This window comes from Crocuta crocuta, unplaced genomic scaffold (genome assembly GCF_008692635.1).
Source record: "Crocuta crocuta isolate KB4526 unplaced genomic scaffold, BGI_CrCroc_1.0 scaffold38, whole genome shotgun sequence".
In the NCBI taxonomy this organism is placed as follows: Eukaryota; Metazoa; Chordata; class Mammalia; order Carnivora; family Hyaenidae; genus Crocuta; species Crocuta crocuta.
The window spans coordinates 4,437,329-4,509,417 of NW_027532605.1; the positions used below are offsets into that span (position 1 = coordinate 4,437,329).

The 72,089-nt window shown below is 35.8% G+C and overlaps 1 protein-coding gene across 1 annotated transcript; it reads right to left on the minus strand.

The window, feature by feature from the left end:
- Window positions 1-3,092: 3,092 nt before the first annotated feature.
- Window positions 3,093-32,839, minus strand: WDR75 (WD repeat domain 75). Its single transcript, XM_077780253.1, has 21 exons — window positions 32,744-32,839; window positions 27,684-27,813; window positions 25,267-25,332; window positions 24,344-24,434; window positions 21,050-21,174; window positions 19,468-19,538; window positions 18,409-18,528; window positions 17,289-17,377; window positions 15,265-15,423; window positions 14,392-14,451; window positions 14,191-14,306; window positions 12,755-12,930; window positions 11,455-11,612; window positions 10,902-11,082; window positions 9,967-10,061; window positions 9,312-9,407; window positions 8,516-8,685; window positions 7,932-7,991; window positions 4,884-5,030; window positions 4,468-4,559; window positions 3,093-3,585 (listed from the first exon to the last, which is right to left on the minus strand). Exons 1-21 carry the CDS (start codon window positions 32,827-32,829, stop codon window positions 3,381-3,383), a joined length of 2,493 nt encoding a protein of 830 aa, XP_077636379.1. The 5' UTR covers window positions 32,830-32,839; the 3' UTR covers window positions 3,093-3,380.
- Between the last annotated feature and the right edge of the window lie 39,250 nt (window positions 32,840-72,089).

Here is a 72,089-nt window from a genome sequence, read left to right on the forward strand (position 1 = left end):
GTTGTAGATTAATTGGCCATATAAGCATGGATTTTTTTCTGGGTTCTCTGTTCCATTGACCTATGTGTCTTATTTTTGTGCCAGTTTCATATTGTTTTATTACAGCTTTGTAGTATATCTTGAATCTGGGAATGTGATACTTCCAAATGTTCTTTCTCAAGACTGTTTTGGCTAGTCAGGGTCTTCTGAGCCTCCATAAAAATCTTATTATTTGGTCGAATTCTGTGAAAAATGCTGTTGGTACTTGGATATGGATTGTTTTAAATCTGTAGATTGCTTTGGATAGCATGGACACTTTAATATTCTTCTAATCCATGTTCATGGAATATCTTTCCATTTATTTGTGTTATCTTCAATCTCTTTCATAAGTGTTTTATAGTTTTCAGAGTACAGGTCTTTCACCTCTTTGGTTAGTTTATTCCTAGGAATTTTATTATTTTTGGTGCAACTGTAAATGGGATTTTCTCAGTTTCTTTCTGCTACTTTGTTGTTAGTGTATAAAAAAACAGCTGATTTATGTGTATTTTTTATCCTGCAACATTACTAAATTCATTTATTTCTAAGTTTTATGGTGGAGTCTTTAGGTTCTATGCATAGTACTGCGTCACCTGCAAATAGTGATAGTTTAACCACTTCCTTACCCATTTGAGTGCCTTTTCTTTTTCTTGTCTGGTTGCTGTGGCTAGGACTTCTAATACTATGTTGAATAAAAGTGGTGAGAGTGGACATCCTTATCTTACTCCTATTCTTAGGAAAAAAGCTGTTTTTCACCAGATTATGATCTTAGCTGTTTTCCATATATAGCCTTAGTTATGTTTAGGTATGTTCTCTCCATACATTGTTGAGATTTATCATGAATAGATGTTGAATTTTGTGAAATGCTTTTTCTGCAACTATGGAGATTATATTTTTATCCTTCATTTTGATAATGCAGTGTATCTCATTGATTTGTGAATACTGAACCTTCCTTACATCTGCCATACAAACTACTTGATTGTGGTGAATACTTTTAATGGAATGTTAAATACAGCTTGCTAGTATTTTGAGGATTTCTGCATCTATGTTCATAAGGGATATTGGCCTGTAGTTTTCTTTTTGTAATGTCTTTGTCTGCTTTTCCTATCAGGGTAATGATGGCCTTGTAGAATTTAATTGGAATCTTTCCTTCCTCTTCTCTTTGGAATAGTTTGAGAATAGACATTAACTGCTTTGTAGTCTCTTATAATCCTTTGTATTTTTGTGGTGTTGGTGGTTATGTTTTTTTTTTTCTTCTTTTTGTCCTCCTTTTTCTTGAGGAGTCTGGCTAACGTTTTATGAACTTTATCTTCTGAAAGAATCAGCTCTTGGTTTCATTGGTATTTTCTATTTTGTTGCAATTCACTTATTTCTGCTTTGATCATTATTTCCTGCTTTCTACTAATCTTAGCTTTGTTTGTCCTTTTTCTAGTTCTTTTAGGTATCAGGTTAGATTGTTTGAGATTTTTGTTTTGAGGTAGGTCTGTATTGCTGTCAATTTCCCTTAGAACTGTTTTCACTGTGTCCCAAGGATCTTGGATAGATATTTTCATTTGCCTCTCATGTACTTTCTGGTTTCCTTATTAATCCATTGGTTATCTAGTAACATGTGTTTAGCTTCCACATTTGTTTTTTAGGATTTTTTGGGGGCGGACGGAGGGAGGATTTCTAGTTTCTTACCATTGTGGTTGGAGAAGCTGTTATATGGCAATCTTAAATTTATTAAGAGTTGTTTTGTGGCCTAACATGCGAATTATCCAGGAGAATGTTCCATGTGCAGTTGAAAAGAATATGTTCTGATGTTTTTGGATGGTATGTTCCGTATTCATCTGTTACGCCCATTTGGTCTAATGTGTTGTTCCAAGACACTGTTTCCTTATTGGTTTTCTGCCTGGATGATCTATCCATTGATGTAACTGGGGTGTTAATATTCCCCACTATTTCATTACTGTCAACTTCTCCATTTAAGTCTGTTAATATTTGCTTTATGTATTTAGTTGCCCCAGTGTTGGGTGCGTATTTACAATTGTGATATGTTTTGTTGGATTGATCCTTTTATCATTAGGTAATGTCCTAGGCTCTTGTCATAGTCTTTGTTTTAAAGTCTATTTTGTCTGGGGCACCTGGGTGGCTCAGTCGGTTAAGCATCCGACTTCAGCTCAGGTCATGATCTCATGGTTTGTGGGTTCGAGCACTGTGTTGGGCTCTGTGTGGACAGCTAGCTCAGGGCCTGGAGCCTGTTTCAGACTCTGTGTTTCCCTCTCTCTCAGAAATAAATAAAACATAAAAAAAAATAAGTCTATTTTGTCTGAAATATTCCTACCTCAGCTTTTGGTTTTTTTACTTCTATTTGCATCACGTATTTTTCTACTTATTCACTTTTAGTCTGTGTATATCTTTAGGTCTGAAGCAAGTCTCTTGCAGGCAACATATAATATGTCCCCATACCCTAACCCTGTCTTTTAATGGAAGCATTTAGACCTTTAATCAATAGGTATGTACTTATTGCCAATGTTGTTTTCTGGTTTTATTACATTTTTGTTCCTTTCTTCTCCTGCTTGCTTTCCTTCTGATTGATAATTTATGCTTGGCTATTTTTTGTGTAACATCCCAAGTATATAGCAGTCTACATTAAGTTGGTAAACACTCAAGTTGGAACATATTCTAAAAGAACTTTTTTACTCCATGTTTCATGAATGTAGAAATATCTTATAGCTTTTTTCTAATTTTCCTATTTATAATTATGCTCTTTCTCTTAAAGAAGTCCCTTTAACATTAAAAAAATTTTTTTGACAGAACATGTGGGAGCAGCAGAGGGGCAGAGAATCCCAAGCAGGCTCCATGCTCAGTGCAGAGCCTGACCTTGACTGTGAGATCATGACCGGAACCAAAACCAAGAGTCACTTAACTGACTGAGCCACGCAGGCACCCGTTAACATTTAAGTGGTGATGAATTCCTTTTAACTTTTATTCAACAGAACTTTTTTTCCCCTCTCCTTCTATTCTGAATAACCTCCCTAGGTAGAGTGTACTTAATTGTAGGATTTTTTTTTTTTTTTTTTTTTTTACCNTTATACCTCCAAATTGCAGATAAGGGGACATCTGCTGTAATCACTTGTGAGAAAAATATCTAGCTATTTTAAAGGCTGATGTTACTCAAAAATGAGATGGTGTCCATGTGAATGCACCCAGCAACATTAAGCATGATGCAAAGACAGCTTTGAATTATCGAATTATCAGTTACTTAAAATGTAAAGCCTGTTCATACTTAATATTTTAAGAAGAGAAATAACAGTAGATGCTTTTGGAGTATCAACATACAATAAAAAAACACAAAGTGCAAGAACCTTCCCCATCTCCAAGGCTCAAAGGGCAGTTATCCAGCTGTAGTCTACTTTTCTAAATTTTCTTAGTTCTTTTTCTTCAGATTTTGACAACTGATGTAGAAGGTCTTCTCCCAAATCTGTGTTATTTGTATCTGGGATCTTTTCAGTAAAATCATTTTCTTCATCTGAATCATCACTTTCTTTTCCTTCTTCCATATCTACATCTTCAGGAATTTCTTCATCACTTTCATAACAACAAAACAAAATATAAACAATATTAAAAAATGTTTCTAAATAATAACTTTCTAACTTAAGACACCTATGTAGAAATATAACCATACTGGGAAAGTAGTGAAAAATCTTGTTATTAAGCACACTTTAGAAACTATGGGTTAGGGTGCCCAGTTGGTTAAGCATGTGACTCCTGACTTGGCTTAGGTCATGATCTCATGGTTCGTGAGATTGAGCACCATGTTGGGCTCTACACTGTTTGGGATTCTCTCTCTATGCCTCCTCTGCTTTCTCTCTTAAACAAATAAGCATGAAAAAAATTTTTTATAAATTATGGGTTATTATAAAAAACAGGTGTGTAATTTTTAATTATAGAACAAATCCTTAAACCATACACACAAGAGATCGTTCTAAAAAATATTCTCAATGTATTCTATTTACTTGGCTTAATAGTCGTATATCCCTTAACTGCATGTTAAAGCTTAAAGAGAAATACAGTTGACCACTGGACAACATGGGTTTAGAATGTGCAGATCCATTTATATACAGATTTTTTTTGGATACAGTACAATACTACAAATGTATTTTCTCTTCCTTATGATTTTAATTTCTTTTCTCTGGTTTACCTTACTGTAAGAACACAGTATATAACATAAAAAGGTATGTTCACTGACTGTTAACGTTAATGTTATTGGTCAGACTTCCAAGCACCAGCAGACATTAGTAGTTAATTAAGTTTTGTAGGAGTCAAAAGTTACACCTGGATTTTTGACTGTGAGGGGGTCAGTGCCCTAACCCACACACTGTTGAAGCCTCAAAGTGAAAGAACATTCTAATAAAAGATAACCATTCTGTTTCCCGAAGCAATATCTAAACATTTTAAAAACTGCTTTACCTCTTGGTCTCCTTAGATAGCAGCAGTGAACTTACAAACTTGGAGCAGAGTAAAGAAGCAGATGGCAAAACATGGGCTGGAGTATGAAGTAGCTAAAGTAAAAAACCCAGAAAAACAGAGTTTCATTTAAAATGATTTAATGCCACCAGCTGAATGTAACAGGCTTTCTCTACAGAAAAACCAAACCCCCAAAAATGTATTCCCGCCTTCTGACACTTATGCAAACAATAATGCCACCCCTCAGGTCAGACCACAATAATCTGGAATTGTAAACTTATGCTATTTGGTTTGGGTATTAAAACTGCACAGCATACAAATAATTATTCAAAAATTATCTGTTATAAATTGATTATATAAAAACTATAGCTTAAGGTGCTTTAACATATTTAACCTGTTTCATGTTGTGAATCACTCACCTCGCTAATTGCAGGTATGTTTTCTGTTAAGGGTAGTTGTACCAGTTCACACTCCAAAGCCTCATTTATTTTTTCATCCTGCTGTTCCCTGTGCTTTCCCAGTATGAAATAAAATGGGGTTGTTGGAAGACTTTCTTCTGCTAGTAGCTGAAAGGATTTAAGACAAAGGGAAATTTCTTCAATAAAGAGGAAGAATTGCCTTTGACATAAAAATGTACTCAGTTCTAAAATGTCAAGGAATGGAAGGAACTTTAAAAATTATCTAGTATTATTCTTAAATTTTATAGGTAAAGCAACTGAGGTCTAGTAGCCCACTTAAGGGAAAACTGGACATTTGAAAGAACAAAATACATACCACTGCTTCTCCCCCAATGACATGATAGCAAATGAGTTTTTAAAAGGACATAAACCCACAGGAAAGAATATAGGTAAATAATAACATGTTGGAAAGTGGAAAGCAGGTTCAAGAGTGGTAAGTAACCTAGCAGAGACCTGAGAAAGAATTCTAAGCTGGCTGGGGAAAGCCAAGAAGCATCCTGACTTATACTGTGGAATCCTGCAAATACTCAGGAATTGGTACTAACAGTACCTCAGGAAAGGGCTAACAAATAACCAGGGAGCCCGGCTGAATGTCTATTTAGAGAGGACTCCGATCCCTAGACCTTCTGAGCCCCAGCAGAGGGCGGGAAGCACATTCTTGGGAGAGTGGAACAAAAGTGTGTCTAAAGCGCAGTGCCTGGGGGGCCGGTGGCGGTGTCTCCACAGCTGCAGGCAGCCGTGCTTCGCAGAGCGTCCTTCCAGGTTGATACCCTCTAGGCAAAAACTCAGGAGAATTTTATCTGGGCAATCACAAAAAGACCTAAAAGTAATGACTTTGGAGACTTTCTCAAAAACAGCCACACAGTAGAGGCCAACAGACAAGTTCTACTTAGGCAAAGACCTTCCAAATGACTTTTCTGATCACTTTTGAATAAAGACAGCCAGCCAAGAATCATCGGACTCTGATGAAAACCTCTGAAATGAAAGATACCAAAACAGATGGAAAACACCCCAAACATGGATATGGGAGTACGCAAAAGAGAAAAAAGCAGATTAGATGATAAAGATGAAGCAATCTCCCTGAAAGTAGAAGGAAAACAGGCGGAAAAAATAAGAATATTAAAGTGCCCTTCTAGAAAGTACAGCACTAAGTAACAAACAGAAGAACAGAAAATTTAAGGCAAAGAAATAATTCTTTTTTAGTCATTTCTTACATTAAAACTCTCCAAGGGGTGGGGAACCTGAGTGGCTTTGTTGGTTAAGTCTCTGACTTTGGCTGCCCAAGTCATGATCTCGTGAGTTTGAGCTCCCCATCAAACTGCGCCAACATCATAGATCCTACTTGGGATTCTTTGTCTCCCTTTCTCTCTGCTCCTCCCAGGTTCTCTCTCTCAAAAATAAAGTAAAAAAACCCAGAACTCTCCAATGGGCTCCACATTTTACTTGGAGGAAAAGCCCAAGTCTCTCTTTTCATCAAGGCCTACTTTGCCCTACATAAATTGGCAAGCTGCATCCCACACCCATTTCCTCTATTCCTCCATATATAATGCTGTTTTTTTTTTTTTTTTTTTGATGGGGGGCAGGAGTAGAGGGAGAGAGACTCTTAAGTTGGCTCCCTGTTCAGAGAAAAGCCCGATGTGGGGCTTGCTCCCATGACCCTGGGACCATAACTGAACCAAGAGCAAGAGTTGGACACTAAACTGATTTAGCCACCCAGGCACCCTCTTACCACTTTCTAAATAAGTATTATATATTTTACTTATTTCATGCTTGTTGTATCTTGCTGCTGGAGTGTAAACACCATAATATTAGAGACGTGTTTTGCTTACTGGTGTACTCCAATCATTCAGAACAGTCCCGGGCCTATAGATATTCAACAATAAATTGTTGAACGAATTCAAGGGGTTTTCGGAGAAAAATAAAGCTAGTTTACAGATAAAGGAATAGAAATAAGAATGGTATTAGACTTCCAGTAACACCCAAAGCTATAAAGTACGACAACACCTTCAAAGTTCTAAGAGAAAATGATTTTCAACCTGAAACTTTTTAGAGCCAATCAAATGGGAGAGAACAGAAACATTTCCAAACATACAAGGTCTTAAATGTGTCTCCCATGAACTAATACAAAGTGCTTCATCAAAGCAAAGGAATCAGAGAAAGGGGAAAGCTATATGATCTACTACAGTAGAGGTAAAATGATTCCCCAAATGATGGTGATTATAGATCCTTTAATGACTACTGTATAGAAAGTTTATAAGTTTATAGAGCAATCAGTCCAGACTGCAGCAAATCAGAGGCTCTTGGAAATATTCCTTCAAGATGTGAAAGAATACCTAGTGTATCTAAAAATACTGAGAGAATATTTACACAACTTGAGTAAATATAAAACTATACAAATAAAGAATATAATCATTAACTTCAGAGAAAACAAAGTTACAAATAAAAGAAAAATAATCTGTTAGTTATTACATGACTCGGCTGTGAATTGTTACTAGTTATAATGAATATTGACACCCGATTTATCTATACTGAGAAAAGCATGTGTGTGTTATGTACATAAGGGAAGTGGTGGTGTGAAAAAAAGTAACAACTTGATCAGTTAAAAGACAGTAATTATATCTGAAAAATCCAGAATTAGTAATATAGACATGTTTCGTAGAGCTAGGGAGGCAAATAAACTCTGGCTAGAAGAGTTGAAGGTGATGATCTTTGTGGGTGATGGCAGTGATGTTAGCAAGTTTACCCAAAAGTCTTGTATAACTATGTGATTCTTTAAGTCACAAGTATATACTTTTTAATATTACAGACTAAAACTACATTTTAGAAGAGTAAATATAACCTCAAAAGAGGCCAAGTAGCTTATAAGTGTATGTTTAATTCCACGTTATTCCACGTTAGGAATTCCATGTTAGGGTAGGTGGAACATTCTTCTCATAGCTGAATTCAAATAGCTAAGGTTATCTGTGTAGGGAGGCAACGTAGTCTGCACTGTTAGTGGCTAAAACATACCTGTTTGCTTGTTGGTGTGAGTTTCTCTTCTGGAGACTTTGTACTGAATGTCAATAAACTCTGAAAAGAGATTAATGATGCAAAATCTAAAGAAAAATTTGTTGTGGAGTTAAAAAATGAGGTCAATACTTCATCTTGATATGTATATCTGCCCAAATAGAAGACTTAAAACATATTTAGTAACAGCTGTGACAGTTACAAGATTGTTCTCAGAAATCTTATTTAAGAACTGACTAGTAATGAAATAGAATTCAACTCATGGATCAAACAGAAGCCATACTTATATTTATTATCTATCTATCTATATCAACCACACTAATAACTACCATTTAAAGTATTTTAGTTGTCTTCTGCCTTTCCACTGTCACGGAGAGAATGCAGACAACACTTAGAATCTAAAAGGTATGGGGTAAAGTGGTGCAAATACACTTACACTGGTAATACTGCTGTACTGAGCATACTGGATTCCTTCTTCTGGGAAGTAATCCTTTAATACAACTGTTCCACCAGTTATGGGCTCAAATATCAAATCAAATGAAAATTATATATACAAAGTGGTTCTCTTTTTGAGGTGGGATGGTTACCTGAGATTTTGTTAGGAAATAAAACTGGGATCTGTTCAGCCATTGGTAAGCTTCAGAGGTGAATGATTCAGGGACATCTCGTGGAACAAACACTCCCCACTGGACTTCCTCTCTGGAGATATTCTTTTGAATATACAATGGCCTTGGCTCACTAGGTTTAAATACAAACACTAGAGGGAAAAAACAAACAGACAATAACATTTTGCCTGCAAAGGTTAGTTCCAGCTTAAGGTTAGCAGACCACACTAATCCTGGGACTTACCCCATTGAGTAAATGGCCCAGGTCATGATTATTTTAGGCTCTGATTCAACAACTATCTACTGGGTGCCTGCTACGTGCCAAGCAGGTTAGGAAAGAGGTTATGAAGATTAAAAAAAAAAAAGGAAGAAGAATCCCCGTTCCAGAGACCAGGTCCTACTGCAGAAGACAAGATAAAATGCAATAATATTTTGGTGTCTAAGTACCAGAACAGGATCTGTAGAAAGTTTTTCAAGAGCATAGAGAAAGAAATGATTAAAGCTTCCTGAAATGCTTCAGATGGGCAACATCTCTCTTGGGACCTTTGAATTGAGTGGGACTGGCATGTAGAAAAATGAGGGATGTAGTGGAGCCCTCTTAGAAGTATGAATGCATTAATAACAAGATGTTGGAGTAAGAACTCAAGAAAGGACAACAGCACACCTCAAATAAACATCTGATTTAAAAGCAAGACTAACTCAAATTATATTGAAGATGTTAAAAAGAAAAGTTTGGTAATAGATTTCGTCTTGTTATCAAAGTATGGTCTGTACTTACAGTCTGAACCCACTGAAGACTGAGAGATTGCAGCAATATTCTCTGAATTAGGATCAGGTTCCATAACTCTAACATTTAATTTTGCACTCCATTCCACTGGGGGGAGGGGGGGGGCGCAGAAAAAGAGCAAGTTACTTCTAAGAGATTCACCAAAAGCTTTTTTTAAGCTTGTTATTTAAAGCACATACTCCATTTTTACTGGGATAATCAACTCTATTATTCTTAGGAAGAGGGATTTTACACTTCCAAATAACATACGGTAACAAACTGAAAATGTCCGTGGAAGGCTGCACTAAAGCGATGGGCAGGAAGTGGAAAAACAAAGTATTCCTTCCACATACTATAAAATAGTTATCGTTTCAGTGCTTTTCCACAGCTGCTAAACATGGGCAAAATGTTAAGCAGAATCACTGTAGAGAATATAAAGAGACTATCACATACATTCATTACTAAGCAACCACCAAAGCTTCCAAACATATTCAACTGAGTAAAATACCAACAAATGAAAGGAGTAAATATAAGTAAGTCCACATTTGTTAGGTTTGTTAAAGGGTACATTCAAAAATTATATATACTCTCTGAATAGAGACCTAAGATAAAAATGTCAACGTTTGATGGCTACTTATATGCTTTGCCAAGTAAAACAATACCTTACATGCACAACTGAGCAGATTCCAACAGCAAAGAATGCCATTTTCAGTAGTACCAAGAAGATACTTTGAACAAGTCAGTCTCCCAAAGCAAAGGTGCCTATGTTAAAACCACAAGGAAGTTAACTGTCAGTTTCAGCACACTGAGTATTGGACTGCAGACTTCTAGTATAATTTTACACTATGCAGATTTTTAGATAGACATGTATTTTGTTTAAGACTATCCTGCAGAAAAAAGGGGCAAAGGAGACTAAAAGAAAAGGTTTACTCTGCTCTTTTGTTTCTTTGTAAACACAGGTTTAATGAAACAGTTTCACACAGTTTTTTCCTCTAATATGCTGCACAGTATAATTGATGCATATTATAGACAACATGTATGTAAAATGTACAAGGGTATTTAACAAAAAACCTTTTTTATGCTCATTTAACATAGAGGAAGAAACAATACGAATTCTGAAGGAGGTTTTATAAAGCAAAATATGTTGGGAATTAAAAACTATTGTTAGCCACCTGCCAGTCTGTCCTCAAATGCCAGTTGTTGAAGTAAAATACCAGATAACTGCTGCTTTTTCTTTTGTCCTTCTTAGATACAAGTTTGAGTAGGACATTGTTTTTAATGGCAAAACAGAAGATAAGCATTGTTTGGATTGACTGAGGGTTATTAGCTTCTATTATGCAGCACAACCATGAAAAGTATTTGTTATAAAGAAAAAAATTTTGTAGGTCAAGAGTTAAATGTTAATCCTGATTTTAGAAAGGGGTAAAATCACAGTAAATGGTTCACACACCTGAAATTTTTAGCTTCTCACCATTCTGGTTTGCTGCTGACCCCCCAATGACCCAGACTACCTTTAGTAGAAGCATAAATTACCAATAAAGTTTATGTGGAAAGACCTGTTTAAATTAAAAACAAGTATGACATACTCCCCAAATTATTTACCTTATTTTCCCAGCTCGTTGACAAAATGTACGTTTAAGTTCCCATGTCTCTGAATCCCATATTGTAACTATTTCCTCAAAACTAACTGCTAGTAAAGAGCCATCTTCAGAGAAACAACAGTTAGTTGCTTGGTATTTGTGATAACTACCCACAAAATCACAGGTCCAGCCAACAGCTTTTTCTGCGGAAACATACATCATATAATTCAGAAATGGTATAAATTCTAGGTAATATTTTAGAGTAGTTATAAGCAATAAGGATTACAAAAAAAGAACAAAAAACCCGGCTCTCAGAAACTTTAGTTAGAAATGCTATAAAGCATTGATTGGTTTGAAATTTATGCCCATTCCTGGAGATCCTGAACTCCCTCTAGTGGAAGAGTGAAGGAATTGTTTTTTTTTTAACTGTATCCTAACAGTCAGCACTTGATTAATCAATACCCACAGCATTGAATAAGGTAGAAAATGTCCTTCTAGAATGAATACAATTCATGAAAGAGATAAACATCAATTTTTAAGACTATGCACTGACATACCATATTTAATTAACTTACTGTATATATCAGAATCATCTGTTAATATCCATACTTTGAAGTGACCATCTTTACTAGCTGTAACCAAGATGGGGTTTTCAAATTTTTCTGCATTACAGAAACAGAGAGCTGTGATGTGGTCTTCATGTGGCATATTAACCTTTGTATTGAGAACAAACCTAACAGAAAGGAAATCACCAATTTATTTTTACATCAGAACAATATGATATATACTGTCATGTAAGAATTTCTTATGGTATCTTTTATAAGAGCATCTTTAGGAACAAGCAGCTGATACATTATCTAGACTGACAACAGTGCTCTACCTCTAATGGCCACAAGATATAAAGAGTTCTAACACGTTATCTCTGCCTTCCTATAACTTACACAATATAGAGATGACGTATACGGTCAACTTATGGTGAAAGCCTACTGTACTAAACTCTGCAAGAAAATGGCACAGAACTCAGATGTCTTACCCCCTACCTTTGAGAATAAGCAAAAAATGGAATGGCTGTTAAAGCCCCTACTTGTGGCAAGAAAATACAAAAAAGAGAACTATCTATTCAAATTGCCCTGGTCAATATTTAACATTTACAGTCATCCAAATTACTTCTTAAAGCCTGTTTCCAGCTTGACAGCTGCTACGAATAAAAGATAATCTATGTTAGCATGGTGTACTTAAAAGAGCATCAGGCCAAGACTGTCTTGTGATTTTTTAAAAGTCCATGTTTTAAGAAGTGACTAGTGACAATCTATTAATCCCTCTGGGCCTATTTCCTCATCTGTAAAATGTAGAAAATAAGTTTATCTTATAGTATTTCTCTGAAGATCGGTAGGACAAAAGCACTAAGCCTAATTCTTGGCACATAGCAAGGATCTGATAAATGGCTACTATAATCAAGGTATGAGAAACTAGTGAACCTCCTATCTAATCAAAACATGCAGGTTACACTACAATACACCTCTGCTGCCTACCACAGCTGTCCTTCTGAAGGAGATGGTACAATGTTAATAAAAGAGCAAAGGAACTAAGAAATTTGGATTCTAATTTTGAATCTGCTTGAAGTTAGGTACTATGTTCTTGAGGGTGTCACTTTTTCATGTTTCTTCATTTATGCATTGAGATGAGATTAAAACTTGGAGGACACCAATACTTTCCCAAAGCAGAAAGCTTAAAGACTTTATTAGGAGAGTAACACCTTTCTCATTTCTCTAAATCTAAAATTTATCAAAATGAAACATTTTAAAGACAAATAAAGTCGTAAAATAGTCAAATATTTTCCGTTCTGAATTTAAACGGCCACATAGACAGTATTACCCTTGTGTTTTCTTATTATACATCCACAGTTTCATCTGCAATTCAAGCTCTGTTTCCTTTTCTTGACGTTGTTCCACTGTTGCAAGCCAGTTACCATAACAGCCAAATGCAGCCTTTGTTAGCTCGATTTGGATCAGGCCATAATCATTGATATATTCTTGCTGTATAATATCTAACTGAAGGGTTAAAAAAAATCCCAAATGCTTATTAATGTAAAAACATATATGTTCAAGTTTTCAAGGAATGGTAATTAACTACAGATAATTTCCAGAATCTATAGTAACAGGTTTTTTTTAAAATTTTTAATGTTTTATTTAGTTTTGAAAGACAGAGAGAGAGACAGCATGAGCAGGGGAGGGTCAGAGAGAGAGGGAGACACAGAATCTGAAGGAGGCTCCAGGCTCTGAGCTAGCGGTCAGCACAGAGCCCGACGCAGGGCTTGAACCCACGAACTGTGAGATCATGACCTGAGCTGAAGTCGGATACTCAACTGGCTGAGCCACCCAGGCGCCCCTATAGTAACAGGTTTTTATAAAAAGGAGCTATTTATTAGTTATGGATATCAAAACTGCCATTATTAAGCACATTATATAGTACCAGTTCAGTAGCATTTATTCTTCAATGACCTTAAATTTTAGTGATGACTGACTCATTTACATGATACAACAGAACCTTTAGTTGATAACGCTTTTCTCTTGTTTCTATAAAGAGCTTTACATAAAATCTCAAGGTTAAGTTTTGTATCATTAAAAACAAGGAGACCAAAAATAAAATCTATAATTTTTAGGAGGTGAAGAAAGACAACAATAAGTAAACAGAATTTTATTTATGGTTGTTTCTTTTATCCTATTCACTTGTCTCTTTACTAAATATGTATCAAGTAACTATTATTTCCATGCACTGTACTGGAAATGTACAAATAAATTTCCTTTCTTTGAAGGGTTTAAATGCAGGGGAGTGAAACAGATCAAGTGTACAGCTGCTATGACAAATCTATAAAGGGTACTGTGGGGCACAAAGCAGCAGGAATCTGGAGTGTATTTATCAGGATTAATAAGAAGCATCCCTCTTTACACTGAAAATTTTATGACACTTTACCACAAAGCAGAGACATATTTGTATTTACAACCGTCATATTCTTATTTCCTTACTCTTGTGACTCAAAGGCACAGATGTGTGTTACAGATAATTAGAATGCAGTCCAAAACATAATCAAATAGAGAGCCAGCATAGAAGCTGACTGACTTACATGTAGATTTAATTTGCAACCGTGGCCTCATTAGAATTACGCTGTAAACAATTCAACTAAGTAACCAGATAGTATTGATAATGTCCAAGTAAACAAAGGCACAGGGTCTTATTTTAGAAGCTACTTGACCCTAGTGATGCTGTTGGGAACTTTCATTAGTTTTAAGGTTAATGGATCAAAATCTTACATTGTATAACTGCTTATCATGTTGGAGAGAATAAAACTGCAAATGGCCAGGTTTTCCATTCAAAACCAAAGCTTTAGTTCTGGGATCAACCATCAAACCGGTAAAGATATTGCTGTCTGCAAAAGAAGTGACGAGCAACAGTTAAAATCATACAAATAGTCACACTTCTAAAATGTGCAGACCCACCGGGTTTTGCAATACCTTTCACTAGGCCTTGAATTACTGCAGAAGCCTCAAGGTTTCTGTGAATGATGATTATTTCTGTGGGTAAACAAAATAAAACAAAAAACAAAACCATAAATTGGTTAGAACTTCAAGGTAAAAAAAAGTCAATGGACTTTGTCATTCTAAAATACACCAGAATACAAAATAACTCAGTATGTTCAATTTACTCAGAGTATTATTAAAAAGTCAAGAATTTATTTTGTGATATAACTAAAATACTACAGTTGGAGAGAAGGGGTTTTTCTGCTGGAGGCTTTTAGTTTTATCAGTTTTGCATATGAATATATTTTAAGTGTTAATTCAGAAACTTATATATTCTAAAAGACAATTTACCTTGAAGTGAGTCACTGCACTAACGGGTTGTTCAGTTATGTGTTTTTGAAGGAAAAGGAGGCAGTGGGCTCTGAGATCTACATTTAGGCTGAGTAGTAACAGAATGAGCAAAAAGTTTTGGAGGTGTAGGAGACTGGACCACTCCCGTCAGAATGCACAGGAATCTCATGTTGAGAGCGTTTCCAAAAACAGCGTTTTTTTAAAATGTCATCACATTTGTGAAAGGATAGATGCCCACTTTCTATGCTCACATCATCTCATATGTAAAGGTTTTGAAATAGAAGTGGTATGACAAGAACCATATACACTTAGCTCTAAATTTTCATAAAAATGATCCTGAAAATGTTGAATTCTGGTGGCATGTAAAGTCAAAAAAAGGGGTAGAGAAAAGAGGGAAAAATGGAAGAAAATGCTCGTTAAATCCTATGCTACTCTTAATTAACTTATTTTCCATTCCCTAGTGTTTTAATTTAGGCATTACAGAACTCCGTCTCCTCACAACAAATTCAGACTTACTATTATCAGAGTGAGAAGTACAGAACAAATCCCCTGCTGGTGAGACTGAAATGTGTTCAATAGTAGCTCCTAAACGGGGGAGGAACTCCTTATTCTTCTCTGTTGCATCGCGCCACTCAACAAGGACAGATTCACGGCCCCCACTCAGCAGACTGGTGCCTTCTCATCCATCCACAGAAATGAAAAGGGAAGTATATGGGGGGAAAAACAAAGAAAAATATAATCAACATTTAAAATTTCCTTACCATGTTAGAGATAATACACTAATTTTAAAGATATGCAAACAAGTGTCTTCCTAGCTTTTAATAAACTTGAGACAACAGATTTAATCATCATGGATTCTGGGATTTTCCTTCCCAACAATATCTGACTAGTGTGTTGCTGACCAATTCTTCTGCCAGTGAGAAAAACTGAATGAAACAAACATCCTCTAGGGCCAGATGGTTTCAATGACAAATTTTTCCAAACATTTAAGAAATAAACTAATTTTATGCTCTTCCAGCTAATAAAAAAGAGAATGCTTCTCAACTTGTTTACAAGAACAGCATAATTCTTTACTAAAACTAATAAAGTGTAAGAAAAATATAAGCCAATTTCATGACAGATGAAAATTCCCCAACAAAAATATCAGCAAGCCGAATCCAAGGATATGTTAAAAGGATAATAAACTGCAGAGGTGAGTTTATCGTAAAAATGTGAGATTATGACACTTGAAAAACAAATGTAATTAATTCCTACTACGTGATAAAGAGAATAATCACAAGTATCTTAATAGATGTAGAAAAAGTCAATGATAAAATTGTACACCCAGGATAAAATTTCTCAGCAACTTCAGTGGTCACACACAGCGTGACTAGGTGCGAATCATACCCCAGTTTATACTGTGCATATTCGCCTGAACTTACAACCTGTTCTCAAAGCAGCTAGAAGTCATAGCTCATTTACACAGACAACTAATTTTCTTCTTCTATTAATTCTCTTACACCTATACAGGATCAATGCTGACATTTTACTGACAACCATGTACTATTTTAACTATTACTTTTCACTTAGAAATATTCACGTGGCTTGTAATATAAAACTAAGAATTCAACTCTCTAATAAGCCCAGATTAGCTGCAGTACCTCCCACACCAAAGCCTTGGTGCAGGGCAAAGGTGCCATGTAGTCAAACTACTCCTTCCTGAAGACTCATCTGAAAAGGCTAATTCTAAATGTTCCAGGACTTAAGTAAAGTCACCACAGAGAGCTGTGACTGCTAACTGGTATGAGTGGTGGCAGCCAAGATGGACAAGGTAACAAAACAGAGAAAAGTCGGTGGCAGTAAGTATCAACTGGTCTTGGCCCAGCTGGGGTAGGGGCCACAACAAAGAAAACAAAAGTGAGGATGAAGGGCAGAAGAAATGATATTGCGTGGAACAAGATATATATACGTACACACATGTTCCACTCTATTAGACTATTTCATTTGCATTCACAATTTTAAATAATTCAGACCTTGTGTTCCATTTAAGCTACATGAGAGTTTGTGTAAATGAGCTACAACTTGTCCAATATTTGAACACATAAATTTTTGAATTAGACATAGGTCCAAATCCCACTTACCAGCTGTGTGACCTTAGACAAGTTAGTTCTCAACTACACATCTTACTTCTTTTATAAGCAAAAGGAGAAAGATGATGCCCATTTCATAGCTTTAAGAATTAAATGAGGTAGTGGATATAAAGCACTAGCATTATCATTTGCTCTGATAAGCTATAGCCTTGTAGACATACATTTTAAAAAACTAATGTGACTTAAATAGGTTCTTTAGTTAACAACAAGGACTTTATCACAAGTGTACACTTTAATGGGCTCTGAAACCTAAAATGTATGGTATTGTGCTGAAGAAAGCTCATATCACAGGGGTGAGAAACAAGTGTTCACAGTTCTTCTGGTGCATGTAATTCTAAACCTTTCAAACTATAAATGCAGTGAATACTGATCCATATACTTCAAAAGTTTAATTATTAAACGTGCACTTACCGGTCACAGAAAAAGCCAAATCCATAACCATATCATGGTGCCAATGTAAGCATGTGTACGTGTATTTCTTATCATCATCAAAATTCCTCCTATTGGAGAAAACCAAAATTGTCACTTTGACCAAAGGCATTAAGTTAGGAAAGTAATGGCATACCAAATATAGTGAAAATAATATATGTCAAAAGTAATAAATTATATTATTAAACTTGTAGGTCTTTTTTAAAACATTTTTTAAACATTTATTTATGAGAGACAAAGAGAGTGTGAGCAGGGGAGGTGCAGAGAGAGGAGACACAGAATCGGAAGCAAGCTCCAGGTTCTGAGCTGTCAGCACAGAGCCTGATGTAGGGCTCAAACTCACGAACTGCGATATCATGACCTGAGCCAAAGTCAGCTGCTTAACCAACTGAGCCACCCAGATGCCCCTAAGCTTGTAGGTCTTAACATCTAAAAAGTACATTTTCCATAGCAGCACTCTCCACAATAGCTAAAACATGGAAAGAGCCTAAGTGTCCATCAACAGACGAATGGATCAAGAAGATGTGGTTTATCTATACCATGGAATACTACATGGCAATGAGAAACAATGAAATCTGGCCATGTGTAGCAACATGGATGGACCTTGAGGGTGTTATGCTGAGCGAAATAAGTCAGGCAGAGAAGGACAANAAAAAAAAAAAAAAAAAAGTACATTTTCTATTTCTCACCAAAGTCACTTCTACAAACAATAGACCATCGTGGTCCTACTAGGTATACGCTATTGTTAGTCTTTCCTTTTCACTTAAAGTTTGATCGGGGCTCCTGGGTGGCTTAGTCGGTTAAGCGTCCGACTTTCGCTTAGGTCATGATCTCGCGGTTCGNATCAAGAAGTTCTCCTCAATAAAACAATTAGAGACAAAATGGAATGAACTCCTCCAAGCTCAAGGTTACACATTTTAAAATAGTACGCCTATGCAATGAAGAACAGTAATACAAGAAACCGAGGATACCAGCAAAGCCTAATCTCTGTCAACAGTATTGGCTTTTCAGTACTATCCTTCTTCCTGAACTGAGGGATAGCTCTGTCATGCAGGACTAATATAACATATACATTCACCATGCTCTTCATGAGTCAACTGACCAAAGACGAATTTTGCCATCCTTGTGACCAGTTGCTATGCAATCTTCCTTTGGGTGACACGCTACACATGTAAAATTGTTCTTAGCATGTTTTTTATTTCTTGATGATGATAAAGTAAACCTAGAAGGAAAAAAGTGTCCCTTATTAAAGTCTCTTGGTAAGTGGTAGTTAAAAAAAAAAAGGGGGGGGGGGGGGGGNGAATACATGTTTAAAAAAAAAAAAAGCATGTCTAAGTATCGCAAATTTACAAACACTTATTAGTACACAGTATAAACTTCACATAACTAACATTCCACCATGGTAACTTGGCCACAGAAACATGCCATTGACTTTGAAGTAAAGCCAAGACAGTCCTTCTAGTGGCTTTTGCTCGAGCCAAGTTTGTTCAAGTTTCTTGTCAATTGAAGCTAAGTTTTAACATTGGGTATAAACAAGCCTAATAAATTATATCTGTGACAACTGGCTAATGTATCCAAAGGTATCAGGATCCTTATTATACTGCAAAGAAAAACAAATGCTAATCCTGACAGGGTCAAAGGAAGACAGGATGGTGTCACCTGAGGAGTCACTATGCATGCTTAGCACTAGTCTCCTTAAATATGTTATTTTATTCACCCTTACAACTCTACTAGATAGGTATTATGCTTATTTTAAATATATGTTAATTTGAGGTACAGTGAGATTCAAAGAAACTAAATTTGACTCATTTTAAACCCAGGTGTCTCAAAGCCTATATTCATTCCAAAGCTCAAAAACCAGCCAAGAAGGATCACCATCTGAGGTAGCCTTTTTCAACTACATCCAATTTTGACATCATGTATGAACACCAGAATCTAAGTGGACAAGGAGGTTTGCTTGGACAAAGCTCCCTAGGTTTTTGTGGCATGACTGATTCTCTCAACCACACCCATTGTTGTGTTAAAAACACCACCTCCAAATCCAGTGGTTTCACAATCACTTGCAAAATGAAAGCAGATACAACTCAGGATCACAGGTATGAAGATGAAATAAAATTGCAACAAATTCAACTAAATAAAATGATCAAAAAGGAATTCATACCTTGATGTTGTTTTCTTTTTGAAAAAATAAACAGACAAGTAAAAGTCCCGTACTGCAGCAACATATTCTCCCTGGTATTTCAAAGAGAAGATAACATTCACAAAAATAGACAACACTCTTTAAGAAATGTTCTCATTACAAAAGTTAACAGTAACATTTTTTTTTTTTTTTGCAGATTGAGTATATCAATATAAAATAGGTAGCTATGGAAAGGATAATCTTGTTAATCATAGAAAATTAGAAGATAAACTTAGGTACTATATCTTAAAACTAAACTCTCTCGCTTTAAGAATAATGACTTGAAATTTTTCCACTGAGGCAAAATATACATACAATACAATGCAATGTTTGACATGTATATATCCATGTAACCACCACCACAATCAAGATTTAGAACATTTTCTTCACCTCAAAAATGTTTCCATGTTCCTCTTTCTAGTCATTTCCTAATGGTCCTGCCCCTGCAGAAACCACTGTTTTCTATTATCATAGTTTACTTCTCTGTTCTAGAACATCATAAAAACAGAATGGGGCAATATATACTTTTCTGTCTGAACTCTAGTTCAACATCACCCTTTTGAGATTCATTCATGTTCTTGTATGTATCATTAGTTTCTATTATGATGAAGCAGAATTCCAATAAATTAATACACATCACAATTTATTTTCTTGATGAACATTATGGTTATTTCCACTATGGAGCTACTATGAATACTAATCATTCTTATACATGTCATTTTATGGTCACGTTCTCATTTTCTCTACCTAGGAGTGGAACTTCTGGCTCATGGTAAGGACAGATGTCTACCTTTGTTCTCTATCTTCCCAATGCTCAGTACTGTTAGTCTTTAAAGTGTTTTCACCACTATAAGAAAGTAACCCTTTTTAGAACCATGCCAAAATAATGCTATAAACTTACACCACTGAAACATGCCACCACAATGTCATCTAGGAGCTTTTGGTGGTATTTGATTTTAAAATAATAAAGTGGTTAGTACCAGAAAAAGGCTAAATAAATCATGGTATTAACATCACAGAGTTATTTTTTTTGATGAACATTTACGTATACATTCATGCTCCAATGTCAGGTGACAAAAAGGTAAAGAGCCTTCAGATGCTAATTCAGTTTGGGAAAAATTATTTTATGTATGTTTAGGAAAAAGTTTAGAAAGACTTTTCTCAAATATCACTGGTAAGATTTAATTTCTCCACTTTATTTTTAACTTCCAAATTTTCTATAATGGGCACATTGATTACGGACAGGGAGACAATTTTCTAAAGACAGTTAAAATGAAAGGATTTGAGTGGCTTTTACATGGGGCAGGCTAAGAAAAAGTACAAACGCCAAAACACTGGTATTTTTTGAACAATTAGAGGGCTTATAAGAGCGATAGGTACATACAAAATTAAGGATCCTAAAAACTCTATACCAAAAATATATGCTAAAGCAATGGAATAAACCCAATGCTCCTAACAAAAAAAACTGTAACTCAAGGCAACATTCAATCACTATAAGATAAAATGCTCAAACACTGCTGAAGAGAGATTTCATGTACAAAATAAGAAACCAAAACAAACTTACCTCATTTCCAAAGGCAATGCACTTGGGTGACTGGTTTATATAATCTAAAACAAAGGAGAGCTCCTTAGCTTCTATCTCTTGGCTTGATGATTTTGGCAATCTCACTGAAGCCAGCTGAAATACATCTAGCCAAAGAAAGCTGTATTAATATAAAGCTTCTCTAGAAAAAATGAACATGTGCACTTATTCATATGAAATTGTTAATTAGTATTCCAGATACATTTGCAAGAAGTAGAATTCTAGGTCACCTTGAACAAAACGTACCTTCACATCAGACTGTTCATTTGAAGATACAAGTTTTGAATGGCAGTCTAATTTCACAATTCAAATACATACCTGGTCTCTCTAGAAATATAAAACAATTTAGCTTACTGGTGCATTCTGTCTTCCAAAGTATTAGGCTGTCCTTTACAATGGATATGGAATACGGTATATTGCCGAACTAGCAGCCAAAAGCAACAAACCATCTGAGAGGTTTCAGAAATGTGATGTGCTTGCTACATATTCACAGGATAAATCTTTTCTTCTAGGATACTGACATGCTGTTCTCTTTATATCCCATTTAAAAAAATTCCCAAGAGAAAATAGCTATATTTTACTATCTACACTATTTCCTTATCCTCTCAGACATTATAATGAATATGAAATTCTGTAACACATCAATTTCCCATTTTCCCTCCTGTTTATTATTTGCTCTGAACTCTTGATTATAGTAGCCTTCTCAGTCACCACAAACTTCACATGCCCAAACCCTGTACACTTGATTTTGTTAAACTTAGTCTTCCCTTCAGTCCAATGCAGGAAGTGGCACCACCATTTAACAAGTTGCTTCGATTAAATCCTTGAGTTATCTTTGACTTCTCTCATATCCCCTATCAAACCATCAGTAAACCTTGTTGGCTGTCTCTTCCAAAGATACCCAGAACTCAACCATTTCTTACTACCTAAGCAATGACCTCTTAACTGTACCCTGTACTTCTATCCTTGTCCCCGCCTTAGTCTATTCTCAGCAAGCCAGTGAATCTACAATTAACATCATTTCACTTTTATGCTCAAAACTCTTCAATGGCTTTTTATCTACTCAGAATAAAAACCGAAGTCCTTTCAATGGCCTACAAGGCTGTATATTATCTATTCTTCCTTGGATCATTCCAATCCAACTCCCTGCCACTCCTCAAACATGCCAGAAATGCGGCAGAATATGCTTCTCCAATATGACCATGCAGCTTAATCTTCCCAGAACCTTCCCTGACCACTTCTTTAATTATGTATTTCTCCAATGTTGCCTGTTCCCCTCCCCTGCTGTACTTTGCTCTAAAACATCTTTCACCTCATTACATCTTTTGACTGATCTAGTCTGATTATTGTTGAGACTGTCTGTTTTATTCTCTACAACTGAACAGAATCTGGCACATAGTATGTTTTTAGTTAGAAATTAAATAATTAAATTACATATAGTCAAAAAACAATACCATAAAAGATGACATGTAAATAAAAAATTTGTTTTTAAACCAGAAGCATACTTCAATATGATTTATACAATTTCCCATCAGAGACTGGTTTTGCATTGTGAAGCAAATATAAAACAAATGAAGGCTATATATTTAGATCTATTCTATGATATGCCAGTTCAAGCCCAGTTCATAATTTTATCTAACAGCTAACTAGATTTTCACATTCTGAGTGTTCGTGATGGGTCAAGTTGTGGAGAAAAACACTAATCCCACCATGAACAAAATTTCAATTAGATTATAGCCTTTGGTTTACTCCAAAAGGCAAATGCCAAGGTTCTTACTTTAGATCAGTATTCTATCCTGGCTTGCACACTGGACTTAAACTAGGAATTTTCAAGTAAACAGGCTCCACCACAGAGGATCTTAACTTTTTAAATTCTGCACATTTAAATTCCAATGTGCAGCCAGTGTTAAGAATTGCTGATTTCACTGATATGGATAAAAAGTTTTGCTACGACTATTAGCAACTACTCTTGCAACTGAGAATCAGAACATTAGTATTCAGAGTGGTTACCAAATGTGAGTGATGAGTATAAACATCTGGGGAAATATAAAAATGTAGATTCCTAGACTAAATCTCACAACTAGTGAATCAATGGTCAGTAAGGGAGATTAGGAATCTACATTTTTAGTAAGGATGTACTAATGTCTAAGGTGAACAGACATTAAGAATCCACACACTTTTATGTAAAACAGAGCTTAAATACTAAAGAGTATTATCTAAAATAGTCAACTAGGAAGGAGACTTAATTATTTTAAGAAATGTTGCCATTTGCAGAACATTTTTTGGAATACCTTTTAGAGGTTTTTATGGGCTAACATAACTAAACTTACTGCTTTTACTCCTTCATGTCACATTTTTGACAGAGAAAATATTACTCATTAACAGACTTCACCAAATGATTTTTAGCTTAAAAACAGATGTAACTTTCAGAGTTTTAATAAAAGTCCATGATAGAAAACAATCTGCAATTTTCCAGCTGAAAACAAACATACACAAAACCAAGCATCCTCCTTCCCCAAAAAACCCACAACAAAAATACACTGTGGAAAGGATTCATTTAGCATTTAATGAGCCATGAGCCAGTCTAGCAGACTGCTCAGTAATTATCTTAAAGCTGCTTTCATCTTTGAATTCTATACACAGCTATACTTTATAGAGAGCACCAGAGGGTGCAGTGACCTTCCTGAATTCTGATATTAGAAAAATTCTTTGGATATATCTCTCATGTCAATGATCTGATGTATCAAATTCTCTACTAATGGGTAATTATTTGTGACCACTAAAGATATTCCAGAAATTCATAAAATGTTCTGAAACATGGCAATTTCAATGAAATAATGTTCCAATGATAATAAAAGTGTAATTAATAATTTAATTACACTATTAGCTCTTAATATCAAACTGTTTTCTATACCATTCCTGACAGATTCAGGATCAAACGGAGTGTTGAATAATGGGTAAAATGATAGTGATACTTAAAAATAACAGATTGAGTTCAATAGAAAGAGAAACTCTAGCCCACCTCTGCAAAACAGCTTTGAAATTTGAGCTCTGCAATCTATTAGTAAACTATATCTTAAGTAATCATTCCCTCATTCTGTATTTCAGATCTGGTGTAAAGCTTTTCCAAAATGAATGCAGTAACAACAGAAGGAATTGAAATGCCAGCTCCAAAAACTGTTAACTTCAGACTAAAACCAAGATGTTAATTTTTGAGAAACTATGGAAAGAGTAAACCAATGTTATATAAAACGAAGTAAGTTAATTATACTATACCTTGTTTTTCTTTATTTATTATAACAAAGACAGAATCCTCAGCACAGGTTAGAGTAAAGAGGGCATGAAGTTTATGCCCTATGACGAAAGTCTGAAAGATAAAAAGCACCATATTATTTATCACACCCCTCCCCCAATCTTAGGTTCCATAAAGGGCAGGGATTTTTTTTTAATCCGTTTTGCTCACTGATGTATCCCAACATTCTATTTATTCAATATCTATTTGTTGAATAAATTTTCAACAAATATATATAGATCCATGTTTTTAAATGGTTCTATGGTATTCTACTGAATATGAAATTTTAACTGACATCAAGATCATATTAAATTTTTTCTTCTATAAACAGTGTTGTAATGACACACACATATTTCATTATTTCTACAAGAAATTCCTAAAAAGTGAGATTGCTGGAGTAAAAGTTATTTTTTCATTATCAGTTGTACTCTGATTATGTACAAAAGTATCTTTTTCTCTGTACCTTACCTATTACTAGAGTTTTTTGCAGTCTGCAATTTAGCTAAACTGATAGGAAAAAAATGCTCTGTCATTTTTTATTAATGAGGTTAAACATCTCTTCATGTTTACTGGCTATTTTTTTTCTAGTGAGTTACATATTCCTACCTTATGCCAATTTCTTTCCACTGAGTTATTACTTTTTCTTTATTGGTTGTGAGAATTTTCTGTATATTAAGGATAATATCAGTTGTAAATATTTTCTTCCAATTTTATTACTCATCTTTTCATAGGAAGTTTGAAATTTGCAAAGAGTCAAATTTCTTTTCTTTTATGGTGTGTGACTTTTACAACTTGTTTAAAATGGCTATCTAAAGATTAAGCCTCCTAGAAAAAAACAATGTGTCTGTCATTACATTATGTTGCCATTCCTTTTCAAAAACTAAAAATGGAAGATCAATCTACGTACCTTTATTAAAATGCCATCTACATAGTCCCACAGTTTAATTGTGCCATCAAAGGAACAAGAATACAACTAAAAGGGTAAAAATAGTACATAATTTATTACAAATTACAACTTCATTAAGATAGTAAACAAATAATCAAGTGATACAGATGGCATTTTCTGTTCATTAAATCATTTGCTTTAAGGAGGTAGGGTCACTTACTGCTATTATTTTTTAAAAATAGAAAATCTAATCAGAGCTCTTTGAAGGAAATTCAAGTTTTAATTAGTATGAGGGGGGAAAAACGTCAATCCTCTATCTTCAAGAGGAAGATGGTAAGTTATTGAGCTATGGAAACACTTAAGAGCTTGTCCAGAGCCCAGTCCTCTCTTATTAGCAACCTTGCTTTCATTTTACATGGTATTAAAGGACTGCTTCTCCAATGATCTGAGAATGGCCTCTTTAAAAAAAATAAAATAAAATAAATTCCAACACATTAAAGATCAATACTTCTGTAAAATACAGTGAAGTTACTATGCACTCGAATGCTGTGGCAATGTCACGCTGCTCTCCAGTTCTGGGTCTCTCAATTTCCACACTTCTCTCATTGCAGAGTGGTAACCAACCATCTGTGGCAATGGCTTGCGCACCACACTTTGGTAGCACGAGAAGGCCTTAATAGCATGTATTTTTATTTTTATCTTTGTCCCAGTGGACTTAATTTTACTAAGGCCACACTGGATTACGAGTTGCTGTTAACTGTGAAAATACATCGCTTATAACACTTAAAAGAATTTTCAGTTTTCTTAAAGTGGCAATTTTAAGATTCCATGAGGACATGGAATCAGAGAACAGAAAATGGTATCATCTATTTAAGTAAAAGAATTATGTTAAGTAGGAAACATACATAACAATCACTACATATAAAGAATCATGAAAAAGAATCAGTAAAACCTAACTACCAACCATACAATCACTGTCAAAACACAATGGTTCCAAAGTCCAGGGAATCTGCACTCCCATCACCTCAACCAAACCTGTCAAAAAAATGTGTTCTCTAACTTTATTAACTTTCAGTCCCGTGAGCAGATCTTTTATGCAATGATACGCGGTTTTTGTTTGGCTACAAAACTTAGTACAACTGACTTCACAAATTCCAATTCTAATGAAAGGATACTGCTGCTATGAAAAACATCCAAATACATTCAGTTAACAATGTTAACATTAACAATGAACTGTTCTGTTAAACCCTCAGAGGACAGCAAGGAAAGAAAAGTGTGCTTGCACCCTGCAGAAAGGCTACTTAAATCTGATTTTTCAACAGAAGCTCATTTAATTTTGGAAAGAAAAGATCTCTGTTACTTCAGGCCCTACTTCTTTGTGATAACACAGTGAATGGCGAAGAAAATAAATCCATTCTTCTATCAAGCAATAACTTCTACATTGGTAGTAACACAGAAAAATGGAATTTGATCAAAAACTAGAGAAAGAGAGGGGTGCCTGGGTGGCTCAGTTGGTTAAGCATCCAACTTGATTTCAGCTCAGGTCATGACCTGACGTTTCATGAAACTGAGCCTTGCATCGGACTCTACACTGACCATGTGGAGCCTGCTTAGGGTTCTCTCTCTCACTGCTCCTTCCCCGTTTATCCTCTCTCTCTAAAATAAATTAATTAAAAAAACAAAACAAACTAGAGCCTAAGTAAACTATTTTTGAGATCTCTTTAGTGGTTGCTGAAATTTAAGAACAGAATTAAAATGACATTACATTATTTCTGATTTCTGAACTGCTTTGTCGGGTGCGTGGGAGGAGGTGGACTAAATTAGATTCCCAAGTTTGTCCTGAAATTAACTGGCCCATCCACTGACTAATCCTTCCTGTCCAGCACTGGCCTTAAGATTAGATAACATGTGCATCAACATCAGCCTCATCGGTAAAGGAACAGATCTACAACATCAATACCTCTTAGCCAGCATTTTGAAAAATGGGTTCCAGAAACCAAAGGATTTAAGGGCATACAAGCTTGAGAAACACCAAATAGTATGTACCCTTTTTGGATATTCATAATGCATATAAAAGGACCTGAGAAGATCTACAACCAAGAAATTCATCTAACTGTGCCTAACCCTGAATTTCAGTAACTCACACAGCCAAGAATGTCTTCTCTCAAGGAACATCTATTACCACCCTTTGGAATAAATGGTTTACAGAATATAGCATGGTCAATGTAGGTCTAGGCTGTAACCCTATTTTAATAACTAAAACTCTTAAAAAGTACCCTGAATCAGAAAAATCAACATACAAGTTCCCCCCACTACCTGAAAGTAGAATATTTCTATGAAACCTTCTGTGGTGGAAATGGTGTAAGTTTCCCAGCTAAAATCAAAATTTTCTGGCAACAACAAAGCCAATATTATATTCAATTATAAATCTTTGACACCTGTAGATGATTGTGGGGGTTGAGCTGGATTCCAGTCACCAGATTTCTATGCCCTTGCAATATGTGTACACATTCTTCTGTAGCTGTGCTATGAACTTTAACAAAGTCACCAGAGACACAGAAGATATACCTGGAAATAAGAAAAAAATTTCATGTATTTTGTATATAGCATTTTTTTTTTTTTTTAACAGTNAAAGCTCTGTCTAGTCAGCAAGGCCTCTTGTATAGCAGAGTACAAAGACTTTGTGACAGTTCTTTTTCTTGTCGCTGAAATGTTGGTTTTGCTTTTGTCTTTCTGGATTTGTGGCTTTCTTCAAAATAGCAGAGGCTACTACATTACTAAAAGCAGTTAAGTGGAGTCAATATTTACTTGACAGTTTTCGATATGGATATAATCACAGAACAGAGCTCATAAGTACAGATCTAGTCACTACCAAGTAAAAAAATGTTTGTTCTGTGCCTACTACACAGAACACTGTACAAGTCTAACAGGGTGTTTTTCCATGCAGTACAGAAGGTACAAACCACAGAATTCCCAGGCCAGATCTCTGTGTTCCCAAAGCAACCTGTACATGACTTGATCCTAGTACTTTTCACACTGTGTTGACATTACTTATTTACAAATATATCCCCCTTTCTTATTAGGCCATAGCTTCCATTGGGCAAATGCCTTAATATATCTTTGATTCCTAATGTCCAATCCAGTTTGTTGAACAGAACCCACCCAATTCTCGAAGATTTTGTAAGCTATCTGGATAAAATGAACCAACAAAAAAATGACAATATAACAAAACAGTAAATCTTCGAATGCTGATCATGGTTACTACTACCCTATTTTATCCATTCTAAGTCACTTTTTTTTTTTTTTTTTTACATGTTCACCTGTCTGAAATCAGGATGCATTATTCTAAATGCTGGAGGCAAACGTAAAATGATTTATTTCACTGTCTAATAGATTAAGCAAGTTCAAGCAACAAAACATCTGAGATATACAGTTACCCCTCTGGCTGGATCTTCCTCTTCATTCCCATGAGTACCTTAATTCAGAATCTTAACAACTCCAGCCTGGACCACTCCCAAGGGCTTCCTACAGTCTCCAGGTGTGGCCCTTTCAATTACCTTTCCCACTCACACCAGATTAATTTTGCAAATTTGACATTACTTTCTTAAAGATAAAATTAAATTACAATTTGTCAACGTTTTCCCAGTGCCTTTGGGATATGATCTAAACTCCTAAGGCCTTTGCTGATTTGACCTGATCTCAGTGGAGCTACTTTTTCATTTGAAAACTGCTCTAGTCAGGTGGTTCACAACTCCACTACCCTCCCACTTCCCATAGATACACCCCATTATACCAACACGTTGGCTAGGCATTCCCTGAGATGGTGGGAAAGGGGTACTATGTGCCAGGAAACTCCCTGATTCTGATATGCCTCCCCAGAGAAAAGAATTTCCTTTTTCCTTGCTCCTCCATAGAGAATGGCTTCAAATGTGATGTAAGTCTCTAAAGGAAATACTCTCTCCATGCTTTTGTATATTTCGCTCTCTACACAGAACACTCTTTCTTCCTGACTACTTCCTTAAGATAGATTCAGCTCAGGTGAAGCCTTCTTGTATTTTCTCATTCTAGATCAGCAACACTCTTAATGTGCTTCTACAAGATGGTAGGTAGGCTTAGCTCTATTAGAGCATTGACCACAGGGCATATTGAAGCCTTCCCCACCAGACTGTAAGCTCTTTGAGGGGAGGAAAGGTGTGTTTACTTATTATAAATAATAACAGAAATATAATTAAGTAGGAAAAAGATGAATTTTTAAAAAGTTAAACACAAATGGGTTTGAATGCCAGCTCCACCACAAACAGGTTGAATGCTAGGAGAATTCTCTAAAACATCACTGTCCTCTACTGTAAAATGCAGGTAACACTTTCTCACGGGGTTATTATGAGGACTAAATGAAACGCATGCAAATGCACCCTTAGTACACAGTATACACTCAATAAATGCTTCCATAAAATCAGGATAATAATACCTAAATCACGCAGACAGAAATGCATGTGAAACACAGACCACAATGCCCTTCATATATGACTCAATCATTTTTGCTGAAATCGAGAAGTTGGGGATGCTTTTAAATAAGGAACCAGGAATTTAAATGAGGCTCTGAAGGATGCACAATTTAAGAGCTGGGGATGAAAAAGAATAGCAACATAAAAGCTGGGAAATAATTAATACAATACCAACAATAAACAGGAAATGACTTATTTAACAAGCAAAGTGTATACAACGGGTTATATCAGGAAACAATTGGATAAGCAGAGTCAAGCTAGATCAGGGAAAGCCCTGAAAGCCAGAGAAAAGAGCCATAGATAAGGCAGGCAACAGAAGATTGTTAACAGGGTTCTGAGCAAGACTAGGAATAAGGGTGAGAGTTAGGTCAGTAACACGCAAGGAAAATTATTACAGCGGTATACAGAACGGTCTGCAAAAGAAGAATATTTAGAATTGGATATTAGTTTTGTCGGAATTTAGGAATGTAAAAGGCAAGAATGACCCATTTTTAAAATTTTCTCTATACCTAGCAACCTAAAGCTTAGCATCATGTAACTGTGGGAGCTAACAGGATGTAATACCAACAGTGCTGGACCGGGACTCGGTAATACCTCATACAGGAATACCACCTACTCTCCTGTATACCCACTTCTCAGCTTGCCTCTCAACAACCCCCTCAAGTAGGCAGAACAGAGCTTTTCTTCTAGTTCCAAGAGGACCCAGTAAACAAGAGGAAACCGCTCAAATCCCACAATTCTCGTTTTATTTACTATTTCAGCTTTCTTGACCTCCTTGAAACAAAATATAAAATTACCTTATTCCTTCTTGCATAAATCAGCCAACACCTGTAGTATGTTTTAGAGAATATCCAAAACCCTGATGAGTTCATTGTGACCCTGTTAATTTGCTAGAGAGCTGATTTTAATTAACTACTTTTTATACAGACGAAAACAAAAAGCAAACACCCACATCGAAATCTTCACCAAATCCCCCAAACTTCAGTACTGATTTTTCTACCTACTACTTGTTAGGTCCACCTGCTTGTTTCACAGGTACCTTAAACTCAACACGTCCCAAAGTAAATGCAGTATCTCGTTAATCTTAAGTGCTGATTCACTCCAAAATTCTGTCTTTTCTCTTCATCTTCATTATTTAAGTTTAGGCCATAGTAATTTCTTGCTTGAATTAGCTTTTTAAGCCTTGGTCTGTACTCTTCCAGATTCTTCTCCCACCATTTCCCTTCACCTTATGTTGCAACTATGCTGACCTTACACATATCACACTACCTACCCCGGCAATTTTAAGCTGCTCACTTCGCGTGGATGCCACCGCCCAAAATCACTGGTGGGACAAACTCCTGTTCGTCTCGCAAGATCCTACTACTGAAGGGAAACTTTCACTACATAACTCCCTCCTCCACGCCATCACTGTACCTCAAGTATGCTAAGCCAACCTACCTCCGGTTTTGCCACTCTCCACCACTTATTACTTAGTTTTATGCATAGTCTTCAGATTAATATTCTTGAAGAAACACAATCATGTTACCTTTGACTGCCCTCCATCTAGGGGATAAAAAAAATACATTCTCTTTGGACCAAACCAAGAATTGGCTTCAACGTTCCCTTTCCAACCTCACTATCTCCCTTCATATACTTTTCATAGGAGCTAACTGTACCACAGTCTGTTCAATATACTTAGGCCTCTACTCCTCTTGCTTATACTGTGCCCACTATCTGGAATGCCTTCCATCCATATCCCCTAGTCAAAATACCATTCACCTATTTAGGCCTAGCCTAAATGTCATTTCCTCAGCAACCTGTCCATCCTCACCAGTCTGAAGTACGCTCTCTTTAGGAACTCCCAAAGTACCATAGTGTGAAACATGAGTTACCACCTTTTTTTTTTCCCTCACCAGACTGTAAAATCTTGAAAGTAGGATCAGTATTAAAATTATCTTAATTTTTGTCATATCAGCTTGTTATAAGATGAAATATCAACAAAGCTTTCATGTAAAGACCAAGGATTCTTTTTTTTTTCTTTCCTCTAAGGCTATTTATGAAAACTCCTTCAGTCATGCATATATTCAACAACTATCACACACCCAAAAGCAAGACATTGTGGAGGATACAAACTTCCATAAGATACTACCGTTATTCTTCTAAGATAGAAAGGGTTAATTAAGGGTCACTGTGTCCTTAAATGATTTGAAAACCTCTTTCTACAAAGTCACTTCTAGATTATACTGACAATAGAGCAATAATGATGACAGCTGACAACACTGAGCCATTAAATACCAGGCTTGTTTTTACCTGATATACATGTATTAAAGCATTTAACCCTCTCAACAACCCTAAAAGTTGAATTACAAAATATTATGCTTGTTTTAAGATGAGGCTACTGAGGCAAAGATTAAGAACTTGCAAAGGTCACACAATGTAAGAACCGGGTTTTGAACACAGGGAGTAGTTTTGTTTCCAGCTCTACTGAACTGAGAATAGACACCTGGGCCCGCACAGACTCTTAACAGGAGTATCACGCAAAGTTGCAAGAAGGTTGCCAAAATACATTTTTAGCGGAAAAGTGTGGAGAAAATGGAAATCTTTAATCCTTCAGTAATTCAAAGTCACAATTCCTTCCAAAAGGACACTCCTTATAGTACTACAAGTGTAGCAGTTACAGATCTTTGCGTGGACTTCTCGCCGCCCCTCCGCGGAGCTGACTCCAGACACGTGGGCCCGCCCCCAGCCCGTCAATCCAACTGCAGGTAAACTGTCCTGTAAAGCAGCAGCCTCGGCCTGCAGGGCCACAAGACTAAACGCTTTCTCACTCCTCTAAACAGCACTCAGGCAACAAGTCCCCGATGCGTGGCCTGGAGACTCCTGCACGCGCCCCTTTCCCTCAGCCCAGAATCCCCGGTAGGCAAGTCCGGACGGGCCTGACAGTTCTTTCCTCCCCCTCCCCGGCGACTCACGTCCCTCAACCCGGCTGACAGTCTGCGGTGGCCCCATACTTAGAATCCGCAGAGAACACCGCTCTCCTGAAGTTCAACTCGCTGCCGCCACAACGAACCACGCGGACGCTCTCCTCCTCCACCATCTTTGCGCAGACGCAGGTACTCACTGCCGCCGGCGAGCCCTGAATTTCCTTGACGGGGGCGGGGCGCTAGAGCCTGAATCGCAGCCCACAAAACGCGTGCACCGGCTCCTCTAGGCCTCAGTCTCTATGGTAGGACCCAGCGCCGGTGCCGCCATCTTTTGTTTGGGCAATTTTAAATTACGACACAGGTAGGAACGGTGAAACAATGAGTTTATATTAGGCATCTTTAAACTCTTATTTAGTACAAATAACTTGGGCGCTATCAATTTGATTCTACAACTTCGTTCGCCAGAAGGGAAGGGTGGCCTATTGCATCACGTGACCTCCAGATCGCCTCCCTTCCGCATCCCCCAAGGCCTCTCCTTTCTCTTCGGTGATTCGGGCGCTGCGAGATGACGCCAGCGTTTTCATGCCACCTGGTTTCTCGGTTGCCCAGTTGAGTTCTTGGGTGGAAAGGTAGCTTTCTACTTTTTGCGTAACAGCTTGTCCCTTTCATTAGTGGGCATTTTCTCCTGTTCCTTCGAGCGTAGCATAGGTTCCTACAGAATCTCCTCAACTCCGAAGGTCTTGCTTTTTCCTTTGGACCCCTGGCTCCTGCTCCTGGTGCTTCCTTTTTTCCGCAGTTCAGTGGAGCAGCTCACACCAATCTGACGTTCCCTCCCACTGAGGCCCAAGTTCCGACGCCACTGTTCCCTGTTGTGTTACGGGTGTCTTGTGCCTGTTGGTTTGGTTTGAGTTGCCCCGTTAGTCCACCGTGCCTGTAGGTTAGGAAGCCCCGAACGCCGAGCATCTTTAGGCCTCTGTTATCTTTCTTTCTTTCTTTTTTTTTTAAATTTTTAATGTTTTATTTATTTCTAGGAGAGAGAGAGAGACAGTGTGAGCAGGGGAGGGTCAGAGAGAGGGAGTTACAGACTCTGAAACAGGCTCCAGGCTCTGAGCTGGCAGTCAGCACAGAGCCCAACGCGGGGCTCGAACCCACGAACCGCAAGATCATGACCTAAGCGAAAGTCGGACGCTTAACCGACTAAGCCACCCAGGCGCCCCTGTCTTTCCTTTTTATAACGCTATGTACAGCCTTTAAGGGGTCCTTGTCTTTTAGGGGTACACTTTATCTTTATTCGCTCGTTAAGTACACATATACCAATCCCATTGACGGCTCTGTACCACTACTAAGTGAAGAGCCACTGGCAGCTTAATTTTATTTATTTAAAATAATTTTTTTTAACAAAAATGTTCAATTTTTGAGAGAGAGAAGCAGAGTGCGATCCGGGACGGAGCAGAGGGAGACACAACTTGAAGTAACCTCCAGGCTCTGCACTGTCAGCACAGAGCTAGACATGGGGCTCAAACCCACCAACCAGACATCATGACCTGAGTGAAATCATGACCTGAGCAGAAGTCATTCATTCAACCAACTGAGCCACCCAGGTCCATCCTGACAGCTTAATTTTAATAGGAACAGGAGGTCAGCCTTTAATATGTTATTTCTTGATATGTTATAATTTATCACAGTTTTCTGGAGAGAAATAATAATTATTGTGAGGTACAGTGCAAAACATATGGGACCCCTGCCATGTTAACCTTCCACGAGAGAGACAATAAAAATGTTTTACAAACAAATTAATCACAGATTCTGTGCTAAAGAAAATAAGACCTAACCTGAGAGAGAATAGTTTTCTCTGAGGAGGTTTAGTTTGTTAAAGTCATGCAGGTTAAAAAATATGTTAAAAATTCAATGCTAATACAGATTTGCTGTAAAATATTTCAGTACAGAAATATGATTAGAGTGACCCTGGCCCACGAATATCTCTCCACTGCTCAAAGTTTGGTGTATATGCTTCTTGATATTTTTCTAGGTATCCATATACTTTAACATTAGTTTTCAATACAAGGCACTACATAATTCTTTTTTCTCCCTCTATGCTTTCACCACATACAATTTTATCTCCTTTTTAGTGACTGAATAGTAGTCCACAGAGTAATGTGCTATCATTGATTAAGACATTTTCTCAAAGATTGATATTTAGTCATTTCCATTTTTTAAAGTGGCAAATAGTGCTATAGAACACATGAATTTGTGACAGCATTGCTATAGGAGAGATTCCTAGAATAGGTATTGCAAGATTGAAGGATATCTACATTTTTATTTTGAAAGAATATTTTGTGGAATTGTGATATGTGTTATTGGGGAAGCTAGGAGGAATAACTAATGACAGCCAAAAAAGGGACAACATTTAACTTTGTTTTTTAGTCTAAAGTTGGGGAGGATCCATAAGGAGAGAGTTATAAGAGAGTATGTTTTCTTAAGAAGGGAAGGGAAAAGGACTGATGAAACAGTGGTAGGCAAATAAAATTGCCTATAAGTGCTGCAGCAATGAGCAATAATTGAAAGGTAGCCAGGGCCAGGTAATCCATTGTTTGAGATTTAGATTGTAATTTGGGGTTTCACTTTGTCAAGAATTGTTAAGTATAATAAATTCCCAAGTCTCATAGTTTCTTTCATATACTGGCATTTGTATATTAATACATCAGTCTTTGTTGATTGGTCCTAGCTCACAAGCAGAATTTTCTGAAGTGTTTGGAGGACTGCAAAGAATTCTGAAAATGTTGAAGACGATAGGAGGTTCCCAGGTATTCTCAGCATGTGCTGTTAAACTATCAGATACTTACCTAGCCATTTCATAGAAAAGAGCTAAGAAAGCGCGGCTCATTTGTTGAGAAGGGAAGCTGAGCATCATTGACAGGTCTCTGGTTCTCTCCTGCTCTCTTCTCTTCCTGAGTCCTGACCAGAGTCATCTTTAAAAGTCCTTACATGGCAACATTGACTTTTTGTAGCACGCACCTTAAAACTCTTCTAGCCTCTATCCTTATCCAGTTCCAAGGCCACTTCCATCTTCTTAGGTGTTTGTTAATTACAGCAGTGTCCCACTCTTAGTACTAAAATCTATATTAGAGTCCTCCAGAAAAACAGAACCAATAGCTATCTATCTATCTATCTATCTATCTATCTTATCTATCTATCTATCTATCTATCGGATTGGTGGCACTCAATTATGAAGCCTGAAAAGTCCCACAGTCTGCATTCTGCTATTTGGACCCCTGGGAAACCTGTGGTGTAATTCAGTCTGAGTCTGAAGGCCTGAGAACCTGGGAAGCTGATGGTGTAAATCCAGTCTAAGTTCAGGAGAAGACCAGTGTACTAGTTTAGCAGTCAGATAGAGAGGAACACATTTTTCATTCCTCCTCTTTTTGTACTCTTTAGGTCCTTAATGAGTCGCTCTTTAGGTCCTGAATGATGCCAACCCAATTGGGGAGGGCAGCGTGCTTTACTGAGTCTATAGATTCAAATGCTAATTTCATCTGGAAATACTCTCAGACGGTCCTAGAAATAATGTTTGCTAAATATCTGGGTATCTTGTTCCTCATGCAACCACTGATTGGCTCTTTGTCTCCTACAGTTTTGCCGTTTCCAGATAGTCATATAAACAACATCATATAGTATGTAGTCTTTTGAGTCTAGCTGTCACTCAGTATAATGTATTTAAGACTCATCTTGTGCAGATCAGGGTTTCCCCTTTTTAATTGTTGAATGGTATTTTATTGTATGGATATTCCATGGTTTATTCATTCATCTGTTGAAGACTTTCTTTCCTCCTTTCTTTCTTTTCTTTTTTTTTTTTTTACAAATAGTTTATTGTCAAATTAGTTTCCACATAACACTCAGNCCTCCTTTCTAATAGCGCTCTAAACATTCATTTGTAGTTTTTTTGTGTATATGTGAGTTTTTATTTCTCTAGGTTAAATACCAACAAATGGGATTGCTGGGTCAAATCATATGTTTAAATTTTTTAAATGTTTTTATTTTTGAGAGAGAGAAAGGGAGAGTGAGTGAGCATGAGCAGGGGAGGGGCAGAGAGAGAGGAAGACACAAGGTCTGAAGTAGGCTCCAGGCTCTGAGCTGTCAGCACAGAGCCCAATGTGGGACTCAAACACATGTACTGTGAGATCATGACCTGAACCTAAGTTGGATGCTTAACTGACTGAGTCACCCAGGTGCCCCATCATATGTTTAAATTTTTGAGAAACTCTCAGACTGTTTTTTCCAGAGTTTTGGTACCATTTTGCATCCCCATCAGTAATATATTAAAGTTTTATTTGTTTTACATCTCTAACAGCAGTAGGTGTTATCAGTATTTTCTATTTTAGTCATTATATTAAATTTGTAGTATTATTCCATTGTTTCCACTTTTGCTTTGCTAATGATGTTAAGCATCTTTTCATGTGTTTTATTTTACTATATGTGGTTTTTCTTTGGTGCTGTGTCTTCAGATCTTTTGCTCATTGCCTTATTGGGTGGTTGTTTTCTTACTGTTGAGTTTTGAAATCACTTTATTTATTTTGGATGCACTTCCCTTGTCAAATATGTGAATTGTAAATATTTTCTCCTGGACTATGGCTTGTCTTTTCACTCTGTTAATAGTGTCTCTCTGGAACTAAAGTTTTAAATTTGCATGAAGTACAGTTTATCAGTTTTTTTTTCTTTTATAGGTCATGATTTTTCTGTTGGACCTTAGAACAACTTACCTATTCCACACTCATGATGATTTTCTCTTATGTTTTATATGAAGAATTTTATGTTTTATGCTTAATATTTAGGTCTGTGATCCATTCTGAATTTCCATTTGATTCTTTTTTACATCCTCTATTTTTTTCATGAAAATTTATATCTTTCCATTTCTTTTAAGAGCATTTTGCCTACTTTTTGGAGTATTGTTATAATAACTGAATTAAAGTATTTTTCTAATAATTTCAACATTTGGGTCATCTTGGGGTTGGCGTCTGTTGATTGCCTTTCCCCTAAGAGTTACTGATGTTTTTCTGGTTCTGGTTTTGTGTGTTGAATAATTTCATATTTTATCCCAGATGTAATGTTAAGAGACCCTGGATCCTGTTAAAATCCTTCAAGCTTTGGCCATGCTAATTCTGCTTAGTCTCATGAACACACAGTTCAGAAGTGAGCCCAGTATTTATGATTTAAAGGTTACTTCTCTCCAGCTCTTTCCTCTGTGATACTCTTTATATTTTTGGGTTTCCTTGATTTTCCTTCTTGGTGCTCTGATTAGAAAGCCCAGGCTTTCCCCACCCATTTTGTTGCATACTTTTCCACAGTGAGGCCTTGCAATGAGGCTAAGTGGTGAGGGCAAAGAATATGTGGGGCCATACGGCCATCTCCCTCTCTCCACCATTGTTATTGCTGCTGAATGACTGTATCTTTATTATTGGATCTCATCTGGGGTGGAGCCAGGAGAATTAAAAGAGCTCCATCTCACAGGGGACATTATTCCCAAATGGCGGTAGGAGAAAGAGAAAGCTGCTTCATTTCTGTCACTTGCTACTAGATCTTCCTTGGAGTCCTCATCTTCCTGTCCTGTAGTTTTTGTTTATCTTGGAGAGGCCTCTGTTAGTTTATTTTGTATTTTATTTAGAGTTTTTAGCTGTAATTAGTGGGAGAGATAGAGTGGAGTGTCCTAATTCCAGTTTGACAGGAGCTGAAAGTTTCTAGGTTAACTTTTTAATAGAATTACTCTGATTCTTGTACATAAGAGACTAGTGAGGAAAAAGGATTGAAGCTTGAAGCCATACTAGGAGTCTCTTGAAAATGGTGCAGTTGAGAGATGATGGTGGCTTAGACTTGGGCAGTAAAAGTGGTGAGGAATGTTGAGTTCTGGGTATATTTTGAAGGTAAAACAAATAGTATTTTGTGATAGATGAAATGTTGTTTGTAAGACGATGGGAAACCAGATGACTCCAAAGGTTAGAACTGAGAATCTTGAATATTGAGATCACCATGTATTGTGAAGGAAAACTGTGAGAGAACAGATATTTGGGGGGTGGAGCTAGGTATGAGTTTTGTATAAGACATCAAAATGGAGATGTTGAGTAGGCGGTTGGATATCTTGTTGGACTCTAGTGCAGAGATATAAATTTGGGAGTCATTTGCATATAGGTTATATGGAAGAGCAATGAGGATGGCTGAGGTCACCAATGGAGTGAGTGTAGGTAGAAAATGGAAGAGGTCCAAGGACTGAGTCTGAGATACTTTAATATTTAGAGATCAGGAAGATGAGAGGAAACAAGCAAAAAATCGGCTAGTTCAAGAAGAAAATCAGGAAGATATGATGCCATGAAAGCCAAATGAAGAAAGAAGTACAACTAAGCTTTTTGTCAACTGTGACTGATAGGTTAAATAACTAGAAGACAGAGAATTGGCTGTTGCACTTAGCAATATGGAAATCATTGGGGGCATTGATAAGAGCAGTTTTAATGGGAGTGAGGGGAATGAAAATCTGATTTGAGTGGGTTTAGGAGAAAGTGGAGTTAAAGACAGTAGGACTCTTTAGGAGTTTTGATGTACAGAGAAAGGAAGAAACATGATGATAGCTAGAGGAAAAGTGAGGTCAAGAGACAAGGTTTTTTTTTTTTTCTGTTTCTAAGAGATATAGCAGACAGTAGGCTGAAAGAAAAGACACAGGAAAAAGAGAACAACTGGCAATCAAAGAAAGTAAGCAAATAATTTCAGGAACACTTATTAAATAGGTGAGGATGAAATCTAGTGTTTGAAGCAACCAGTTGCGAAGTAACTGCGTGAGCTAAAGCCGACCCTGAAATCTAGTGTTTGGATTGGTCTTTGCCAGGAGCACTGACACTTCAACTGTAGAAATGATAAGAGATAAAGATGTAGGTAGATGGGAAGATGTGTTTGGGGAAGAATATGAGGCACCTGGATGGCTCAGTTGGTTAAGCGCCTGACTTCAGCTTAGGCCATGATCCTGTGGTCCGCGGGTTTGGTCGGGCCCTACATCAGGCTCTGTGCTGACAGCTCAGAGTCTGGAGCCTGCTTTGGATTCTGTGTCTCCCTCTCTCCCCCCTCCCCTCATGTTCTGTATCTCTCTGTCTCTCAAAAATGAATAAATGTTAAAAATAAATAAAAAACCAAAATTTTCTTTTGTGTACTTTCTATTTTTTCAGTGAAACAGCAAATAAGACGATCAACTGAGATAAGAATTGGGAAGGAGTTGTTGGAGGTTTGAGGAGAGAGAAGATATATGGAATAACCATTTAGGACAGTGTTCAGCAAGCTGGCCTGTAGGCCAAATGTGGCTTGTCCTCTCTCTTGAAAATAAAGTTATTGGAACACAGCCATGCCTCCTTGTTAATATATTGTCTGTGGCTGCTCTTGTGTTACAGTTTCAAAGGTGAGTAGTCATGACAAATTGTATGTCATGAAACGCCTAAATATTTACTATTTGATCCTTTTCAGAAGAGTTATGCTGACTCTTGGTTTGGGAGGAAGGAAGGGAGAATGGAGGGTGTCCATGAAGACTGGAAAAATAGATAATATTATTTTATTTTTCTACAGATTGAAGATATAATTCAATTGGGAAGTTTCACTGTAAGAACTTTTGTTGTTATACTAATAATTTTTTTTTCAGATTATAAAAATGACATCTCAAAATTTAAAGATTCTAATTGATCTTTCAGATCTCAATTTAAGACACTAAGCAATAGGGAAAAACTTCTTAAAGCTAAAATAATTTCACATTTTAATGACAACTATGCAAAATAAGCTTTTAAGTGTAGTCTGAAGTCCTATCCCCATAAAAATGAACTTATATAAAACTCTATACTTTTAAATACATGATGTCAATTCTTTATGCCTGGTATACCCCTAAGGGATATTCCAACTATTTATACTAATTTCTTACTAAACTCTCATAACTGTATATAAGCTATACATAAGAAGCACCTGGCGTGCTTTAGAAAATAATGAAACCTCCTTAGATTCTCATGAATTGGTCTGTAATGTCGCCTGGACATCAGAGTTGGGTTTGTTTGTTTGTTTTTTATTAGTGACATTTAGTATATTCACAATGCGGTGGAACTATCACTCTATCAAAAACGTTTTTGTCACTCTAAAAGGAAACCCTTTACCATTAAGCAGTCACTTCTTATTCCCCTTCCATTGCTAGTGTATAGAAATAAAATGGATTTTTGTGTGTTATGTATCCTGCAACTTTGCTGAATTCATTTATAGATCTTATAGTTTTTTTGTTGTGTATTCTTCAGGATTTTAAAAAATTTATCAGGTCATGTCATCTATGAATATTTCTTCTTTTCTAGTTTGTCTGCCTTTTCTTCCCTTTTCTCATGTGATTGATCTGATTAGAACTTCCAACACTGTGCTAAATAGCAATGGTGAAAGTGGACATCCTTGTCTTATTCCTGCTCTTAGCGGGAAGGTTTTCAATCTTTCACTGTTAAGCCTCCTGTTAGCTGTGGGTTTTTTATGAATTCCTCTTACTGAGGAAATTTCCTTCTGTTACTAGTTTTCTGAGTGTTTATGCCTACATTAATGAGGTATATTGGCCTGTAGTTTTCTGTGGTGTTTTTGGTTCTGGCATTAGAGTAATGTTGGCCTAATAAAATGAGTTAGGGATTATTTCCTCATCTATTTTTTTTCTGGGGAGTTGTAAAGGGTTGGTTTTATTTTTTTGAAATATTTGGTAGAATTCACGAGTAAAGTCATTCGGCCCTGGACTTTACTTTGTTGGGAGATTGCTGATTCAGTCTCTACTGTTATAGATTTGTTGAAATATTCTATTTCTTCTTTTGTTCATTTTGGTAATTCATAACTTTGCAGTTATAACTTTTCTCATTTCATCTAGGTTACCTAGTTTATTTGTTTGTAATTGTTCATATCATTCTATTTTTTTTTTATTTCTGTAAGATTGGTAGTAATATCCCCACTTTTCTTTCTGATCTTAGTTATTTGCATCATCTGTCTTTATTTTTGAATCTGCCCTAAACATTGGTGAATGAAACATTTTGTTGATCTTTCTAAAGAACTAAAGTTTGGTTTCATTGATTGATTTTTTTCTATTTTCTATTTTGTTTATCTTTAATATAACCTTTGTTACTTTTCCCAACTGGCTTTGAATTTAGTTTGCTTTTCTTTTTTTAGTTCCTTAAGGTGTAAAGTTAGGTTATTGATTTGAGATTTTTTTTTTTTGGGTATTGTGTTTTAAAAGCTTTCCAGTTGATTCTAATACTGAAAGACAAAGTTAAAAATACTGCTGTGTTTGGAGACAGGCTAGACCTCATTTACTGGTTCTTTACTTAGAGTGTCTGCTAGAAACATCTAAAGGTAGTTCTAAATTTGAATTGCAAGCATTATTATGAACTTGTAACATGTTTTGTTTAAAAAATATTTTTTAATGTTTATTTTTGAGAGAGAGACAGAGTATGAGTGGGGGAGGGGGAGAGAGAGAGAGGGAGATACAGAATCCCAAGCAGGCTCCAGGCTCCCAGCTGTTAACACAGAGCTCAACACGGGACTCAAATTCTGAACTGTAAGATCATGACCTGAGCCGAAGTCGGATCCTTAACTGACTAGACTACCCAGGCATCCCAAACATATTTTGTTTTAAAAAACATATTTTGTTGGGGTGCCTAGCTGGTACCTGATTTTGGCTCAGGTCATGATCTCATGGGTTCATGAGATCAAGCCCCGCATTAGGCTCTGTGCTGACGGAGCAGAGCCTGTTTAGAATTCTCTCTTTGCCCCTCCCCTCCCCCTCTCTCAAAAATAAATAAATAAACTTTAAAAAATGTATTTTGTCACTAAGGCTGGATGTGGTTTCCAACTTCCATTTTCTACTGAAAGGAAACAAAGCTCCTTGAAGAAATGGCTGAAAGACATGTATAAGACTTCTTATCATACCAGACAGCAAGGGAGCTATCAAAGATACTGATGTTGAGTCAAATGGACTCAGAAACAACTTGAAGGAGGGTCTCACTGAGTTGGGACATTCTGAGTATTAAAAAGAATAATAATTGCAATGGATTGAAACATGTTATGGTTGAAGTCATGAGTTCAGAATAATACGAACAAAATAAAGTCATTGGTTATCTTTGGAGGGTACTAGGAAATAAAGTTATCACTTCAAATAACTTATTGAACAAAAGAAAGTAAGAGTGAAGCATTTATATTCAGGGGTAAAGTGATACAGTTAGGAGTTTCTCTAGTAGAGCTTTTATCAATAATAATAGTTTTATAAAAATAATATTACAATGATCAATAGATTTTTCACAGTGGACAATAAACTTCAGAGCATTTTAAAATTTGGTTAAACTCTTACTTAAGAATCAGACTATGTATTTACCAAGGCATTAATACTAAGTCAAGTGGTAGGAGAGTATTGCCTGTATTTTTCAGCTTAAGCAAGGTTCTATGAGTAAAAGATTAACATAGATAAAATTTAGCTCAACTGAACACTGAGAGGGAAAGCCATGGAAAAGATGGATTCATTACTCTAAGTGGTTATGAGAGAAGACAGCAGAAAGGCAGAAAATTATTATTTATCAGGCTTAGATTGGGTCAAACAAGAAGGATAGTACTACAGGTCTTTCTCCAACTCATATCTCTATCTCCTTTGAGATATGAGAGAAACCAATTGCTTAATTAGATTACAGGTGGTAACTCCTTATCTAAAACCATTGCAATATTTCATGAAATCTAAGAAACAGTTTTGGATCTCTGATTAAGATATATCTTACAGTCAATGGCATCTTATAATTGTGACATCTTAATTCAGTGTCTTTCAGGAAGAAGTCATAATGTAATTGTCATTGTCTTTATAGGCTGGGTCTTAGTTGTTATTTCTGGTGACATGACTGAATACCTCCAAACTCTTGATAATTTCGGTCACCTGGACATTTATGGACCTTTCTTCTTCAGTGACAAGGAAGTTTCTATAATCAGTCAAGTCTCTCAAAAGGTACAGTTATAACAATTGTTTTGTTTTATTAAGAACTCTTAAGTAACCTTGAGGTTTGTCCTAACACACACATCCTAGGCACTGCATTTCTCAGAAAACCCCTATACTTGTACACTTCTCTCCTATTCCTATATGCTTGCTTTATACTTGATTTAAGTTGCTTGACCTGAGTGAAGTTTGAACTAATTCTTGTAGTCTCCAGTTCTGCATCCTAGTAATATCCACCTTGTTCATTGTTCTCCATTGCCACATCTGAGGTGGGCATTTGGCAGACTGCCCTTTAGAGGGGCTGTATGTTTTCTGTGGTTCATTTCATGTTGATATATTTTCATTTAGAGACCCAGAAATTAATTAGGGATTGAGTTGTTGTAAGTAGCTTTGGACCAAACTTAGAGTTTCTTTGAACAAACTCCATAAAAATTGAAGTCATTTAGTTAATTTTCTCTTGGTCAATTCCATGGTAAAAGAGTATGATACACTGAAGATAAATCATCTCATGTATAATAATATTCCAAAAGTCTGTTCACTTATTACTACTGTGTAACAAATTACCCCAAAACATAGTGGCCTAAAACAAATTTTTTTGTTTTGTTTTATTTTGTTTTTTTGTCTTTTGTTTTTTTTTTTGCTCACAGTTTTGGTGGGTGAGGAATGGCTTGGCTAGGCACTTTTCACTTGGTGTCTGTTATGCAGCTGTAATCTTACATTGCCAGGCTGCAGTCACTTGAAGGGTTGATTTGACTGGACATCCAAAATGAGTCACTCATAGTTGGCAGTTGATGCTGGCTCTCAGCTGCAAGCTTAGCTGGGGCTATCAACATAGACACCTAAACCTGGCCTCTCCAACATGGCAGCCTCAAGGTAGTTGAAATTTTTACATGATAGCTGACATCCTGCAGAGAGAATCTCAAGAGAATGAAACAATAGCTTCTTGACTTTTTATGACCTCGTGTCAAAAGTCCCCACGGCTGTGGGAATCCCCACTGCTGTGTCAAAGTAGTCATAATTCAACATGTAAGGAACATAGAAGTCATTACTCTTATCCTCACAATAAGAAAAAAGCTGAACAAAAAATCAGCAACTCTTCTTAGATTCTTCAAAGAATGGAGGTTATAGGAAAAGGTACTGCCCCTGTTTCTAAAACTGGAGATAGGTAGATACAGAGAATAATGACTTATTAGAACAGTAACCACCACTGCTGGAGGCAGTACTAGAGAAAAAAAATTGAACTGTAATTGACAAATTATTGGAGGATCAGTGTGGACAAGTTAAAAAAATCCATGGGAGCCTAGTCTTAGGAATACCCCACACTTTCATATGTCTTGCTTCCAGGAATCCTACCAGATTCTTACAGTGAAGATGGGAGAAGAAAAGTCCCTCATGTGTCCAGGACACTATTTTAACATAGGCCCAGAGCATTCTCTCCTTCTGGGCAAGTCCTGCCCTTGATAGCTATCTTACCAGAGCCTAACTGATTTTACTGGATTTTACTGGAGTCCAGCTGACGAGGGAGAAGGGAAATCCTCAACTCTGTTTACTCTCTCTAGCCTTCTTGTCTCAAGGGGGAAAAAAATCTGAGAAGCACTCTGAAGGTTAGAATGTAGGGGAATAGAGTTACTAAAAGGCTGAGATCTGTTTATATAACTGTAGAAACTTCTCCTCCCCCACACTTTACCACCACATCAGTAGACCTCCTGTAGAATAAAAGGGGGATATAATTGAAGTAACTGCATGATTCAGATTCTATATAAAGATAAGTCTCTAGGGAAACCCAAAGACAAAGAAAAACCCAAATACAGGAAGAGATACAAAAAAAGAATACCCTAGGATATTTTAGCCTCTGACATCTAAAGGTAAATAAAAGCTAAAGCTACCAAAGCTATAAATATGGCCTAACTAAAGCTACTGTAAACAACAACTATAGCCAAACACGTAGCTAGATAAACACAAAACCTTCTTAAGCCTGTTTACCTCAATTTCTTTTACCCAGGCATCATGTCTTTTCAACAATATTATGAAGACAAAAACTAGTGGATAAATACCAAAAAATTATACCCAATCATATCATATTCAAACTGTGGAAAATTAAGGACAAAGGGAAGATCTTGAAATGAGCCAAAGGGGGAAAAAAAACCCCACACCACATTAGATATAGAAGAACAAGGATAAGAGTTACATTGGACTTCTCTTGAGAAATGATGAAAGCAAGAAGAGAGTGGAGTAGAAGATTTAAAATGTTGAAAGAAAAAAATCAATGACTTAGAATTCCTGTTCAGTGAAATTAGCTTTCAAAAGTGAGGAAGAAAGACTTTCTCAGACACAAACTGAGGAAATTTATCTCCAATATACCTGTCTTGCAATAAATGTTGAAAGAAGTTCTTTAGAAAGTGGAAAGATGAGATAGGTCAGATTCAGCTCTACAGAAAGAAAAGAGTATTATAGGAGGAGTAAATTAAGGAAACATAAACTCTTTGATTTTTCTTATTAACAGACAACAATTTGTTCAAAATAGTAATAGCAACAATTATTGGAAGATTATAGCATATGAATAAGTGAAATAAATGACAGCAATGTAATAGAGGTGGAAAGGGCAGGAGGTATGAGGGATAGTCTATTTTAAAGTATTTGCACTCCCTGTGAAGTGGTATTGGGTTACTTGAAAGTGGACATGCATTAGTTGTAAATATATATTGTGAGCTCAAGGACAGCTACTAAAATAGTAAAAATATATGTATATATATCATTGATATGCTAAGACAAATAGGAAAATGGGATCATATAAAATGCTCAGTTAAAACAAGAGAAGGCAGAGAATGGAAGACAAAAACAACAAGGGGAAACAAATAGAAAATAGTAAAAATTTTATGGTAGCTATTAATTCAGCTATAACAATAATCACTTTAAACGTCAATCATCTAAATACACCAATTAAAAAACAATATCACAGTGGACTAAAAAATGAAGACCCAACCATATGTTTTCTGTAAGAAAGTTATTTTAAATGTAAAGACACATTAAAAGTAAAGAAAGATATGCTATGCTAACACCATTTTAAAGAAAGTTGGAGTAATTATATTAATTTCAGACAAAGCAAACTTCAGAGCAAGGAAAATCATAACCGAGAAAGGGGCATTACATAATGATGAACGGGTCAGTTCTCCCATAAGACAACAGTCTTTAATGTGTATGTGCCTAACACCAGAGCATCAAAATACGTGAGGCAAAAACTGAAGAACTACAAGGAGAAATAGATTGAATCCATTATTAGAGTTGGAGACTTGAAAGCAGTCACAAGGCTGCCTAGTTTCAAGTAAAGGGGAAGTGGACTGACTTCAGAGGAAGAAGCGGTACCATCACATTGTAGAAAAAATTAGGACAAGAGACATTAGAGCCCTCTCTGCAAAATACAGTCCTCAAGAGTATATATTCACACAAAGGAAGTGTCCTCTTTTCCAGGTTTTCCTTCCCTTTATAGAATGTTTTGGTCTCACTAGTTTGTGTGTTCCTGGTGAGGTTACTTTTTGTCAAGGTATATACAGGTGTTGGGATTGTTCCTACGATTGGAGCCTCTGCTACCAATATAGCTGCTCTATTGATGTTTGCCTGTCTCTCCAACCAGTAGGGAACAGTCTTCTCCTATGCTTTCAGTAATCCCTAAGAGCATTATATGAGTCTGTGGCAGTGTATCCTTTTGTTTTATTACTGGAGCACTTTTGGAGGATGAGTGGGTGTGCAGTTAGTACTGGAAACTACTGTAGTCCTGACTCTCAGGCCCTAAAATCCTTATTAGTCCTGGGGATCTTCTCTCTCAATGGTGCAATTGAATCTCCTTATTCTCTGGCCTTTTTCGTTCTATACCTTTTCTTTTTAGTCATCCCATCAGATGAGTATCTATGTCTCAATCAATTTGTATGTAGATAGGGATAAATTTCTTTCCTATGGGTCTTAAGAGTCCCATGCCCATTGATGAGACATATATCTGGGCAATCAATATGTTCCCTGAGCATTCTTGGACAGGAGATTTGGGAGGTGGGTACGGTTCAGGAGAGAGGAGTGTGCCTAATTCAACTAACACTCTCTAGCCTGTGGTTTCCTTGTTTGAGAGGAGCTTCAGTTCCAATCTGTCAATGCCAGTTAAGTACATTAAAGAATCCATTGTGAGGAGTGTGGGCAAAGGATTAATACAACCTTGACTCTTTCTACTGTAGTAATGTGACCTTTAATTAACTTTCTATCTCTGTTCCACTGGAAACCATATAAAGATAGGATATCAATTATTTAACAGGTAATATTACCTATGGTAAAATGACCCCTGATTAATAAATTGCATCTGGTCAAGAAGGATCCATAAATGAACCATACACATCTGATGAGGATGCTTTATGCTCCTCTGAGTGTGTTCAATCTTGTAATTGAGTATGTCCCTCCTGTGAACTCTGGAAGTAATGCTTATGGGTTTGTTACAAGAAATATTGTCTCTTGTGGGACATTTGGCTTTTAAGCAGGGAAGCTTCTGCACGTTCCGGATGAGATGAGGATGAGATAAATAATAAAGTTATAATTTTTAAATCTCATACCCCCATTTTAAATCTCATACCCCCAGGCATCATCTTATAAGTGACCCTCTTTGGAAACTATTGCCTCAGAGAATTCTCTAAGGCAGATAATTGGAGAGGGTATCTGAACCAAGGAGCCAATCAGATTCTCCCACATAGGAATTTGGGATACAAAAGTTGAAACTGAAGGCCACAAGGATTTGGAGTCTGAAGGTGCAAGTTATGTTTCTTATAGTGAGGTCATTTGTGTGTAGAAGAGAGATTGGAGAAGAATACCCTAATTTAGTCATTCTATGGGCCTACTATAAGTTTGGAGACCAGTTGTTTTTATATTTAAGTAAGTGTATTAGTACTTTCAAAACATGAGAAGAAATAGAATACCTATTGCCAAACTTAATTTGTTTTTTTTTTACATTTTTAATTTTTATTTTTAAGCTTTTTACAGATGTTTATTTTTTGGGGGGAGGGGCAGACAGAGAGGGGGCCAGAGGATCTGAAGCAAGCTCAATGCTGACAGCAGAGAGCTCGATGCAGGGCTCAAACTCATGAACCATGAGATCATGACCTGAGTGGAAGTTGGATGCTTAACCAACTGAGTCACCCAGGTGCCCCAATTCTTAAGTTTTTATTTAAATTCCAGTTAGTTAATATAGAGTGTAATATTAGTTTCAGGTGTACAGCATAGTGTTTTAATACTTCCATATACCACTCAGTGCTCATCACAAGTGAACTCCATAATCCCCATCACTTATTGAACCCAATCCCTGACCCACCTCCCTTCTGGTAACTATCAGTTTGTTCTCTATAGCTAGGACCTGTTTCTTGGTTTGCCTCTCTCTTTTCTTCCAAATTTTTATTTAAATTATAGTTAACATATAGTATAATATTGGGCTCAATAGTAGAATGTAATGATTCATCACTTATATATAATACCTAGTGCTCATCATAACAAGTACCCTCCTTAATGCCCATCACCCATTTAGCCCACCCTCACCCCCAACTTCCTTCCATCAACCCTGTTTGTTCTCTATCATTAAGAGTCTCCTATGGTTTGGTTCCCTCTCTTTTTTTCCCCTTCCCCTGTGTTCATCTGTTGCCTAAATTCCACAGATGAGTGAAATCATATGATATTTGACTGACTTATTTCACTTAGCATAATACACTCTAGCTCCATTCTCATCATTGCAAATGGCAAGATCTCATACTTTTTATGGCTGGGTAATATTCATATATATTCATATATATGTATGTATATATATGTATATATGTGTATATATATTTATATATGTGTATGTATAAATATATGTACATGTATACATATATACACACACGTATATTTATACACACACATACATACACACCACATATTTATTCATTTGTCTGTTGATAAACACTTAGGTTGCTTCCATATCTTGACTATTATAAATAATGCTGCAATAAACATAGGGGTGCGTATATCTTTTAGAATTAGTGTTTCCATTTTCTTTGGGTAAATACCCAATACCGGAATCACTGGATCATACATTTTTAAAAAATATTTGGGGGAACCCCTATACTGATTTTCACAGTGGCTGTACTGATTTACAACCCCACCAAGAGTGCTCAAGGGTTCCTTTTTCTCCACATTCTGGCCAACACTTGTTATTTCTTGTCTTTTTGCTAATAGCCATTCTGAGAGGTGTATGATGACATCTCAATGTGGTTTTGATTTACATTCCCCTGATGATTGGTGATGTTGAGGATCTTTTCGTGTGTCTGTTGACCATCTGTTTATCTTTGGAAAAATATCTATTCAAATCTTTTGCTCATTTTTTAATCAGATTGCTGCCTTTTTTAATTTTTTTAGTATTGAGTTTTATAACTTTTTAATATATTTTGGGTATTAACCCCTAATTAGATATATCATTTGAATATATCTTCTGCCATTCAGTAGGTTGCTTTTTTGTTTTGTTGATGGTTTCATTTGCTGTGCAAAACCTTTTTATTTTGGTGTGGTCCCAGTAGTTCATTTTTGCTTTTGTTTCCCTTGACTTAGAAGACATATTTAGAAAAATGTTGCTATAGCCAGTGTTAAAGAAATTACTGCCTGCATTCTCTTCCAGGATTTTTATGGTTTTAGGTCTCACATTAGGTCTTTAATCTATTTTGAGTTATATTTTAATGTATGTTGTTAGAAAATGGTCCAGTTTCATTCTTTTGCATATACCTGTCCAGTTTTCCTAGCATCATTTATTGAAGAGACTGTCTTTTCTTCATTGTATATTATTGCCTCCTTTGTCAAATTGACTATATAAGTGTGGGTTTGTTTCTGGGATCTCTGTTCTGTTCCATTGATCTATATGTTTATATTTGTGCCAGGACCATACTGCTTTGATTACTCCAACTTGATGGTGTATTTTGAAATCTGGGATTGTGATACAGTTTTGTTCTTCTTTCTCAAGATTGCTTTGGCTATTTGGGTCTTTTGTCATTGCATACAAATTTTAATATTGTTTGTTCTAGTACTGTGAAATATACAGTTGGTGTTTTGATAGAGATGGAGTAAATCTGTGGATTACTGTGGATAATATGGACATTTTAACTCTATTTCAATCCATGAGCATGGAATGTCTCCCCATTTGTTTATGCTGTCTTCGTTTCTTATACCAGTATTTTATAGTTTTCAGAGGTTTGTCAGTGTTTTTCAATGTTAACAGATGTGTGCTCCTTGTAAGCAAGACAATATATTCTTCCATATATCATAATTCAGTGCTTCCTACATTGTGGGAAAATAGTTACTTATTATTGGCTGATGATTAATTAGTATGTAAATTATCTGTGAAGAGACCCAGTGTTCCTAAAATCTTTGATAGTATTTGCATACCAGCGGTTTGAGCTGATGTTGAAGACTTCAAAACTAGGTATAAAAATTATTATTTACAAACTTCCAACTATGGCTGCAAAAACATGGATGTACCACATGGTGGCAGCAAAGGAACATCATTAGTTTTATAGGTTTTTTAATTCTACTTCAGTCTATGAGAAATTATAATTGTCCTATTAGCACATGAAAAAGATTTTTAATGTCTAATAAGACTAGAGAAATGTTATTGAATAAGCATTTCTTAATATTAAAAATTCACAAAGCTTTTTGGATCTTTTTCTTTATATACAAAAACATCTCTTTAAAGTCTAGCATGCCATGTTGCTTTAGAATCAAATTCCTTTACTTTCTTATCCCTCTCTACTATAAAATTTTCATGAGCATTAGGGGCTGTTCTTTGACATTTAGGTTTTGAGACTAGAGTCATTGGTGGCTCACAGGATATTAGACTGTGTAGAATGTGGACCTATACAAATTCCAGCTGTTGATGGTACATGTAGTTCTTTTGCAGACAGGCTTCTTAGGCATGTTGCCTAAGTTTAATTCCATGTATAAAGTCATTCTCAAAGTATGTAAACTGAAACAGATGTTAGCACTCTGAGAATGCATTTGGTGCACGAAGGAATAGTTCCCTAGCCTCTTATTCCACCCCTACTTTATTTTGAAAGCTCTTTTGAATAGAAAAGGGCCTCTGGGGAATCATGTAGTGTCTTTGACCCCATTAGTGTGTAGAAATTCATTCGTGGGAAACAGTTGCCCCAAATAAATGTTAGAATCTGCTATAAGTCCTTTTTAAATAACCATATGATTTTATTTCCTTCCCTGTAAGCTTTGTTTAACTATTCTTTAATTAGGAAGCTCTTCACCCTAACAACACAAACCAAACTAGATCTTACTGATATGGTGGTTTAAATAATAACTCTGAACTTTTATTTTCCCAAAGATTAGCAGTAATAAAGGCAGATGTTTTGCAACACCTATGTACCTTCTTACTGCTACGTTTTGAGATATTAATGTACAATATTTGACAGTCTTCCCAAACTCAATTATATTGATGATAGTTCATAGAGTTCAAATCTAACTATTTTCTTTACTTTCTTTTTATTTTCTTTCCTCCCTCTTTCCCTTTCTCCTTTTCTTTTTTCAAAGATATTTGTTAAGGGCCTACCCCAGGTACCATGCTAGCCTAGACAGATCCTGGTCTTAAGGAAAGAAGCACAAATTAAAATTTTCTGACCTGGGACACCTAGGTGGCTCAGTTGGTTAAGCATCTGACTTCAGCTCAGGTTATGATCTCACGATTCCTGGGTTTGAGCCCTGCATCAGGCTTTGTGCTGACAGCTCAGAGCCTGGAGCCTGCTTCGGATTCTGTGTCTCCTTCTCTCTCTGCTCTTCCCCCACGTATGTTCTGTTTCTCTCTGTCTCAGTAACAAAATTTAAAAAAAAATTAAAAAAAAATCTGGCAGCACAGAAGAGCCAACCCACAATTCTAGGGAACTAAAAAAGACTTTATAGAGGAGATAATATTGGAGCTAGGCATTGAAAGATGGATGAGATTTCTCTAGGCAGTGAAAGGGAAGGCAGATTTTCTAGGCAGCAGAATAGCATCATAGGGTGGGTTTGTGGAATATGGACTCTTGTGGTTTCCTTACAGATACTGGGGTGGGTGGTGTGGTAATTAGGTGATGAGAACGGAAAGAGGGTGAGGCCAGAAGCAGTCATGTCTAAAGGTTTGGAAATATAAATGTAAAATATTTTTTAATTAAAAACTAGTGATTATAGTTTAAAGTTTTGATACATAATTTATAATATGTTTTGATTTATAATAAAGTTTTGATTTGTGTTAGCTCAAGGTGATAATATGTGGCCTTTGTTGCATAGTAAAAATTTAGATATCATAATAGCTCATGTTCTTAAAGTTAGTGAGTTTCTTTTTACACACATCAATAAAATACATCAGTTGAGTAAAATTTGTGCAATTCCATGTAATTCACATAATTTTGTTACAGAAACATAAAAAGCCTCCTTGAATTTGTCTTTATATTTAATCATTCAAGTTCATGATATTTAGCTTCTAGATTAAGAAGAAAAGCTTAAGTGAAAAATTATGCAGATGTATAATTATAATGCTGTATTGGTAATTAATATTAATAATTTGGCCTTTATTAATGGCCAACTTAGCTAAAATATAGCTCTCACTTATGTTAAGTATAACAGGAATAATTTAATTTATATATTAAATGTAACAAATAGAGTTTTCCTCACAAAGATAGAATAGGTAATATTCTCCTCACAAAGTAAAACCCAAGTTCAAAGTATATGTGGAGAAATTCATGTTCAAAAAATGAATTCCACGTTATTTTGTCTAGTCTTTAGAATCACTGGTGAAACTGTTTCAGTAGCTCTAGCTTTTTTTGATAATCCTATTTTATAACAATAAGTTAAATTTTTCTACTTCTAATTTTACTATTTGTTTTATTCTCAAATCATACATCTTTTGGTCTTGATACCACAGTCTTAGTTTCAGGGAAGTGATTGATGCTATTTGTTGGGGCAAATGTGGATGTTTAAAAAATGGCGGGTGTTTGGGAGTATTTTATATATATCTCATCTTTCTATGGGATCAGAATAAAACATACTTCTAAATGAACAAAAAAGCATTCATATTGCTTTCTTCCATTCAATGTCTGATATTTAACTCCTTCTTTATTTTTCCAGCCTGAATTGTAATTCTAAAACAAACAAATTCCAAGTACTTAGCTTTCCATTTTAAAGTTCTCAGCAACGTGCCGGTTAGGGAGTCGATAGAAAACTAATATGATACTCCTTAGGTTTTCTGGTCTGCTTTAGTGATTTCATAAATAAGTTGTAAAGCTTCAGTAATTTCATTTATGAAAGCCACTTGAAGAAAATAATTCACTAATGATTTTATCACAAATAAATTCAGCCTTATAAAGGGGTGTTGTAAAGATTGTGCTTTCTATTTTTTGCATTAAGATAATTCTCTTTTTATTTTTAAAATTTATTTATTTAAATTTAACTCAGTTATCATGTTGTGTAGTATTAGTTTCAGGAATAGAACCCAGTGATTCATTACTTACATATAACACCCAGTGCTCATCTCAAGTGCCCTCCTTAATGCCCATCCTCCATTTAGCCCATCCCCCCACCAACCTCCCCTCCAGCAACCCTCAGTGTGTTCTCTGTATGTATGGTTTGACTCCTTCTTTGTTTTTATCTTATTTTTCCTTTCCTTCCACTATGTTCATGTTTTGTTTCTTAAATTCCACATACGAGTGAAATAATACGGTTATCTGTCTTTCTCTGACTGACTGATTTCTTTTCGCATAATACACTCTAGTTCCATCCACATTCTGTTTTTCAGATGAAGTAAATCTGAAAAGTAAGGATTTAAGAGGCAATTTCAATTTGAATTTTCATAACTTCTTAAGGTTTCTCACCTCACCTTCTCACCTCATTAGAATCTCTTATTTCTCGGACTTCTCAGAGAAAGTATTGAGGAGAAGTAAAGGTAATTTCCTCATTTCACTAAATTCCTTACACAATTGTAGATTGTGTAAATTGTAGAACAATGCTAATTAAAAATTAGATGGTGTATCTGATTGACTAGGGCATATGTCCCAGCATTGAGTGGATTTATGAAAATCAGTGAAATGTAAGGGTATTTAAAGTAAGAGTAGTGGTAAAAAGATAAATTAGTATGTATGAATCATGGTATTTAAGTTTTTATTAAATTCCAATTTATTTAAAAAATTTTTTTGAGATTTATTTGACATAGCATTGTGTAAGTTTAAGCTGTAAAATATATTGATTTGATACATTTATATTCCAATTAAAGAATGACTGTCAAAGGTCACCATGTTCACTGAGTTTTATCCTCTCCATTGCTTTCCTTTTTAAAATTTATATTCCGTGGTCTTCAAACCAGAATTAAGAATTAGGACTCACAGAAAATTTTTTTTAAACACCTTTATTGGGATATAATTAACAAAAATTGTTATGTTTTTAAGGTGTATAACCTGATATTTTGATAGACACAGGTGTTTTTTAAAGTCTATAGTATTCCAACTCTGTTTACATAGCAATGCTATTGATGCACTTTCAACATCACACCATTGGAGAGGCAAGAAGCTGCATATATCCAAGCTCTGTGGTTGTAGTACAATGAGCAGGATATTAATGTCAATGAGATTGAATTACCATTAGCTCCAACTTCAGGTGTAGCCTCTTATTTCAGATAGCTTAGTATTATTTCTCTTCAGATTTGTATTTGCTTCTCATTGAAGAATAAGAAGATAGAAAGAATAAGAATTCTTCTCATTGAAGAATAAGAAGATAGAAAGACAGAAAGAATAATGGCTATCTGACTTGAAGTGGGCCCCTTGTGTTAAATAACTGGCTGACCAACACAGCACAGTTTTTATACAACACAGACATTAGAGTGGATTTCATCTGAATTGTAAATCAAGCACATGAATCAGGGTCAAGATTAACAGGTTAACAGCCCAGATTAATAGAACCAGTCAACTGAATCTTGGCTCCCTCAGCCTTAAGCAAAGCACTATAGTTCCACCACCAAAAATACTGTACCCATCCTCAGAAAAAGATCTTTCATCTGCCCTAACAAGATCTGAAGCTTAAGTTGCTGTGATTAAAAATGCAACCTTAATATTTTTTTTTTCCTAGAAAATGAAAAACAGAGAAACTCTCATTTCCTGACATGTCAACTGTTAACAAATGTCTTAAAGCAAAGAAAATGGAGTATGCTTTTGTTCAGTACAATGGTACCAGTTAAGGAAGTGTCTTGCTGCAGTGTTCCTAAAAGTGAATTTATTTGTTGCTTTAGAAAGAAATTCTGTTTCAATTAAAATTATGTCTCTGGGTAGGTGATTCATAAACAGAGAACCTGGAAATGGAATCAGTCTCTTGAGCCTGTTTACATTCTTAATCATACACAGCTGCTGAGCTGTGGAGGCTTTTGGATTTTTCAAAAACAGAGTCTTATCTTTTGCGATCACATAAATACAACGCCAAGTAACATAATAGTTTAGAAAAGGAAGTTTTGAGGAAGGTGGTTATTCCTTTCAGTGTGTCATGAATCTCTTTTTAGGTGTTTTGAACTAGCTTTTAGCACATTTTAAAAACATTTCCTTTGATGCAAAACAGCTGTAGCTATGTTTTGAGTGATGTAAACATTTCCCTCCACCTCCTCCTTATTCTTACACTTTCCAGACTCAAGGGAAAGGATTTAAAAACTTTACAGTTTCTTCTTACCATGTTCTTCCTACAACTATTTACCTTCTAACTAACATTTTATAAGAAAACTTTTACAGAATGGAGTTTGAACACTTAACTTGAAGCAAATAGCCAAAATGGTTGAAAACCATTAACTATTTTCCTGAAAATTTGGCATAATCTTAAAACACCTTCTTAAGGTATAGCCATTAACAAATTTTCAAATGCATTTCCTGCTTGAGAAGAACTTGGCAAGCACAAACAGTACAAATTAATACATGACCATAGATATTTGGTTTGAAATAGGCAAGCCAATTACAATATTTACCCTTTTGAGTTTATAGGAAATGATCCTTCCACTTTCTTCAACCCATATAAATTATAGCTCTATCTTTCTTGCTTTTGTGGTGATTTATCTGTGGACTCTTGTGTGAACATTATTAAGATCTTGCATGCACCATTGGCGAATTTCGAACGCTTTAGAAGCTGTATTAACAAATTAATAATGGTTTCTTGTATTTGAAGAATACCATGCCCAAGGGACTTTTAAGATCTAAGTAATCCAATCTAAGCCAATTTTCAGTTTTCCTAGTCACATGGCTATAGGTGAGAGCTGGATCAAACGTGTAGCATTAGAACTTTTTCCATATAGATATTATCTTCTAAGACCCTCAAGGAGTGCATTTTCTGGCGGGGTTTGGCAGCGGAAAGAACTTGATTTTAGATAGAAGTGAAGTGCTTGGACACCTAGGTGGCTCAGTAAATTGAGTGTCTGACTTTAGCTTGGGTCATGATCTTGCGGTTCGTGGGTTTAATGCCCACATTGGACTGACTGCTGTCAGTTCAGAGCCTGCTTCAGATCCTCTGTCCCCCTCTCTCTGCCCTTCCCCTGTTTGCACATGTGCTCTCTCTCTCGCTAAAAAAAATAAACATTAGACTGAAGTGAAGTGGAAGGATAAGATTATAATTCGTGGCAGGAAATATGCACTAAAATTAATTTTTTTAGATTTTAGCAATATATGCTTTTTGATGGCCTTGGATATTTCTTAACATAGTCAACTTTCAGTAGTGTCTGAGATGTTTTATCTCAGAGATGGATTCTGCCATTTCTTCATTTTATTCTTCATAATTGTGTTGTTTCCATAAAGTATAATACAGTGGAATGTATCTTAAAAAGCATTAATTCCATGTTTTTATGTTAAGCAAACAAAGCTGGACAAAGTAATACAAACTGTATGTTTCCATTTATATAAAGTTCTAAAGCAGTTCCAAATGTGAGAACTTTTCTGGGAAGGTAGAAAGTAAATATTCTGTCTTGTGGTAGGGATGTGAATTATATGGTTGTACTCATTAATCAAAATTGTACTTCTGAGGTTTTTGTACTTTAATATATATTGAATTGTACCTTAAAACTGTTAAGAATAATGATAATCAAATGGGGATGGAGTGTGGAGTGGCTGAAGATATGGATAAAATAAGAATGGCCAAATATTGATAATTGTTGAAGTCTGGTAATGGGTACATAAGCGTTAATGTACTCTTCTAATTTCATATATATGTTTGACATAGTTTATAATAAAAATGAAACTGGGCATATTAATGATTCTGATGTGCAGCTAAGGCTGAAAACCCACTGATCTAAGTGGGATAGAGTAAGAGCAAATTGTGTTATGCAAAGCTTGAGCCTGGCCACACTTTGTGAGGAATTAGAAAACAGTGTCCTAGTACCAGAGCTGGAATTAAATTTATCAAGTCTCTATTATCAGCTCTAGTGGACTGATGAGAATATGGAAACCCGTGGGAGCCAAGTGTCTGAACAATGCACATAATGATAGGATTAGGCTAAATCTGAGAAAAGATTACATCTTGACCCTTGGTTTGTTCTGGAAATTACCCTGGTGGCTCTCTCTTCTCCCTCTTGGTGGCTTTGCAAAAACTTGGTTTATTAGGAGTATGCTTGTTCAGTGAGAGAATAACATCTCTTACAGACATCTGCTATGTTGCTAATAATTAATACTTTATTTAAGCTCTAGATGCCCTCCTTTTCTTTAAACAGTCTTTTAGGGAGGAAGCTCTCATTGTTACATTGTTACATAGTCCACCTGAAGTTTATTCTGCACACATACCACTTGACAACATTGTAAGGGCAGGGTTCTTTATAGGATGAATGTAGCTCTGCCCAGTCCAGTTGCTCTGTTCTGTGGGACTATAGACACTCTTGGTATCTTGTGCAACCTGATGTTTCCTCCAGTTGTAAGTTTATGTCCTAATAAACCTTACTTTATGCTTATACCATGTATTTCTAGGGCTGTTTTTTTTTTGTTTGTTTGTTTGTTTGTTTGTTTCCCTTGAACAATGGTTGTTGACTTTGAAAGGAAACTTACTTATTCCAGTGTTAATGATTTTGTTTTAATTAATCATGGAATAGTTCAAGTGGAAATATCTGCTTTCTGGTTATATCAAATCACTACCAGAGCTAATAACTGGTAGCTTTGGCCTCTTTTAGCTGCCATAGTCCCAGAACACTAGAGTCCAGTAACAGGCGGGTCACCCAGAATCCCCACAACAACGCGTATACTAAAAAACTAAAAAAAAAAAATAGGGCGGATAGCTTGAGGATATGTCAACATTTACAATATTGTGGATGCTGGAGCATTTTTGCTGAATTATGTTGTTTTTCCCCCTTTTTCCTTTATTTTTTTTTCAGATTGCATTCCTGATACAGACTTTCTGAGCTACCTGAGTCTTGTATGAAAGTACCAATAGTCTGGCTGGAAATGTTTTTTAAGATTGCAAGTTAAAGTGATTTAATGTAGAAGAGAGAGAGTAGTCAAAAGCCAATAGATTAAAAAATGAAGTTAAAAAGAGCATGGGTCAGAGAGTTTCCATTAATGTCAGTGGTTGACTGGGTTACTTAAAACCGATTCTTCTGCTGAGGATGATGATAAAGTCTGGATAAAATATTAAGGAGAAAAATATCTATATGAAGGCATTAGATAGCTACTAATATTTCTAAGCTGAGATCTGAAAGAAGATGGAAACTAACTAACAAAAATGAGCCTAGGGTTTGAGATACTTTCACCTTCAAGGAAATTGTAGATTTCAAAAGTGAAATCAGTGGTTGCAATACTGAGAAGCCGAGGAGAGCTTCTTTGAGTATTATGGAGATGGAGGAATAAAAATTGGAGCTGAGGATTTGTCAAGGGATAGACTCCATTAAATCAGCTACCTTTTCAATTGGGACCTCAAAGGCTGCTTCCTAGAATGAGGGTAAATCAGAAATTGAATAGCCTTGGAAGCTAGGAACTGAACACCAGTTTCTTTCTTTCTTTCTTTCTTTCTTTCTTTCTTTCTTTCTTTCTTTCTTTCTCTCTCTTTCTTTCTTTCAATAGTTTATTGTCAAGTTGGTTTCCATATAACACCCAGTGCTCATCCCCACAAGTGCCCTCCTCAATGCCAGTTTCAAATCATACTGAGCTCTAATTGAATTAAAGCAAACTTCTTTTGGCCTTGATGCTTAACAAAAGCAAAAGTAGATTCTCTGGAGGAAGATAACATCATCCTGATCTTCAGATTATATTTACAGTCTTTTAAAATGTGCAGTGTTTTTCACCCAATAAAAGCCTAATCCATTCATACAGAAATAAAATAAATACCCAAACCAAAGATGATAGAAATATAATCTCAGGAGGTCCAGGTCCTGGTGTTTCTCAAACTTTAAAATAATGATGATTAATAGTCAAGGAGGAAGAATTTTGGCAGAAAACTGCCAATTGTAAAAAAATCAAACAGAAATTCTAGAACTCTAAATATCTAAAATTAAGAACTTAGTGGGCATTAGCATTTTTGGTACAACTAAAGAAAGAACTAGTAATTTGATTTTTGGAGAATAAGAAAATGTTCTGACAGAATCACAGAAAAGTAAAAAATGTAAAAAAGAGTATAAGAGACATATGAGATAATGTGCAGAGGTCTGGCATATGTGTAATTGGAGTTCTGTAAAAAGAATGGGGCAGAAGCAATATTTGAGGAGATAATAGCTGAAAAATTTCCAAAACCTATTAAAGAAGTCAAGTCATATATTCAAGAAGTACTGTGTACTCTGAGCAGGATACATATAGAGGGTGAGAAACATATCTAAACAAATCATAGTAAAACTGCTGTAAATCATAGTAAAAAAATTAAATCAGACTAGGAGAGGTTTTGTCAATTGAGCACATCTTACAGTTGACTTTTCAATAGAAACAATGGAAGACAGAAGATAGTATAATTATAATTCAGTGCAAAGAAATGTGTAATATGTATCAGCCACAAAAATTCTATCCTATAAAATAACATCCTTCAAAGAGGAGGATGAAATAAATATTTTTAAGTAAACAAAGACTGAAAGAACTTATCTTCAGAAGATCTGTACTAAAATAAATAGTAATGAAATACTTCACATAGAAGGAAAATAATTCTACGTGGAAATGTGAAAATGCAAAAAGGAATGAAAAACTATGGAAAAAGTAAAATATATGGATGCATCCAAATGGTATTGATTGCATTATTCAATGGTACTGTCTTGCTGTTTTTAAAATATGTAACAAAAAGCACAAAATTTGAGCAAGGGGAAATGGAATACAATTATTCTAAGGTCCTCACATTGTCTAAAAATGGTAAATATACTGTTAGACTTAACAGACTCAAGGATGTATATTGTAGTTGTAAACTTAAAATTTTCTTTAAATGTTTATTTTTGAGAATGAGAGAGAGAGAAAGAGAACATGAGTAGAAGAGAAGCCGAGAGAGAGGGAGACACAGAATCAGAAATAGGCTCCAGGCTCTGTGCTGACAGCACAGTGTGGGGCTTAAACTCATGAGCTGGAGATCGTGACCTGAGCTGAAGTTGGACACTTAACTGACTAAGCTACCCGGGTGCACCTGTGCAGTAAAATTTAATAGTAAAAAGAATGTTTAGCTAATAGAAAGGATGAAATGAAATAATAAAAACTACATAATTAATTGAAAATAATGCAGGAAAAGGGGCACCTGGGTGGCTCATTCGGTTAAACGTCCAACTTCAGCTCAGGTCATGATCTCACAGTTTGTGGGTTTAAGTCCTGCGTCAGGCTCTGTGCTGATAGCTAGCTCAGAGCCTGGAGCCTGCTTCAGATTCTGTGTCTCCCTCTCTCTCTGACCCTACCCTGCTCACGCTGCCTTTCTCTCAGAAATAAATAAAACATTAAAAAAAAAAAAGAAAGAAAATAGTATAGGAAAGAAAACAACACTAATATGGAAGATTTAACCCGAAAAGATTATTTAACATGAAATGTTAACAGATGAAATACAAAAATTTCAAGGCAAATATTGTAAGACTTTATACAAAAGCAAATCCCAACACACTCTGCTCTGATACTCACAGGTTGAATATGAGGATACAGAAAGGTTGAATGAAAACGGATTATAGAAGGTACATCATGAGAACAGAAATCAAAAGAAAGTTGGAATAGCCTACAAAGCAAGACACATTATAAAATAAGGGGATATAAATAAGTGTCAATCTTTTAGAAAGATATAATAATTTAAAATTATATGTGTCTAATAAAATGTCTTCAAAATATAGAAAGCAAACATTGATTTTACCAAATGTAAATATGGACAAAACCATACTAAAGTGGGAGACTTATAACCTCTTTAAATAACTGCTAGTTTGAGCAGATGTAGAAGAATATAGAAAATTTGAATAATAAACATTATCTAATATATAAGTATTTACACACATATAAACCTGCAGCTTGCAACTGAAGAATACTTAATATAAAATATTTCCCAGTGCTTGGCTACAAAGCAAGTTTCAACACATTTAATCAGATTGAACATCAGAATATGTTCAGTGAGCACAGTTTAGTTATTCTAGAAATCAGTGAATAGATTTTCAACTAGAAAATTTCCAAGTGTTTGGAAATTAATAAATACCATTGTGAATAAATCCGTTGTGAATAACTTCTTAGAGAAGAATTGCCATAGAGATTAGAAAACATTTCAAACTGAATGCTAATGAAAATATAACATATTAAAATTTGTGGAATATAGCTTAAGTCCTGCTTAGAGGAGAATTCATAGTCTTGAATAAATTTATTATAGGAGAAGGGTTAAAAATCAATGATTCATCTTAAAATCATTAAGGAGCAACTTAAACTAAAACTAAAAATAAAAGACATAACAAGGATAAAGGTACAAATTAATGAAATAGAAAAAATATGTAATAGAGAAAATTAAGAAGCCTAAATTTGATTTTTATAAAATACCAATAAAATGGATAAAACTTTGATGTGATTAATCAAAGAAAAAAGAAAGTAGGCACAAATATCCAATATTGAAAGGAAAATAGGGGACATCACCACTGATCTTAGAGACATTAAAATGGTGGGAAATTAGGCTAACACATTAGAGTTTAGATAAACAAGTTACTTAAAAACTCAAAACTGACATAAATGAGAGAGAAAATAAGAATCCTTCTAGATATTTAAGAAATAGAATCAATGATTGAAAACCATCCAAGATGGGATTAAGTTTTACCCTTAAATTTCTAATACCAAATAGAATGTTTGTTATATAGCTCACATAATAACTAGTTGAATGAATAAATAAGTCTCGAGTATTGAAATTTTCCTACCATATTGCTAATATCTGTCTCTCCTGTTAAACTATGATCTTGAATGGACCATGGTGTCTAAGCTGTCTTTGTACCCCCAGCATCCAGCACCAGTATTTATAACTGTTCAATAAAGTTTTGTTGAATAATTGAATTAAAAAGAGAACTACTAATGTTTAGTGAATGTCTTTTACACACCAAGATCTATGCTAGGAACATTTACGTAATTATCTTATTCTTTTTTTTTTTTTTTTACATTTTTATTTAAATTCCCTCCTGGAAATTTAAAGCAAGGGAAAGAAAAGCAAAAATAAACTATTGAGACTTTATCAAAATAAAAAGCTTCTGCACTGCAAAGGAAATAATCAACAAAACTAAAAGACAGCGTATGGAATGGGAGAAGATATTGGCAAATGACATATCTGATAAAGGGTTAGTATTCAAAATGTATAAAGAATTTATATATCTCAACACCCAGAAATGAATAATCCAATTAAAAAATGGGTAGAAGGTATGAATAGACATTTTTCCAAAGAAGACATAACAGATGGGCAATGGGCACATGAAAAGTTGCTCAACATCACTCACCATCAGGGAAATACAAATCAAAACTATAGTAAGATATTGCCTCACATCTGTCAGAATGGCTAAAATAAAAACACAAGAAACAACAGGTGTTGGCGAGGATGTGGGAAAAGGGGAACCCTCTTTCACTGGTGCAGCCACTCTAGAAAACAGTATGGAAGTTCCTCAAAAAATTGTCTTATTCTTAACAATACTTTTTTGACAGGAATTTTTAGGTCTATGAGGGGAAATTGGCTAATTAACTTGCACATGCTCACAAGTGACAGAGCCAGGATCTGAAGTATCTTTAAAGCCTGTTTCTTTTATATTAGTGGTTTCCAAGTTAACTGCGTGTACCCTACGGGGTTCTCAATTAAGGAAAGAAAAATTTAGGAAGGAACACACTTGGGAAGGAAGTTTGAGATAATAATTTGTCTGACATCATATACTTTAGCTTTTCATCTAGTATATTGATCATTAAGAAAATATAAATTGTTTAAACTTTATGAAGTTTAGCAAAGCTAATACTGATAACTTGGGACCAATGATAATAGAGTTTTCTATATTTTGCATAAAAAGATCTTTCTACTCTCACTCAAATATTTTGATTCTGATCTAGTACTTTATATATGCTTTGTAAATGGTGTATTCTAAATATCAACAAAACAAAAAACAGGGTAGCTACCACTTCTCATGCAGAATTTTGAAATCAGTCAATAGCTTCTTAAGTTTGGCTTTCTAGGCTGTCTTTGCTCCAGATGTGAACTACCAGCTATGTTTTCCTAAGACTGTTAACAAAAATAATGTAGTAGTGATAAAGAATTCCAAGTTGTATCTGGCATTTCTAAGATAAAAAGTAAAAGGAGAGCTTATAGAGTTTATTGAAGTTCATATTTTTTGTTTTGTTTTGGATTCCAAGTGTATGCATAGAGGTGGTTTTTTAAAAATGGAAAAGGAGAGATTAAAATTTGGCCCACAAATTGTGATGTGATCTTGGTATATGTAGCTTTCCAGCACATATCTACTCTATGGTTTTCTTTATAAATTTTATTTCATTTATTTCATAAATTCACAATGTAAAAAATTATTCTTGTTCCAAGGATCATGATAACTGTGAAAAAATTTTAAATGACCTTAAAAAGTGTGCAATAAAGTATGACACAGAACTTTTCAAAATCTTAGGGTCTTTATGATGGTTTCTCATCTTTTTTTTAAATTAAATTATTCTTGGGGTGCCTGGGTAGCTCAGTAGGTTAAGCATCCAACTTTGGCTTAGGTCATGACCTCGTGGTTCATGAGTCTGAGCCCTCCCTTGCACTCTGTGCTGACAGCTCAGAGCCTGGAGCCTGCTTTGGATTCTGCATCCCCCTTTCTATATGCCCCTCCCCAACTTTCTCTCTCTCTCTCTCTCAAAAATAAATACTAAATTTTTTAAATTAAATTATTCTTGTAGCATCGTCTTGAAGTAATTTTATTGACTTTGAAATTCTTTTTAGAAGATTATGCTTATAGTGGCTCAGACATTTCTCTGGTATCTTTTTTTTTTTTTTTTATGAAACTTTGTGGAAATCAAGACTAGTTATTATTTTGCTTTGAGCAAAATGTGAGTCTCTGGGGCAGGAACAGTTTTTAATTAAGTAGAATTAGCCTTCAGTGAGCTTCACTTCATATTAATGCATACCTTTTCCCTACTCCATCTTGCCTCTCATTCTTTGTGTCTTTATAAGCCTATAGAGATGAAAATATTTATAAATCTGTGACTTTGTCATGTGAATAGTTTGACGAATTAACCCATCTAGGTTAGTTTCAGCTGTTATAACAGAATACCATAGACAGGGTGGCTTCGACAACATTTATTTCTCAAAGTTCAAGAAGCTGAAGTCATAGATGAGAGAGCCAACATGGTCAAGTTCTTGGGGGAGGGCCCTCTTCCTGTTTGCAGATGATCATTCTCTCATTGTATCTTCACATGGCAGAGACAAGAGAGAGGAACCAGGCTGTCTTGTGTCTCTTATTATGGCACTAATCCCATTATGAGGGCTCCACCCTTTGACCTAATTACTTCCCAGTGGCTCCATCTCCAAATACCATCACAATGGCAAGTAGGATTTTCAACATACGAAGTTTGGAAGGGACACAAACATTCAGTCCATAGCGTAACTCTTCCGAGAATATTCATATTTTAAAAGGGAACCTTTGCACAAAGAATTGTAAAGGGATAATTTTTTTCCCCAGAATCTTCCTGATATTCCTTAATCATATCATGTCTTACTCTCAGAAAGCACAGTACCTACTCTAACTGGGTTAAGGTCAGTCTTATCCAGGAACAACTTAACTTTTCTGCTGGAGGAGTAGATCTTTGAAAGGAAACCACAATAATAACCAGGAAATAATTGTAGAGGATTGGTTGCCATGGTATATTGTAATTAGGAGGTGTACCCAAGGAGAGGCCTGAGGTAGTCTGATTAATATAGTTGAGCAGAGGAAAATGCCTACAAAGGATGAGGAAGTATAAAAATTGTGGCTGAGAAGGTGTGAAAATTTTTAAGGCATTAACAGCAGGAAGGCAGTTGGGAGCTAATGTTGTGTGAAGGCCCTGCCTGCCTTGAAAAGCCAGACATTAATATGTCTTGCCACTGTAACTGAGGAACACTGAGAGGATTTTGGCATCAAGGAAAGGCACTTGAAAATTCACTTATTTTGGCATTCTAGGAATAGCTGAGCAAAGAGAAACTGCAAGAATGGAGAGATAAGAAGTAGTTATTGAAGAATCTAGTTATCTTTATGACTAATGTTTTTTGCTGATTAGGAAAAAGTTTGTTTGTATCACTGTTGTCTAGGAGAACCTAACTTTAAATCTCTCTGTTATAAACAACATTCCTCACATCATGAACCAGTCCCATCAACCATCAGGCATTATTCAGAATGTGCTTTAACAATGACTCACATTTTCTCTGAGAAGAAATGAGAGTCTTGTAAAATATAAATAGAGATATTAGTTAGACTATAGAAAGGTAGGTTTCTCTTGTTGTAGCCAGCATTTGAGCTGATGGTAATATTAAAAAATGAATTAACAGGAATGTGTCAAAACCCTTAACATATGAAAATTTCCAGCTACTATAAAATGAGACATGGTCTAGTCCCCTTAGTTATTAGTTTTCTTTCATCTTACAGTTAATTTTTTTAATGTTGAACTAAGGAATAAATATAGAAGTTGCCAGGCCTAAGCCTGGAAACTTGTAGTATCTTTAGACATATGGAATGAAGTCACGGCTGGAACCAAGCTGCTTTTTGTGTTTTTCTATAAAAAGGATTTGAAGATTTCAAAAAAGTGTCAGAAAGATGGAAGACTATGAGTTCCAGGGACACACATGCAATACTAAATTGACATTGCTAATTAGAAGCAAATTGGCAATGAACTTATTTTAATCTGTTTATTCTTACAGTAAAGTCTTTCATTTGTCAGAATTCTGTGCATTAATCAGGAGTAATAAGATATGACTGAGGGGTAAACTGTATGTAACTACCATACAGATTTTTCCTTTTACAGATAGATGTGCCATCTCTTTGACTAATTCCCCTTGCCTGGTGACACTACTGTCAGACTACCTATTTAAGCTGCTCAGGTGATTAGATAATTCATCACTAAACTAAATCCAAAGAGAAGATGCTGAACAAGGCTTCCAAGCAGGGTTAGAAAATAGGTGATCCTTCAAAGGATCCCCTGCACCTTGGGCCATGTGGTGAGCACGATTGCTGAGCCCATGACTCTTAGGACCACTGCAGTGATTTTTTATACTGTCTTCTTCCTCCTTCCACTCTGCTGCAAGGCTGGGTCCAAGCTGTTTATAATATGGGAGTGATGGATGGAGGAAAGCCATTTCTACTGGTAGTAGGTAGCATGATTTGCTTCTTTAGATCAGGGGATTTGGAAGCACATTTATCCTATGAAGTCAGGTGAAGATGGAAGGCATATTCTTTACTGCTAGAGGTAAGGAAGTGTGAAGTCTGATTTTGTTTTAAGAGTTAGGGAAAAGTGACAGATAATCATTTGATATGAATGTGAAAGTTTGGGACAATTAGGAGCACAGGAGACATAACTGCCCCTGTAGAGCAAAAGATCGAAGTCAGTGTGACAGTTTTGAGGAAGCATTTCTTGATGTTGTAGACATATTCCCAGTTGTTCTGGTTGAACCCAAGTCCTATCAACAAAGTGTAAAGATATCTGTTCTTAGGACTGCATTGGTGGCTTTTCACATCCCATAATTTTCCTCTCCAGGTTTATGTGGAATTTTGAGTTGTTGAATTAAATTCAATGTCTAAGATTTTAATATATTTTATAATTGGATACATACAAGTAAAATAGTTCTGTATATTTCAGTATTTGCTCAAATTCCACATGAGTGAAATCATACAGTATCTGTCTTTCTCTGATTTATTTCACTTAGCAAATTATTTTATTTTTAAAATAGTGAGAATAAAGGAGTGTTATCATGTACTAACAGGGCAAAGAGATATTTTAATAAAGAATACATTAATATCTCAGCTAAACATTAATAACTTACATAGACTAGTTACCTACTGGGAACACTATTTCAATATGATGTTAAACATAGTAATACTGAGATGCATAATTGATATAAGGAAAACATATCCATTTAAATCAAAGAATTAGTGTCCAATTAGCAACAACATCAGACAACAAATTAAACAATTTAGTATGTTGGATGAACTATTGTGATCCAAATCTTTTTTCAAGCAAGTTTTAATATGCTACCTTTTATATTACAGAAATAAGAAGACACTTAATAGATATACCTAAAGATGCTTTATAAATTCATCTTTTCACAACTAACAATTCTGTTCTTTATGCTAATGGAGGAAATCAACTGGATGCCCTTTGAGAAGAGTATATGCAATACAGCAGATAATTAGTTCCTATTCCTCATAGGGAATGGAGAGTAAATTATGCTTTGTACATCACCTCCTCTGAGACACTAGATTGCTATTTTATTCATATTATCACATTGTTCACCCTGGTTCTGTTTTTTGTGTCTACATCAGCCTTTATCTAAGGAACTAGCAAATTTCTTTTATTTACTAGGAGCAGTGGGTTCTCATTTTAAGTTTGCCAGCAGTAGGTGGAACCAGAGCCATAAGTCAGAGATGTTCTCCATAATTCTTGCTTCCATACAGCCCAGGAGTCTATGTAGCTCCCATACTAAACTGAATTCCCTATGTCCGTTTGATGTTTTCATAGAACAAAGGGTTAGGGGGTATCCTACCCTCCTACCTCATTTCTAATCTAAATGTCAGTGCCATCCCAGAAGATCCAGCCAGATTTGAGTCTCAGAGCATTTGTTACTTTCAAAGGAGTGTTATTGCTTTGGATACATTTCAAAAATAAGTAATTTTTAAAAGACTTTGAAAACAGCAACCACTAATTTCCCTAATAACTTTTCCTTTTAAGCCAACTTTAATAAACTCACATTTAAACTAAACTGATGACCAAAAGGAAAACTTTATTATTTTAAGAAATTAGCTCCAATTATTATAGCAGGAATCTCATCCCAAGGTGACAGTTTCAGAAAATGAAAAGAGTTCAATTTTAATGAATTCCAAAAATAAATTACTCATGCTTTACTAATTTTGATATAAGTGGCTCAATTTGCTAAGTAAATCAGGAAAATGGCTTCTAAGTACTCACTACCTATTCTTACCTTTGATGTTTTATTTTCTTGTATTTGGTTACATTGTAAAGTGAAGGCTGCAGTTGGGAACTCATTATTAAGATCATTAAACAACTTGGAACATAGGTGAGCATAGCCCATACCATGTGTCCTTAGGACCTTTGAAAGCAGGGCAGCCACTGTGTTTATAAAACTTCTTATCTGAACATTTCATTCCTGGCTTATTTCTGTGTGTAGCCTTTACTCTGTAAACATTTTCCTCCCTCCCTCCCAGACCCACTGGCCATGCCTGGCTGGGCATTAGCAGCCAGATCTTATTTGACTCACATTAATTCTAACTTGGTCTGTTCCATTCTTTTTGGGCCTTTTTCTCCATTAGGATGTGTGAGCGTTCAAGTTTACCTTTAGTCTTTGATCCTGAAGAAATTTTACTAACATTTGGTAGTTTCAGTCATTATGACTTTATTTATTAAAAATAAATATTTTATTGATTAGACCTGTTTTTGTCCTTGCAAACATTATTGGTGGCTCTTGAGTCATGCCATATAGGTATGTTCTGGTGTGACCATGCCTATCTTGGTTCAAAGGTCTAAATCATCTGGGTGTATGCTGTTGTGATGTGTGCTGGTGAGCTCCTGGGTTTGGGGTGAGTCTATAGTTACACAGAATCATCCTCTGGGGACCTATTTTATAATATTCTGCTTTATATAGGCAATGTTATAGGCTGGACTTGGCAGATTTGGGGCAGGCCCTAGAGATCCAGGAGATGTAAGACCTAAATCTAACTGACTTCATTTTAGAAAAAGCCTCCATCTTGAGGGTGAACTAGGCCCGAATCCAGTCCCAGGAAAAGCCACAGGAAGTACTTAGGCAGCCTCAATCTGCCCTTAGTTACTTCCCTAGCAACAGCAACAGCCAATCAGTTTAAAAGAGGTACCTATGTCCCAAGACGTTCAGGTTGGCAGTTTGCGGTCAGGCCAGATGGGCCGTACCAATCGGGTACTGACAAGACAGCCTGTACCAAAAGTCAACCTATCAGGAGGCTGCCAAGCTGGAACCCCCGAATTGCACTGTAACTGCAATAAAAGCCCTGAGACCCTGAGTTCAGGGCTCCATACCATCACCGCTGCGTTGGGGTGCATTGGAGTCCCTGCTTGGGCTTGAATAAAGACCCTCGTGTGCTTGCATCGGAATCAGCTCCTCGGTGGTCTTTGGGGTTCTCGCCATCTGGGCATAACAGAGATTTATTAGAGCTTGTGTCTGTTCCAGGGCTCAGATATCTTGTTCGTTAGAATGTTAGACCCATGTGCTTCCACTGACTAATGTGTTTTCCTAATTCAAAATACTTCACGATTTTTCCACGTTTTATGAAATTTACTGAAAGACAAATGCGTTGTTAGGATCCTTCTTCTTGATGCAGTAATGTCTTCCTTCCAGTCACTAAATATAGTTAGATTTACTACAAACTCATTAATGCCAGCAAGTCATTTGAAGTTAAGATTTCTCATTGTAGTGATATTTAGTTTGGATTGGAATAGCATTTGCTTTCATCAGTGATCCAGTTATTAATTTCAGTATCATGTGTGGTTGAGGTGTGGGGATTAGGAGATCTAGAGGACTGTATTTTCTTCTCCTGAAATACAACAGGAATAAGCAATAATGTCACAGTCCCTTTACAAATTTCAAACAGATCATATTTATCATTGTAAAGCCAAATTGCATTTTCTCCAGTTTAAAATTTATAGGGTGATTCTACACTAAAGATTGGACTGACAGTATTGATCTGACCATTATAGACACTGGAGCAGATAAATTCTCTGAGGTACACATTAAAAATGTTTTGGAAAAAAACTCCTGGAATCTTTATGATTTGTCCATAATAAAAGGGTTTTTTTTTAGCATAATGAATAAAATGTGTCCCCATATTTGTGTCTTCATATTTCTCTTTGAGTCTTCTTCAAAGTAATTTCTTAAAAATTCCTAAAATAATGTAGAACTATCATAGGGAACATTGAATTTTAGAACCAGAAGATATCTGATTTACAATATTTAATCATAGTTGTTCGAGATAGCCTGAGCTAGGATGTTAGTAATTCTTCAGCTTCTTCCGCTAGCATTTCCTGGAATCAGGGGAATTGCCTAAAGCACTGGGGATAATCTTATGCTATGCTGATTAGCATCAGTGCCTACAACATAAAAGGGACTTTGAAAATATTTGCAGAATGAATGAATGAGAGAATGAATGAATTGAAGAGAGGAAATATACTGGATGGACTGAAGTGCTACTCTCTGCTCAGCATTACGATCACTTAATGTTATGAAAATAAAAGCATAATACCCTTTTAGTTTGGGAATGAAGTAAGCTCTTAGTTCCTAATTTTATTTTCCTTCTCTTATTCCATTGGCCTACAATTTATTTTTTACACAACAGTAAAATTTACAAAAACATAAATTGTATGCTACCCTGTTTCTGCTTTAAAATCTAACGATGACTTTTCATTGCATTTAGTACAAACATCCAACCATTTATCATGACCTCCAAGTACATACTTGCCTATGTACTCCCATATTTTTATCCCCCATAGCTGTTTTTCTCTCAAACTGCATACCAGTCACATTGGCCTCCTTTCTGTTCAGTTAGTTTCCAACTCAGGACTGTTATACTGACTGTTCTCTGGACCTGGAAGGCAGATCTTCACATACCTGGCTTATTCCCATTATTTAGTTCTCATCAAAGGTCACCTCCTTAAAGATGCCTTCTTTGACCACCCTACCACACTCCCATGATGCTTCCTCCAACACTCCCTGCCAGGTCACTCTCTGTTTGTATACAGCAATAATGGCTTCATGAGATTG

Excerpts from the sequence above, each read along its gene's own strand:
- WDR75 (XM_077780253.1), bottom strand. The coding sequence starts at position 32,829 with ATGGTGGAGGAGGAGAGCGTCCGCGTGGTTCGTTGTGGCGGCAGCGAG. Across the intron at positions 12,931-14,190 it reads ATGATAAGCAGTTATACAAT|TTAGATATTATACAGCAAGA; the intron begins GTAAGATTTTGA and ends TTAACCCTTCAG. Across the intron at positions 3,586-4,467 it reads CTATCTAAGGAGACCAAGAG|TGATGAAGAAATTCCTGAAG; the intron begins GTAAAGCAGTTT and ends TTGTTATGAAAG.